Source organism: Pleurodeles waltl, chromosome 1_1 (assembly GCF_031143425.1).
Source record: "Pleurodeles waltl isolate 20211129_DDA chromosome 1_1, aPleWal1.hap1.20221129, whole genome shotgun sequence".
Taxonomy (NCBI): domain Eukaryota; kingdom Metazoa; phylum Chordata; class Amphibia; order Caudata; family Salamandridae; genus Pleurodeles; species Pleurodeles waltl.
The window spans coordinates 766,880,900-766,952,988 of NC_090436.1; positions in this window are offsets into that span (position 1 = coordinate 766,880,900).

Here is a 72,089-nt window from a genome sequence, read left to right on the forward strand (position 1 = left end):
TGTGGCAATGTTGATGTGCAGCGGGTGCAGCAGCACCCGTCGCGCAATTCACTGCCAGAAATTCGGGCAGTGAAATTCGCAATGGGGCTGTGCATGTGGGCCCCTGCACTGCCCATGCCAAGTGCATGGGCAGTGCAGGGGCCCCCAGGGGCACCCTCAGTCCCCCTTACCGCCAGCCTTTCCATGGCGGTGTTTACAGCCATGGACAGGCTGGCGGTTGGGGATTATGCGGTCAGTTGGAGTGGCTGGCGGTATGGCCGTGACTAATGCGCCACAGTCATAATTCACTGCCAGTACACCGCCAGCCTGTACCGCCAGCCGCCAGGGCCGTAATGAGGCCCAATGTGTACAAAGACTGGATAGGATATAGACTTTCAGGAGCCCACAAGTCCCTTCAGGTAAAGTAGAAGACTGCTTGCAGAGAAATATCATCTCAGGTAAGAATGTGCACATAGAGAGACCTCTGCAGCACACACAGAAAGAGGAAAACACTTCCTGGAATTGTTTTTGTGCAGGAAAGTGTTCCTTCCTGCACAAAAACAAAGCCCACACAAAAACAATCCTGCTGCCAATGCAGACACCCTTGCACTATGGTACAAAGGTGCCTGCGTTGGTGCTAGGCAGCCAAAATACAGTGCAGTTGGAAGGGACATGAATGCACTGTTCGGCATAGTTACGGCACATTCATGCCCTTTCCTTTTAATGCAGGTGTAACAGATTGGCCGAACGGATACACCAGACTGCCCGATTTGGTTGTTAAAGAACGTGTTTTATTGTTCTTGATACAAGTTCAATAGGTTCGGGTGGTTGTCTTATAGGTGAGTATTGGTGATTCTCTTCACTCTTTTCCCCAAGGATCTCAGCTTCTTCTTTCTTCCTCTTCCAGGGGCCTCCCGGGAAGCGTGTGGAAGTAGAAGAAGAAAATAGGAGTGGTAAGTATCTGTTTACTCTTCTTTTAACCCTTTCCTCTCTTTTACTACTTCTCTCCACTCTTCTGCCTGTAACACCTGGCCCTCTCTCTCTCTCTCTCTCTCTCTCTCTCTCTCTGTGGGCTCTTCCTCTCTCTTCCCTTCCTCCTTTTGGTGCTGCACGTGTTCCCTTCGTCTTCCTGTCTTTTTAATTATCTCTCTGCCCTGGACTGGTGGGCTTCTTCCTTTTCGTTTTCTACTTCTGTTTTCTCGTATACGTCTTCTTTCCTCTTCTTTTCGTGGTCTGTGCTATTCGTGTTCTATACGTTTAGTTCCTGTTCTCTTCCTCCTTCCTCGTAGGTTGTTTCCGTGTCTTACCTATTCCCCGCTATCTCTTTAGACTCCCTGTGCGTTTCGTTTCCGTGCTCTCTTTTGGTTTCTTTCCTGTTATGTTATTCTTTACTCCCTTTTTCCCCCTCCCTTCTGTGTAATACCTGTGATTTCCCCTCCCTCAACCCTTTTTGTGCAGAGTCCGTGACTTTCCCTTCACTGTCCTCCTCCCTCCTCCCGTTCTGGTTTTCCTCCCGTCCCGATTTGCCGTACCTGGCTTGGCCACGCTTCTCCTGAAGCGTGGCAGGCTCATTCGTCTGCTTCCCGGGGCCAGTAATCCTCCCCGCGTTGTCGACTCCACACTGCTCCAGGCTCCTGCTGTTCTCCAGGTGGTGGGAGACAGGTCCTGGCGGTTTTCACCTCGTCTTCGGTCCTTGTCCTCCGCTGCTCTGCTCTTGACTCCCTCTCTGTCTCCGTCGGCCTCCTCCATGTATTCCTTCCTCCTCTCTTCTTAGTGTGCGGTTCCACCTCTTTAACCGACACCGAGTCGCGCGAGTTTGGCAGGGAGCCAATCGAGAGCCCTGCGCTCTGGGATGCTTCCGGTCGTACCTGGCAGGGGCAGCACAAGTCGTCTTGGTGTGCGGGTCGGCCTGGTCCGACCCGTCACAGCAGGGTAGTGCAGAAAGATGACTTGGTGAGCTGCTCAGCGCCACCATTTCATAAATTTGGCCGTATGTGTTTATAGAAGGCAGGTTGGCAAAACTCACTTTGGAAATGTTAATGTATGTTTAATTTTGTAAGATGCACAATGGGCTTGCTTCTGGACCCTCCAAAATGATAGGTATGATTCTAAATTTTGTACGCCACAATTGCATAGTGATAGAATCTAAATATCGCCTCCGTGTATACATGTACAAAACATTTAAATTCACAATTGCCATTCTTAACCTCTTTGAGCACAGCACACCTGCAGCATGCAGGACATAATTCCCTGTATTAACGAGGTTCCTGATAACAATCAGCAAAAGCAACCCACTTATGGCCCTAGACCTGTAAGTACTAATTTTCCCACAAACTTAAGTCCTTATCAGGTTTGAAATATGCAAATTGTATCACATTCCATGGACATCACAAGGTAAGAAAATCGCTTCTGTTAGCAAACAGATAGGCCATGTGTGTGCCAAATGTGGACTTTTTTTCTAATTGCGTGAAATTACTGCAAAATTGTATAAGATAATGCATAGTTACAGAAAATTCACATTCGTCATTGTGTTCTACATTTCAGTGTGAAATTTGCCTAGCATAAAGTGTTGGCATGAGAACACCTTTAAACAAAAGCAGAGCAAACAACAGCTGCTTATTTTATACTGTTTCCATGAGTTTGCAGTAAGTCTATACAGTGAGTTGTGCCATTTGCTGTAAACTGTTACTGCAAATGTTATGTAATTACTTCAAGTGCTGTAATGATGTGATTTCGGAAACTTTGTGAAAGAAGCATTAGGTGAAATTCTCAAAATTACACATATCACACCAGCACAATTTAAATATTGTCCTGGGCTAACTATGACTTAGGCAGAGCTGAATTACCTCATGGAATTCTGTTCCACCTGATTTTGAGTAGATAGCTTTTTCCACACCTAGGGCCTCATTCATGAGGCCCTAGTGGCACACTGCACTGCTGAAGCATCATTCCTTTTGATGCTCCAGTGGCACAGTGTGTTGGTCCATATTTACAAGGCCATGCAAAGCCTCCTTCTGTGACCCTTCCTGCACAAAAACAATCATCCCCACAAAGCAGGCACCCTTGCACCATGGTGCAAGGGTGCCTGAGTTGGCGCTAGGCAGCAGTTTGTGCTCCAGCGCAGGGGGAGAGGACAGAAATGTGCCATATCTTGTGAATATGGCGCATTCCTGCCCTTTCCCAGTGGCACGGGGTGGCGCAGCAAATCACTTGCTGTTTCACCCTGTGCCTTGTAAATGGGGCTTCTAGTTTTTCTGGTTGTGGAAGAAACCTGAATCGGTTTTACCTGCCACAAAAATAGAATGAGGATTTGTCTACAGAAGCAGCCTAGTCTAATTACCTTTTTTCTGATGAAAGGAGCATGGTGCTCCCCCTGGTAAAAAAAATACCTTCACTTTCACTCCCCTAATTACCATAACCTGCCCCCTCAAGTGCACCTCACTCATAGGCCCAATCAGTCCCACATAGTAATTTCCCAATCCATGTTCTTTCCTTGTAATTACATGGTACTGGTCAAAAGTTACTTCACAGTATAATTGAATGTAATTTTACTGTTACCCCAAGACCATACAAATTATAAATAGGGCTTGTTGTTCTCACTTGTACCCCTGGTAAACAACTTTCTATATGCAAGCAGGGGATGATAATATATGCTCACAAAAACAAACTCAGCATCTCAATCAGAATTTACAGAGTTTTATGGAGTAAAACATTTCAAACTTCAGTTTCCATTATGTGTACGTTAGAAAGTCTCCATAAAGCTTTGAAAAAAGGTGAACATTGAGTTCACTTTCCTTTGAGTTTAACTTTTAAACTTGCAGATGTATTCACACACTACCCAAGAGCAATCCTGTTAATGAATAAGATATACTCCTGATCTGGGAATCATTAAAAGAAGGCAGTTCATTTATGGAAAGATTAATTGGCTTCAGATCATACTAACGATGATGATCATCCTAATACATAAAAAACCAGAGCCACTTCATTAATAGCCCATTACATTGATCTCTGTAATGACCAAATACTAAAATATGAGAAATGAAGGAAAAGAAAAGTGAAGTCAAGCTCTAAATGTAAACAATTCTTTACTCTGAGATGATTTACCTGTCTTACATTTTTTTCCAAAATCTTGCAACAAAGCTCAGCAGGAAGCAATTAATGAAGAGGAACAAGTCAATTAATATGGAAATTAGACACATTCCTAGACATTTAAATGTTGCAGAAAGAGCAGAAAACTAGGAGAGCAGAGCTCTAACTATTAGTTATTCTGGCCACTGCAAAGATACAGTTTTGTGAGAAATAAGAGTATTTTTTTAGAATTTGAAACACATGATACTCTGTGTAAAACTGGCAGCTGCACTGGCTGCACTATTACACCTGCATTATATTCAATGGCTATTGTACTATGGCAGACAGGAAATCCGCTGAGTTTTGACGGAGTGTTTCCTCTGCCAAACTCTAACTACGACCATAAATATCAAACACTACAAATAATTAAAAAGCTCCTCAAAACTGATTCCTCATTAATAGTATGGTAGTTTGAGAAAAGGTGTTGTAGTTTTATTGTTAACTTGTGAAGTTGTATATGACATGGAATCAGCAGTTTAAATTGCATTAAAGATGTCATATGTGTCCGAAGCTTGTTTCTTAATTTACTGAAACAAAATCTACACAATGAAATTCTAACAACGGACCAGATTTACAAGAAAATGACGGAGTGCGACCCTGCGGCAAATTTGACGGCACCGTGCTCTGTTATTTTAAAAATGCAGGGATGCATCGTATTCAGAAGACTAAGGCGCATCACTGTGTTTCACCCTGCTATGACGCAAAATTTTCTGCCGAGCACCAACGCAGTCTCCCTTGCGCCATAGTGCAAGGATGGCTGCATTGAGTGGGAGATTGTTTTTGTGCAGGAAGGGACACCTTCATGCATAAAAATGATCTTCAATGTCGATTTGCTCTTTCTATGTGTGCTGCAGAGTGCAGCACACATAGAAAGAGCAAAAAACTAGGAGAGATTAAAACATTTCTCCTTGTTTCGCCATGCTAATTCCACCTCTGGTTGGCTTTGGATTGTGTGCTGCCACAAATTTATGATAACTTGTAAATCTGGGGCAGCATCTAAATGCAGTGGCTGTTGCTGTGGCACGCCCACAGTAAACAACCAGTGTACGCCCCTTCCACGCAAATGGCTGTGTGTGAAGGGGCTGTTTTTACAAAGTGGCGTTAAGCCACAAAAAGTGGCTTTATGCCACCTTGTAAATACGGCGAAGTGCATAGCGCCATCAGAGAGTCACTAAAAGTGACGCACCGGCAGTGATAGGGCCTTGAAAATCTGGCCCGACATCCATAAATTAGCATTGCCCTTCGTCAGTTGCCTATGGGGTATAACCACTGCAGGTGATGTATACCTGCTGCCAACCTTGTCTTTCTTGCTGTTTGAGAAAAAACTTAGGAAGTACCTCTTTTAGTTTCCGAATTATTATTAGAGCTCTCCTCACTACCAAAATGTACTAACTCCCTTCTAGCCAACCCATGTTCAATATGACACTCCTGCAGTGAATACAAATTACATTATGCAACATAGGCCCTCATTCTGACCCTGGCGGTCTTTGACCGCCAGGGCGGAGGACCGCGGGAGCACCGCCGACAAGCCGGCGGTGCTCCAATGGGGATTCCGACCGCGGCGGTAAAGCCGCGGTCGGACCGGCACCACTGGCGGGGTCCCGCCAGTGTACCGCGGCCCCATTGAATCCTCCGCGGCGGCGCAGCTTGCTGCACCGCCGCGGGGATTCCGACCCCCCCTACCGCCATCCAGATCCCGGCGGTCGGACCGCCGAGATCCGGATGGCGGTAGGGGGGGTCGCGGGGCCCCTGGGGGCCCCTGCAGTGCCCATGCCACTGGCATGGGCATTGCAGGGGCCCCCGTAAGAGGGCCCCTAAATGTATTTCACTGTCTGCTGCGCAGACAGTGAAATACGCGACGGGTGCAACTGCACCCGTCGCACAGCTTCCACTCCGCCGGCTCGATTCCGAGCCGGCTTCATCGTGGAAGCCTCTTTCCCGCTGGGCTGGCTGGCGGTCTGAAGGAGACCGCCCGCCAGCCCAGCGGGAAAGTCAGAATTACCGCCGCGGTCTTTCGACCGCGGAACGGTAACCTGACGGCGGGACTTTGGCGGGCGGCCTCCGCCGCCCGCCAAGGTCAGAATGAGGGCCATAGTCTTGGCATTATTATGTAGTATGATATAGCATGTTAACACCTACAACTATTGATACAAAATGGATGTTAATACTTTAGAAAATGCAAAGGTTCCTTAAGAAATAAATGCATAGACATTCAGAAGTTCAATTGAAAAAAATATTCACCAATTAACTAGAATAATGTCTTACATGGAAGCCCAGGAACATCATTTTATTAATAGTGAGTGAAAATGGATGTGCAAATAACTTGCAGTATCATAATATTGTTACAACTTGGGTTTCAGGTTGTCAGAGTATACACCCTATACAAGCAGGAACCACAACTCTAGACAGGGTAAGCTAGATGCACACTTAGAGTTAACCTGTGCACAGCCTCTAGTAGCTTGGAACAGAGCAGTCAGGCTTATCTACTGAGGCAATGTGTAAAGTATTTGTCCAACACACACATACAGTAACACAATGAGAACACCACAAAAACTACCCCACCCAGGGTTAAACAATAGATCCTATTTGTATGAGTAATACAAGACCGAAATTACAAAAATCCAATCAGTAGAAGTTGAGATATGAATTTTTAAAGAATAAACCAAAAATAGTGCTTCAAAGTCAATAGCGCTAAAACATGGGTACTCACAAACATTTTCCCAGGGGCCACAAAGTTTGTTCTGTGGTGAGAACAAGGGCACATTGATGCTAGCAGCGTGGCAATCAAAGGGAGGAGGAGGTTCTGGGTGGGAGGGTTTGTGGCATTATGGTGGCGATAGGGGGCAGCAAAGCATATAGATCTAGTGTCTGAACCACACAATGTGAAACCAGAAAACCTGGCATTAATCCCAGCTTCCCCACTTTACCAAACTGTGTGATCCTAGGCAATTGTTTTATTTCACGTTCCCTTCTTTTTCTTCATCATTGTATGTAGGAGGACCTCACAATGCATGACTTTGGTATGTGTGCTGTGCAAATTTCTCCTGTGGTTGATTTAATAAACTATAAAGTTGTTCATGTATAATAGCAAATCAGGCCACTCAAAGAGTACAGATAACAATTGACTTGCCTCTTAGTTCACTATTGGCATTATCATCAACGTGAGGGTAAGAATAAATGTTGAGGGTGGGGGAAAGAATTAAAGTTTCTGAATTTATGTTTATATCTCTCGTTTAAAAAAAATACTTCTCCATGCACTAATATATTCTTATGTACTTAGATTAAATGGTTCTATGTGTAAATTAAATATATTTTTTTAAGAACACTTATCATAGTTGTAGGCATTTGCCTGCAAGATTTCTTAAAGAATGAAAGTGTTCCTGCAGTTAAAGTGGTGCAGGACAAATTCCTTACTTCCTTTCTTTATCTTCAATCATGTTTAAATAAAGGGTCCCATGCTAAATCGAGTAAACAGCAGCCTAGTGCTACTGCTGCCCCTGGGCTGCATGTAAAGATCAAAAGGGGCGCATGAGGTCCCCAGGCCGTACTTTGAGTATCACTGCGCTAAAATGTTACTTGAGATTGGGCTACACTGGCGTAAATCCAATCTTCAGACTGACTGCGATGGAGGGACAGGACCCACACAGGGTTCACTGAGAAAGTACCTTCGATGGAAGAAGCATCGTCATTGAGGATTCGATGTATGGAGCAGAGGAGGAGACGCATCACAGTCGCTCAAGGTGATGTAGGTTATGTGTTAGTTCTGAGCTGCACAGCATTGAGGATGTATCAAAGATCAGATAGTATTAGGTGTCAAGGCAATGCATTATCATCGAACTTCTGGTTGAAGAGATGCGTCAGCACCTAGCCGGGCAAGGTCAAAGATGAGTTGGAATACAGGAACAATGCATTGCACAGTCAGCAGTGAGGTGTCCACGGTTCGGGCAGCAGGGATGGGTTGAGAGAAAACCTTCCTCCTTTATGTGCTTGGGCTGTCTAGAGGGAATGCACACAATATAGCTGTCACCCACCCCACACATGTGTTGGAGACAGGTAGCAGGCACACAGAGCTGTAAGAGCAGAAAAATACACACTTTCTAAAACTGGCATCTCTTAAATAGTAATATTAAATCCGACATTACCAGTAAAAAAGATTTATCATCACCATTCCAATGCTATGAAACATGATTCAGCTACACCTTTCTTATCAGGAATTACAGCTTAAAATTATATTAAGGAATACCCAATGCTGGGCTATGAGAGGAGTAGGGATCATAGCAGTGAAAAACAACGTTGGGAGTTTTTTACTTCCAGTAATGTAAAACTTAAATGTCCATGCCCTACCTTTTAGTTTCATAGTGCCCTGCCCTAAGATCCACCTAGGGCCTACTTTAGGGGCTACTTATATGTAATAAAGGGGGAGTTTAGGGCTTTGCAATGGGTTTCAAATGCCAAGTCGAAGTGGCAGTGAACTGCAGACCCCAGCTCTGCAGTGGCAGGCCTGAGACATGTTTAAAGGGCTATGTGGGCAGATGCACAAGCAGTGCTGTAGGCCCAATAGTAGCCTTTAATGTACAAGCCAAATGTTTATGGTATACCTCTTTATGAGAGAATTACAAGCAAATTAAATCTGCAAATTGTGTATACTCCAATGTTACCATGTTTAGTGGCGAAGCACGTGCACTTTAACACTGGCCTGCAGTGGTAAAGTGCTCAGAGTGTTAAAGCCAATAAAACGATACAGCGAAAATGTAAGGCAAACAGGCAAAATGTTTGGGGGAAGACCACCCTAAGGCACACAGGTCTAACAAATATACATTGATTTACACAGCAAAAAATACAGCTATGCATACATATGTCTAAAATGCATGTCCAGTGAATTCCTCTGGTTTGTCAAGTATGAGCCAGAACGATATCTCCCTTCCTGTTTCTTTATTTAAGTGAATTTCATATATTTATATTTTGCATCTAATTACTAACCATCATTCATTACTGTTCTGTGGATGTAGTATGCATGATTTTGCATACTGCCAGGACATATGCCAAAGTGGCTGCAGGCAGCAAACCCCTACTGTGCATGACCTTTAACTCTGGAGTGGTGGTTGGGTGCTTTGCCTTGCCTCCAGTTTGACTCTGTGCCAAACAATCCCCATTGTGCATTGCTGTAGGCTGTGCCCAGCAGCGGATACTCTCAGACCCTGGTGTCTGGCTAAGCGCTGTTTCTAAGCTAACGTGAAAGACCAAACCATATCCTTTGGCTGTGCACCATGGGGGTTACACCCAGGGCCTGGGTTTACAGCCAAGTTCTGCTCATAACCTGTTATGAGCATCCAGCTCCATTGCTCACGACTTTTGACTGTACTCAAGCTCTGGCCTCTTGTTAGGCCCTGTGCCCATCCCACCACGAGCAGACAATGGTTCTTATATTGGAATCATTTTTGACCCATTTTTTAACTTCCTTTTGTTTTTACTTTTTAAACCTCTTTTGGTATACTGCTTGAAGAAATGTATCTAAACCTTTTTTTCAAAAAATATGTGATTCTTTAAACTTTGGCAGATGGCCCTGACGTACTATTTCTGTTCCTGGTTGATAGTAAAGTAAGCAAGATTACACTTTTATTTGTTTGCATGAAAGAAAATATCTTTTTCTATTGATACCAGGGTACCCAATCTTCAGTACCTTGTTGTAGAAAGTGATTGTGTCTTTCCGATGTTTACTTTCTTCTCTATTTTAGGATGTGCGAAAATTAATAACATTAGCTACTATTGTCTCAAATGATCAGCACCAATATCTCTTGAAGTAGTTGCCACTTCCACAACATTGCCTTGCTGTATACCAGCAGTGGACAACCTTTATGTAAATCGGCTGATTCCTGCCTTTTTTGGAAAGGGCCCATCTTCCCCACTAAATCATGAGGGCGCATGTAGCAATTTGGTGGAACTTTCTCTGCTACAAGCAGAATGCTGACCGTGTTTTCAGTTTAGTGCTGAAAGTGCCACAAGTGAAAGAAGGAAGGACCTTAAAGTGATAAGTGTACATTATTGCACGAATGCAAGAAGCATATAGCCTGAATATGCACCATTCAAACTCTTGAAAATTATAGAAGAAAAACAGTAAGAACAGCGTCTGGATGTTAAGGTAAGGCACCAACACCTATGATAGTAAATGCAGTATTTATTAGAGACTTGAGGAAAGACCTTGAAAAAGACATTCACAGGATCTTAAACTGCACATCATCTAAAAGAAAAGGAAAACTGATCTGCAGTTTTCTTTAGCATTGATAGCATTTTCTTTCTATCATTGCGAACATCATTGCACAATCGAAATAGTACACCCTTCCTTTCAAATCTGCTTAATACTGGATAACTGTGATCATGTTATTATGAATTCATTTATTATGTGTGATATGAATGGATAGACATTTTTCCTAAGAGTTTTGTTGGGGAGGTAATCATAAAAAAGATTAAAAGAGGTGTCACTGTAAGGATACAGATAAAGTGAAAATAGCACATTTAACACTGCTGACTATTATGATAATTTTGAAATTAATAATTGATCTCTATTTTCAGCCGTAAAAAAGAGTAAATCCCGTGCCATTCATTTGAAGAGTAGATGAAGACAAGGGGATGTCAGGTATGCGTGGGCTGTACGCCAGATTATTTAAATGAAAATTTGATAATGTAAAAGGAGAACTATAGTGATTACTAAATCTGTATATTTCTTCCAGCTATTTAAATACATCATTACCATCACAACCAATAACTTCAGTTGGCAATAGGCAATCTATTGGACACCAACCAGTGGCGGCCTCATCTTTCTCTCTTCTCCATTCGCCCTTCACCCACCTCGCTGCCTTTCACCTTATATGGGAGCCACAGGTGTGCATGAGTGTAGTAGGGAAGATGGGAATCAGTGTATGTCAGAGGTGGGAAGCACCAGGTTAGTACTCTGGGTCTTGTCATGCAGACAGGCTGTTCACACCAGAAACTTCCTCTCGTTCGTTGTCAGGGAACAACAGAAAAAATGGTGCCTTTCAGAGGGTGGATTCTTTTTTATTCCAGGTGTGGACTGTTTTTTAAGTTTAGCCTGCACAGGGCTTGTGCTGTGCTATTGAAATCTATTGTATTTAATATAAATCTTAATCTTAAAAGGTGCTTACATCCTGCCCTTGCTTTTCATTAGTTTGTGTTTGCCACTTACTTTTCCTCCATTTCTATTGGCTGTAGCATCCTATTTTCTGTTATTCCTATGTGTGTTTCTCTTATGAGTCGCTCAGCGGCCAAGTACTGGGTTCATCCATTTTGTGGGACTTTTTTAAGCTTATGGCAGAGCTGCCAGAGAGACATCCATCATTTTTTCATTTTTTGAGGCTTATCCCTGTTTCAAGTAACCAGCATAGTTGTTTTTTCAGATCGCCTCTTGGCTTGAGAAACAGCATTGAGTGACTGTGGGTGTTTTTGTTTGACTTTTCCTTGTTATTGCTCACGAGGCTTTGAACACATCATTCTCCAGTTCTCGAAGCCTCACTTTCAGCCCTGAGCCCCACCCCGGGTTTTGCATGGCGGCACCACCAGAGAGGCATGGCTTGAGGGACTGCATTGAGTGACTGTGGGCGTTTTTTCCCAGATAAGCTTTTTTTCACTCTGTTATCTTCCCCAATATGGTTAATGTAGGCCTTGCTGTAGTGAACAACAAATTGAGTTATTTACTACCAGAACATGTAACAGTACATATATAAAAGTTTTTAAATACACTGCACCCCGCCTTAAGGGCTGTCTAGGGCCTACCATAGGAGTGTATTAAAAAAGGAAGATTTAGTCCAGCCAGAAGGTTTATTTTGTGCGGTCAAAATGCCAGTTTTAAACAGCACACAGGATTCAATGGCAGGCATGAGGTGTGTTTTAAAGGGTTACTTAAGAGGGTGGCACAATAAGTGGTGCAAGCCTACTAGTACCATGTATTTCATAGGCAATCAGTACATGTAGTACCGCTGTCCTAGGGACATATACATAAAAGAATTGCCAATTAAGTATAAGCCAATGTTACCATGTTTAAAGGAGGAGCACAATCACATTAGAACTGGCTAGCAGTGGTAAAGTGCAGAGTCCTAAAAGCCAACAAAAATGGGCTCAGATAACAGGACAAGAGGAGGCAAAAGGTTTGGGTGTGACCCTTGGGAAAAAAGTCATTATTCAGTTAACCCTGAAGTAGTTTTAATCTTTCCTATCATGTGCCATGCACTCCATACTCCTCATCCACACCACTAGCTTTCATAAGATCCAGATCACAAAAATAACCTCAAGTGTTCCTACCTTGTTTAAATGAGCAGTACCCAATACCAGGAACTCCTGTGAGGAGGGACCCAATGATGAAATATCCCACCTAAGGGTGGGTGGGGAGTATGATCCTTAACAAGGGGACTTGTCAATATTACAGAGAACGCCCCCTCTCCCCTTGGTAGAGATTGGTCTCTTACACCACATGTACCTTTTTGTGCTATATTTATTTAAGGAAGTAGTACACTACTGGTCATTCAAAAAAATTCATGATAGGCCCTTCTTGTTATTCACAAAAATATGAAGGATACAGAAGAGGCATCAACACCTGCCTCAGCATTGAAAGATACCACCTCAAGGTGAGAGGTTGTAAGAAGATGTCCTGCAGCAGGAGCAAGATGAGGCAAATCCCCGCTTTCCCAATGTAGTTTTTAGCAGCTCATTGTGTGGCACAGGCATCCATTGTGGAGAGCGCAATGGGAGAATGTCATGTAATTAAGTCCTTTTCCAACAGAAGACCTGCAAAAAATATATTTTTTACGCAGTTCCTCTCCCAGAGTTAAAGCTACATTTTTTTTTGTTGTCCTGAAAAATTTGAAAGCACCAAAAATTGTTTAAAAAAATTAAAAAAGGTTCTTTCGAGGACCAAATGGACAGGAAAGATTTATCTGTGAAACAGTATGCTAGCTAGTGACAGAGTGATTGAAATTAAGGAAATGAGTAAGAGGGATGGTACAGTGGGACTTGATAGCAAGGACAGCTCACCATGGGTAGAAAAATCCCCTCAGTACATGACCTTATGCTGTGTGCAGTGGGGTTTGTCCTCAGGATCTGGCCTCTGACTCACTGTTCACAGCCAACCCAGCTGTTCCGAGGACATGTGCCATGTGCAACAAGGGTGGCCAGAATGTGGCAAGCAATCAATCATGTAGAACCATGGTTCCAAGTCTGGAATTAAAATGTTCACTAGGGAAAAGTCTCTGCGGACCTTATGGGAGGAAAAATGTGGTTTAGGACCTCATCCACCAGTTCAACTGTAGAGCATTCAGGAAGGTAATGACCATGTATTAATAAGAAAAAGACAAAGTCAACCCAATCAAAAGAAGGAAGGCAAATACAGTTGATAGAAGCCACAGATAGCTCCATGGAAGAATGAAATAGTTAATAATTTTGAGCCAATTTATCAGCTTATGTGCTCTTGACAGTCTTGTTGCAGAAGAGGTAGAAGAGTCGGTGAAAGTGTAATTGACGTCAGCAAAGTATGCAGATGTAGTTCGTGCAAAAACTGGAGCCATGTTTGGAAGGGGAGAGTTGACAGAAGTCTCCGTTGGTGGTTCATAGTAGATAAATCCACCCGTTTGTGTTGAATTTGAGTAGAATTGGTCAACATCGTTGACATTACTTGTCACAGAAGAAGTTAACAGGACTGATGAAAGATCATTTTCCAGCCTTCACAAGCTCAGGGAGGTGTCAGCGTTGCTGCTTAAAACCTGTAGAGGAACATCCTGGTCTGTAGTGAGAGGGATTCAGCTACTACCCAGGAGTACTCAAGGTCTGCCGTGCAGGATCGGCCATAAGTGTAGCTTGATATTGTTGATGGAAACAAAGCGATTTTCTTTAGAACCATGCAGCAGTGGTAGAATGACAGTTCTGGTACTGAGTATTCCCAGGACTGGAACCAGTACACAATAAGAAGGACCAAACTACTTTTTCTCAGCAATCTTTTCACACATTAGATCCCCAACTTTAAGAATCCAGTCAGTAGGTATTATTGGTGCATTCCTTATTTGCAAGGAGGCGGCAATGGCAGATGTGTTGTCACCACGGAACTGTTGTAACTCCTACAAGACAGTGACACGTTAATTTATGTCAAAAGGTGTATCTGCCACCTCTGGGCCAGGACCATCAAGATCTGGAACATACATTTGTGTTCTGAACAGGCATTCATATGAGGGAACGCCTCCAGGGACCTTTTGGGCAGATTATTAAGTGCTCTCTGGACTCCATACAGGTGATTAAGCCAACTATGACCAGTGCCAAATACTCTGGCTATTAGTGATTGCCTAAAATCACAGTTTCTTCACTCCACAACACTTTTTCCCTGGGGATGAAATGGAGAAGAGTAATACAGTTGGACCCCTAATGAAGCCATGGTGTTCCTGAATGCCCTTGATGTGAAAGCAGGGCCCTGGTCTGAGTGGAAAGCCGCAGCTGCATATGTGTCGATTAAGACTTGCAAATCATTAATAACAGTTTGAGTGTCAGCCGAGTGTTGTGGCCAAACCAGTAGAAATCTGGAACATGAGTCAACAGCGACTAAGATGTATTTGTATGCGCTATCATGGGTCAGGGCACCACAATGATCCAAGTACACACATTGTAAAGGTTTGTTGGATATAAAGAGGGGTGTCTGCAGTGGGCGTTTGACGGTGGACCCTTTTATTTGCTGACAGATGTCACAACAAAGGACACATTCCTTGGTCTGTTTGTATAGATCTGGCCACTAGCAGCCTGCTTGTAACAGTGAAATAGTAGCTGCCACACCAGCATGATCAGAAACAACTCCCTCATGCGCTGCTTTAATCATCTCAGGTCTTTGATCTTGGTTGGGGATCACAATATCACCTACCCCTAGTATTGCCTCTAGGGCAGTATTGAGGCTAGATATGTGGTAGGAATATTCAGCAGGATAAGCCTTTGGCATGGGCTTGCCTTCAGCCAAAGCTTTCACAGCAGCCAGTGTTTTATCATCCAATCTCGCCGGTGAACAAGTTATTGCAGCAACAGAAGTTGTAGTTACTGCTGACTTGGCCGCTTAATCAGCCAAGGTATTGCCAGTAACATGTATTCCAACACGTTGATGTCCCAATGTATGTATTACATGGGCATTAGGTTGTGTTTCCTTTAGATCTGCTACTTTCCCCCACATGAGTCTGTCTTTTATGGTGTTACCTTTTGAATCTGTGAACCCATTCTCACACTGGTAATGCAGATATTTATTGAAGGACTGGACACAATAGTACAAATCACAGATGATTAATGTTAACTGTTCTGGATCCATGTGTTCCGGTGCCATCACTAGAGCCTTCAGCTGTGCTAGTTGTGCAGTGCAGTCCACTAAGGTCTGTGTGTGAGTGTATTGTGGATTTGAATTCACCGTCTTTCATGTAGCCACTGCGCAACCGGCGGAAAATTGATGTTTAGTGCCTATTGTGAGCTGGGCTGAGCCATCAGTGTACATTAATATTTGATATTGTTCAATAGGCAATGTATTTGCCTGAACTGGATATTCAAGTTCATATTGTAGGAATTCTTGAGTTTGTAATTTTGGGTCAAAAACATAGTCAACATCAGTGGCCGTCAGAGACGTTGCCCATTGAATCCAACATGGATGTAATGCCTTCGCCTTAGGAAAGCTGGATTTTGTGACAGCCTCAAGGGCTGGGATCGGAGATACAACAATAATGTGTTTCCCCTTGGCCAGAGGTCTCTCTTTAATCACATCCATCTGAACAGCAGTCAGATTTTTTTCTGTGGGAGCAAAGCGTTGTTCAGCTGTGGAATACAGATGTGATTTGTATGCCATTGGAACGGTCTCACACTCATTGAATGTTACTTGGGTGAAACCAATGGCACCAGCATTACTCTGATGACCAAGTGTGTTTTGTTGTCCTTGTATGTAAGTGTTTAGCTGCAAGCATGTCTTGTTGCAAAGCTCTGAGAATGCGCATGTGTTCAACTTTACAATATTTGCTGAAAAAGACAGGACGTATTAAATCATATAATGGTTTGATGCATTGTGCATAATCTGGAATGTTTGTTCTGCCAACGTTTATAAAGCCCAAAAGTGACTGAAACCTTTTGATAGTGTTTGATGGTTGTACTTGTGCACATTTGAAAAAAAATTGGGGCGCTAAGCTCTTGCCTTCATCTGTTAATTTATATGCCAAGAACAGGACACTAAGGAAGGCTATTTTTGTTTTTCTGAAATTAAATATGTAGCATAATTTGGCAAATCCCACAACAATGTGGGCTACTTGTCTTACATGTTGTATGAGATCATTATCCATAAGGTAGATATCATCTACATAGGACAATGCCTCAAGGTCAATGTCATGCAAAATTGAAGTAACATGAGCTAAAAACAACCATGGACTGTTTTTATAACCTTGTGTAAGACAGCAACATTTTTGCTGAGAGCCTAAGGCCCTGAAACTTGTTAAGTCCCTTCTTTCAGGTGATATCTTTTGGCAGAAAAACCAGTTGGAAATATCTAGGCTTGTTTTGTTTTTTTGCGCACTATATTGTTAATGAGTGCAGTGCTGTGTGCATTTTGTATAGCAAATGTGCATGTATGACTCTTTAAATGTCTTTAGTCCAAGGCTATTCTATATGATTTTTCCAGTTTTGCTACGGGGAACAATGGATTGTTCATTGGTTAGACACAGGATTCAATTACACCCTGGTACTCTAAATGCTTGAGAGGTGCTTTAGCTTCATGCTTTATTGGTTATTGGCTTTGAGGTTTGGGTTGGGATCTAATTGGTATTATATGGTGGGGGGGATCTTTATCCCACCCAAAGTGGTTGCGATATAATGGGGTGTCTGCGCCAATGCCCAATCAATAGCTTAAGCTTCCCTGAGCTCTCTGGGGACAAGTGGTGAGAAAAAGGGTTCAATAACCTCTTCCCCATATGTGAGATTACGGACAAATTCTGGTGGCCAATCCTTTTCAGCCAGTAAAATATCAAAACTGGTAAGAATGTGATTCCAAAAGATGGTGTCTATTGTGCACTCAATGTCCCCTTATAATTGTAATTTTGGTTTGTACACCCTATCAGATGTGGAGTTGCACATGTCCGCAGTCTTGAGTTACAAGAAGTTGTGAGTTGCTTTCACCACCAGATGCTCTTGAAGATTCTGGTGCACTATTGTGACCTGCCACACTGTCTAGTAGCACCAGTGCCCACTTCCTGTTCTTCAGTAAGGCTCTCATCACGAGTGGCATTTCATAGAGAAATCGCTGCAATTTGTTTTCTTTTTGAATTGTGGTTTTTGCTGCGGAAGTTTCTCTTTTTTTAACAGAAACTTCTGGTGAGTGTTGTGAGTCCTCTCTCATTTTCACATACTCTGTTCACTGCTCTGACAGCCCAACTCTCTCATTGCGTTTATCTGGTGAGTCCTGAAAAGAACAAGATTGGTGTATATCAGGATATTTATGTCTATCAGGCATTTTTATATTATCTCTATTTCTAAGAATATAATGATTTTGAGGGATCTCTGGAAGCGGAGATTCTCCCCTTTCTTTTTTAGATTTTTGTTTTTGTTTATCCCAGGTGCTTGCTTGGTACAATCCTTATTGGATTTACCCTGAAATTGTGGTTTTATAGGTCTGGCTCCCAGATAATCTCGACCATTGCTAGAGTAGGTCTCAGTGATGATCTTTGGCAGCTCGCATTCATGAACATGTGCAGGAGTGTCCCAGAGCTGCATGTGTACTGCTGGTGTAACTGCTTCCCTATTAAGAATACTTAATATAATTGAAAATGCTGTGGCAAAATTACCCATTAATTGCATCCCCAAATCCAGAGCCGGGGCAGCCCAGTATTCATCCTCAATTTCTTTTAACACTTCTGGAAGACTGGCAAGTGTTGGTATACTGTGCAGTCATCTACATGGGAACCATCCCAAATGGCAAGCACATAGTGTGTATTCTATGTTTATCCTGATGTCCTGTATGGAGAAAAACTCCTTCCAGCGCATTTATTTTTTGAGCTAACCAAAACGTAATTTCCACCTATTTGGCGGGTACTTTACCCATGATCGAATGTACAGGATTAATACCTGGTGTGACTGCTTGTGGTTGCGATGGGGCAGCACATGCTGCGATGGGGCAGCACATGCTGGGTTTATGTTTAATGTCTGCATTACGAACTGTATTAACAGTCTGGATATTGCTGTAAGCTCAACGCACAAGCGGCCAATCTCAGCTACTGCCAAGGTGGCCATTCACTGAGTGGAAACTCGATTTCTGTACACCTGTTCATTTTGACGGGGGGACAAATGCAATATGTGTTCTATCAATCACCCCAATTATGTTGGGGATGTGTCCCATTGCATAGACGTCAGCCTTCACTGTGGCCAAATCTTCCACCTGGGGAAATACAATGTAGCTGCACATGTGTTTAATCAGGGCAGACAACACTCTTTTCAGCACAATTGAGAACATTGGTTGTGACATTCGTGCTGCCAAGCCCAGTGTCACTTGGAAAGAACCAGTAGCCAGGAAATGGAGCACTGATAGAACTTGCACAAGAGGGGGGATCCCAGTGGGGTGACGGATAGCAGATATCAGGTCAGGCTCCAGTTGGGCACACAGCTCTGTGATTGTGGCCCTGTCCAGTCTATAGTAGAGGATTATGTGCCTGTCCTCCATTGTTGCCAAGCCCACAAGGGGTCTGTACACCAAGGTATGTCTCTATCTCCTATTCATCTGCAGCGGTAGCAATCTAAGGGACAAAAGAGTGAGGAACCGGTCACAAACTGAACAATGTTTGGGCAACAACAGTACGATGCATGCTGTCAAATTGTAATGGGTCAGTGAGAATTGTCCCATATGTCCAAATTTAAATAGTGATGCAGTAATTATCCAGGGCCTGTACCTCCCCTGAAATGGTGTCAGCCTATCCTGTGTGGAGGGACAGGTGGAAGTGAGGCAATTCCGCTGACATTGTGGGCCATTGCGGGAGGCGGTCGGGAACCGCCATGCAACTCCTCATTAGTTAACATTGGGCGCTATGGGTTACAGTGGCCATTGGTGATGCACGCCGGCGATGACGGTATGCACCGCCACGGACGTGACTACCATTTTCTATCTGATTCCTCACTTGCTACCTCACCTTCAACAGGAGAGGACCTACACTGCATGTGCTGCTGTGACCTGTGTATGGAACCTTCCATGGCCCGTGTGATTGGGGAAAGGGCCCCTGCATTCACTTCAGCGGAGTTGGAGAGACTGGTGGATGGGGTCCTACCCCAGTATGGACTGCTGTATGGGCCTCCAGTCAAAGAGGTGAGTACACTGTTGGCACGATGCATGTGGCATGAATGCATGGAGTGGTGTTTAAGGGAATCGTGTAAGTGGGGTGGGTGGATATCCCCTGGGCACCATACTGGTTGTGTGCTGGGCCATGTGTGTGTAAATGGTGATGCAAGGGGGTTTGGTGGGCCATAAGAGTAACAGGCAGGACTGTCTGACTAATACTATTTTCCTGTCTGTATTCCCTCTGCAGGTCAATGACCATCAAAGGAAGGGAATATGTTGTGCCATCGCCAAGGACGTGCAGACCCTGGGGTCATCTATAGCAGGCGGAGCACCCACTGTCGGAAACGGTGGGAGGACCTGAGACGCTGGGCACAGAAGATGGCAGAGGCCCAGCTGGGGATGGCCTCCCAACAAAGAAGGGGTGCCCGTCGAAGCCTGACCCCCCTGATAGCCCACATACTGGCAGTGGCCTATCCTGAGCTGGATGCACGCTTGAGGGCATCATAGCAGTCACAAGGGGATGAGTACAGTGCCCATCATTACAACTTACACATGGTAGGGTGGTATCCGGGTGGGAGATGTGTGTCAGTGGGTGCCCCTAGGCCAGGCCTGACATTGCAGCATAGGTTCCCTGATGGCAAGGGTACAGAAGGGATATCCTGTTACCTAGCGCGTAGGCATCCTCTACTGGTCAAGGCTGCGTTGGTCCCAGGTGTACTGAATTTGCCGGTGTGTGCCCCTCCCCATGCCTTGGTGGCTAGCAATATCACTGGTAGTGCAATGCATAGTGCGTAGGCCTGTACCCTCTGTGTGAGTGTGCTGTGTACGCCAATGGTGGTGTTGAAGCAGCCATTGACCAAGTGAATCCTTGTCTCTCCCCACCCTTTTTGTTTTGTCACCCTGTCCTTATGTGCATTAGCATCATCTGTGGGAGGAACAGAATCCCACAGGACCCAGGAGGCAGAGTCCACCGACGGTGAGGGCACCATTGGGATGGAGGGCGAGGGGAGCCCCATGGCAGAGACTGGAGGGGACAGTTCAGACATGGATACCTCCTCTGATGGAAGCTCCCTGGTGGTGGGGGACACCTCTGTGCCCACCCCAGCTCCAGGTACAGTTGCCACCCCCAGTACCAGCACCACCCTCCCAGCAGCCCCTCATGTTTCCCATGCCCGCTCATGGAGGAGGGTGGGCATCTCCTTCGTCCCAGGCACCTCAGGCCCTGCCCCAGTTAGCCCTGCTGCCCTGAGTGAGGAGGCTATTGACCTCCTGAGATACATCTCTGTTGGGCAGTCAACCATTGTGAATGGCATCCAGGGGCTGGCAGCCCAAATGCAACAGTCCAATGCATTTCTGGAGGGCATTCACACTGGCTTGGCGGACCAACAGAGATCAATCCAGGCTCTGGTCTCCTCTCTGATGGCAGCCATTGTCCCTGTTTCCGCCCTCCACCCTCCAACATCCTCTTCCCAAACCCATTTCCCTCAACCCCAACCTATCCCAAGCACACAGTCAGACGAGCAGGCACCCATGACAAAACACAAGAGTGGACATGGCAAACACAAGCACCACACTTCATCCCACAGGCACTCACACAAACAACATCCAGAAGCAGACATACCAACATCCACTGCCTCCACTGTGGACCCTCCTCCTCCACCTCCCCCCCAGTTGTGTCTCCACTCACACCTGCATGCACTACTTCCTCATCCATTACCACCATCACCAGCACACCTATCAGTACACACCCCTCACTGTCAGTCACCACCCCCACATTCATGCACACATCCCCGTGTCCTCTCCCACTGTGTCTGTGCCCCCTCCTCCCAAAGTACACAAATACAAGCACTCAGACTCCCAACAGCCATCCACCTCACAACGACATCCAGCCCATGCACCTGCACCCAAACACAGCAGACTGACACCTCCTTCAACACTCCCTCTACCTCCAATCCCAAACCATCTCCCTCTTCCCGCCATAATGTCCCTAAGAAGCTTTTCCTCGCCACCACTTCCCTAGCCCTCCCCCTGTCCCTTACGTCCGGCCAGGGTGGTCAAAACCCAGGCAAGCACCTCAGCCACCCGGTCCACAGGCACAGTAGTGTCCCCAGCAACTCCAGGTGGGAAAGGATCCCGGCCACCAGCCAGCCAAACGGAAAGGGCGCCTGCCCCAAGTGCTTCAAGGAAGGGCAAGGAGCCAGCCCAAGCTGCAGGAAGGAAGGGCAAGGAGCCAGACCCAGCTGCTGGAAAGAAGGGCAAGGACCCAGCCTCAGGTGCTGGAGGGAAGGCAAGGAGCCAGCCTCAGCTGCTGGAAGGAAGGGCAAGGAGCCAGCCCCAGCTGCTGGAAGGAAGGGCATGGGGTCTGCAACATCAGGCAGTAGAGACAAGGGGCCTGGTGCTGAGACTCAGTCGGAGCCCCCACCACCAACCATTGTGATGCAGCTGTCCGAGGCTGCAGGGGATGGGCTGGAGCCCCCCTCCCCACTGCCAGCACCAGCACCAGTAGCCCCAGTGGGCAGCCGTCCGAGGCTGCAGGGGATGGGCTGGAGCCCCCCCCCCACTGCCAGCACCGCCACCAGCACCAGTAGCCCCAGTGGGCAGCCGTCCGAGGCTGCAGGGGATGGGCTGGAGCCTCCCCCACCACTGCCAGCACCGCCACCAGCAGTGCCGCCAGCACCCCCAGTGAGCAGCCGTCCGAGGCTGCAGGGGATGGGCTGGAGCCTCCCCCACCACTGCCAGCACCACCACCAGCACCGCCACCAGCACCAGCAGCCCCAGTGGGTAGCCATCTGAGGCTGCAGAGGATGGGCTGGAGCCTCCCCCCCACCACTACCAGCTCCAGCAGCAGCAGCACCACTGCCACCACTGAGCAGCTGTCACCACCAGCGGACAATGTATAGTCAGGCGTCCATGGCTGTTGTGCCGCCTGGCCCCTGCAAATCCTGTGGGTCTGCCACTCAGCTGAGAGACTATGACCTTGCACTCCCCAAGATCTGCATCACAGGGAACAATGCCCCATCCAGAACCAGTGGAGAAGCCATCCACTCACCCCCATCCTCCCCAGGATGAAGTTCACTCGGTATGTTGCCTCCTCCAGAGCATGTGGGCAAGTACCCACTTGAGAGACTGTGTCCTTGCACTCCCCAGGACAAATCAGTGGGCAAGTCACCCACTTGAGAGACTGTGGCCTTGCACTCCCCAAGACAGAGCACAGGGCTTGTTGCCCCCTCCAGGACCAGTGGCGTTGTACCATCTTCCGGCTGAGGTGCCCCCCCATTCCCCGTCCCCCTGAGGTGCCTGGCTATTTTTGACCTGATGCCCCTGCAGTGTTCTCTCCGTGTTGTTGCTAGAGTGAGGTTGGGCCTTGGACTTTGTGATGAGGCCCTGTGGCCCACAAACATTGAGGACTGGGCAGTGTCCCTTGATTTGTAAATATGTATATACTTTTTTATTTGGATGCATGTATTACTACTATATTTATCTTATTACACTCTTTTTACCCTATTGTAGTCATCCTTTCATTATTCCTGGGGGTACGGGGTGAATATGTCATGTTACTGCATCTGCTTGTGTGTATGGTGTTGGGGGTGAGGGTGTTACGTGTTGCGTGTGTGTGTCACTCTCTTTTTCCTCCCCCATCCCCTGTGTGCTAGGTGGCAGTACTCACCATGGTCGTCTTCACCAGCGTTGGTGTTCGTAGCAGAGCAGCACCTAGAAGAGCATGAGGAACCCATGCATTTTGGGCTCCATGGCAGCATGGTTCTTCCTTTAGTCTCCAGAGGTGAGTCGTTTCCCTTCTGTGTAGTGTTTCCGCCAGGCTTTTGATGTCGTTGGTACCGCCCAGGAAAAGGTGGCAGATTGGTGTCTCATATTACAGTGGGTGGAACATTGTCTTCCGTCTGCTGTAGGTGGGTACCGCTGTGGTGCCTGTTGATTTTGCCCTGGAGGTCGGTGTGTTAAAGTGGCTGTCTGTGTGAGCGGTTTCCACCGTGGTCATAATTTCAAAGTTATTACTGCCAGTCTGTTGCCGATATTACTGCCACTTTATCACCGACAGCCAGGGATGTAATGAGGGCCTTAGTCTCCTCTCCTAATACAGTTGTGAAGAATGGTTAGTTCATCTCTGTTGGACCTGGCCCTTGTGGCAGGTTCATCCCCTGACTTTTTGCCTGATTCCTCCTATTTTGTTCTGACCTCTCACAGTTGGATCTAGGACTCTGAGCACGTTATCACTGCAGATAAGTGCTAAAGTGCAGGTGCTCTCCCATCTAAAGTTGGTATGATTGGCTTATACCTAATTCGCATATTTAATTTACCTATGAGTTCCTTGTACAGTGGTATTTCTTTACCCAGGGCCTGGAAATTAAATGCTACTAGTGGGCCTGCAGCACTGCTTGCGCCACCCACTGAAGTAGCCTTTCAAACCTGTCTCAGGCCTGCTAGCGCAGGGCCTGTGTATGTAGTTTTCTGCCACAGGGACCTGGCATCTAAATTTACTTGCCAGGCCCACAACTCCCCTTTTACTACATGTAAGTCACCCCTAAGGTACGCCCTAGCTAGCCCTATGGTCAGGGTGCTATATGTGTAGAAGGCAGGATATGTGACAGGTTCCGTGGTCTGTCCTGGTAGTGACAAACAGCCTAACTTGGTGTTTCACTGCTGTCAGTGCTGCCTTCTCATAGGATTGTATTAGAAATTCACTCAGCGGTTCACTCAGAGGAGCGCCCCCAGGGCACCAGAAGGCCCTGACTTAGGGCCGATCACTGTTGCAGCCTGGGCGAGCCGGTTTCTCTGAAGAGGAGCGGGCGGGGAAGGAAGCCTCAATGGAGGCTCCCCCGCCCGTCAAAGCCCCTAAGTGCATGGGCATTGGAGAAGTAAGCCTCTCCCTGCCCCACCAGAGCCCCTAAGTAGTTTCTACAAGACCGCGGGTGAGGCAGAAGACTTGCCGGAGGCCCCCGCTGGTCTCCTTTTGTGGCCCCTTGTGGGCTTGTGATATTGTGTTGTGCCCCTCGAGTGGAAGGGCCAGTGGAGGCCCCAGGGGGGCCCCAGTGATAATACACCCCAGGAGGGGCCCGTTACAAATTGGAGGTGGTACCTGGCACCCCCTTCCTAGCCTAATTGCTTTTCCCAACTTTGGCCCCCACTCGTGAGTGTCGGTGGAGGCCCGAGGGCCAGCAATCGCAAGCCCCAGGAGGAACCTGTCTTTAATACCGAGGGGTTGGGGGCCGCTGCCTCAACCTCAAAACTCTGGGGAGGCCCCCGTTTGTCACAGAGGACCGCCGGGGGCCCCATTTTGGTTCCACTGGCACTGGAGGTGCCCTCATCGAAAGCAGGTACCACTACAAGTCAATATATATAGCCTAAGTTCTTATTAGAGACGTTAGTGATTTATATGTTGCCTACCTGTTTCCTGATGTTTCATATGTGTATACAAATGTGCCTTTTATGGGCATAACATGCTAATATGTTTTTCTGGCTTGTCATACGTTTTATAAGGTTCCTAACATGGGCATTAATGATATTTTTATGACAAGTGCCTTGGTGTAATAACGTGTTTCCTGGCTACTGCCTATGTTGCAGAATACTGAGTAACCTATGTGTTATATGTGACTACTGCTAGTTCTGCAGAGTAACTAATGTATGACGTTCTGACAACTGCTAAGGTAGCAGGATATTACTGATATGTGATGTTTGGTCTAATAATTGCGTTGTGTACAATACAGTATATTTTCATATAACTTGGTGTTGTGATTCCTTTGTGGTGGGGATAGTGTGTCATGTGTGTTGTGTGTGTTGTGCAAACGCTTTTTTCATTGCCTGCGAATTAGGCCTGACTGCTCGTGCCAAGCTACCAAGGGGGTTAGCAGGGGTTACCTTGGACATGTAAGTCCCTTGCCCTGACCAGAGTGGGTGGATTCTGCCTGGCTTAGGTGCATACCCTAGCCAACCATAAACTCAATTTCTAACAATCTCACTAACTACGCCGCAGTCATTATTGCGATTCAGAGTGCAGCTGACGGTAAGGCCCCAGGTCCAGATGGGTGTTCCAATGGACTTATACAAACATAACATCAAATTTGGGCCCCACTATTGACTAATGTCCTTAGGGTACCTGTTAAAGACAACCTGTCGGGTTCTTGGAAAGAAGCTATCATTGTTCCCATTTTTAAAAATGTAAAAAAAGGTGACTGGAGTCTGCCTATGTATTATTGTCCGATCTCCTTGTTAGATTCCACAGTGAAGATCCTCGGGCGGGTAGTTCTAGATAAATTAGAGACCTGGACCAAATTCTGCATTTTTTTCACCATATAAATATGGTTTTCGATCAAACTTGGGGACGTGGAGCAGGCATTAAATTTGACCCTTATCTGGGAGAAGTACGTCAAAGCCAGGAGAGGTGCACTTCATATGACATTTATGGACCTCTCCTGTGCTTTTGACTCAGTGGATCGGGTAATCTTTTGAGACCTAATGGATCAGGCAGGGACTGACCACTCTCGTGTGGAATTAGTGCAATGTTTACATACAGGTACAACCACAAAGGTGCACTATACACTTTCTGGTGATTATATGGAATCAATTAGGGTATCCAGAGGTGTAAGACAGGGCAGTATTTTAGCTCCTTTTTTGTTTTTATTATATATCTATTCTTTAGGACCCTTTTAAGACCCATGTAGCCCAGATATCCCTCAGGTTGGTGCACAGGCTGTCCCAGTCCTTCTCTACGCAGATGATGCCATCCTCCTGCATTAACTGCTGTGGTCTTCAAAAACTGCTGAATGGGTTTTATGACTTTATGTATAAATTAAAACTTAAAATCAGTCTTCAGAAATCCTTTATTATGACCTGCGGCCCTAAAGCTACAAAGACTAAGGCCTTCTTTGTAGGCGGGACCAAATTGATGAAAGGCCTTTTTTGTTATCTGGGTATTCTGTTGGATGCCGGTGGGTCCTGGGAGAGGTACATTGCCTAATGAGTACTCAAAATGGGGGCAGCCTCCAATGCCTTATTAAGATTTGCTAACCAGCTTGCCTTCAAACCTATTAGGGAACTGGTCCAGGTGTATAGAAGTAAATGCTTCTCACTTGGGGTGTATGGCGCCAGTGTGTTTGAGCTCTGTATCACCCAGGTGAGTACAAGCTGTTGATAATAATTTCCTCCGTCACCTGTTAGCACTACCACAAAGTGCAGCAAGTTTTATTCTTCACCTTGAACTAGGTGTTGACTATATTGAGGATTTTGTGGGTATGGGTCCCTTGTTGTTATGGATATAAATATGGGGTAGCCCAAAGGCTAAAGTCTCTCTCCTAGTATTAGCAGACTGTTTAAAATTGGATAGTTGGCATACCATTTTATGGCTGGCATATGTCAAAAATCTATTTTTTAATCTTGACCTGAATGCACTTGTTGATTCCCCTGACAAGATCCAGAGCCACCTTAAAGAATGTGTAAAAAGGTGCTATTTGTCTTATACTGAAGAAGGACGCATTGTAAGGGTCCTCTATATGGTTTCAGTTTTTAATTTTATGAGGCTTGACAATATTTTAGGGGTAAATATGCACTTAATGTGGCTAATTACTCCCCAGCACAGGTTCTACATGACTAGGTTGAGGCTTAATCTAATTCACTATCTGGTAGCTTTTCCAGTGGTTGGTTCAAGAGAAACTATTTGCTCTTGATGTCCCTGTGATATTGTTTCAACTCAATCTACGATGCACCTTATGCTCTTCTGTAAATTATACTTCATTTAACTTCAGCCCATTTTAAAACACATACACTTTACGTCTCATATACACAGCTCGAGGTACTTGCAATCTTCTGCCACACCCAAAGTTTGTCATGCTGCTGTGACTTTTATGAGAGCCACCTTAAAATCACAGAAGTTATTAGGCACCAGGGCTTGAATGTTTAGCCCGTTTTAACTTATTATATTTAGGATAAATGTTTTAAGCAATGTTAGAACGTGTCTTAATATTTTTTTGTCTTTTTAGGATTATTAAGGTGGCTGTTATATATTTTTTCTTATTATTTTTTTTATAATGTCTATATAGTTTGAGACATTGATAATTGTTATTTTTAACATCTAGAGATGATACATTTTTATGATTTAAATTGTGGGCTTATCAAAGTTTTACAACAATGATGATTGCTCTGTGTCCTGTTATTTGTATGGGTGGTAATGTAACACACTTTAATATCAAAGTGACCTGCTCCCATTTTGACTGAGTTTTTTGGGGGGGGAGTCACTTATAAGCCATTTTGGCTATGAAGCTCTTGAATGGCTCATACCTTTGATCAATATGTACAAAATGTCTACCTTTAACCATGTCCAGTTTTTAATCTAGATTTTAAAAAATTTATGAATTTTTTTTATTTCTTTTTTGTACTTTTATGGTCTGATTGGGAACTAATAAAGTTATTGACTGACATAAATATAGGCCTTAAATGAATGATAAAGGATAATTTTATGGTCTTTATGGCCTAAACCAAAAATAGTTTTGCACTCTGGTCACATTAAAATGTATCAGTGTAGAATTGGATCTAAATAATTAAAGTGACAGCAATACCGAAGTTCGATTAAATAATTAGGTTAACCCCTCTTTAGGTGTGAGAACCACTGCTTGCCCAAATCGACTTTGACATTTTGGGCCTGATTTGTGTTCTAGGGGACAGCAGACTGTTCCACCAGTAAGTTACTCCATCGCCCCGGTCGAGGGACCACCTGCTAGATTTATAAACAACCCCCAAACTACCAGTCATTTATAAAGTGTTGGTAGAAACTGCTTTCGTTGCAGTTCCTGTCAATGCATTTTCCTGTTTGGTACAGGGCACCATTAGCTGGAACGAACCCCGTATTAAACAGTTTCTTTTTTTCTATTTTCAAATAGGAAATCACATATTGAGACTTTATTTTTTTAAATAAAACTGACAATGCATCCCTCGCCACAGGAGCGCTCTCCCATGGGGAGGGGAGCATTTAGCAGTTTTCCCTGCCCCTTACAGCCAGAGTTTTCCTGCCAGTGAGGGGCAGTGAAAACTGACATGTAATAGTGGCCATCTAAATTAGGTGGGTGAAATGACAGGTCAGATTGAGAAGCCTCTGCAGCGATTAATTCTAATGTCTGCCCACATATACATTAAGGGGCAGACCGCATTCTTGGAGGTAAGGATACTCTGTCACCATTACAATAGAGAGTTTTTACTGCCAAGAATTGAATCAGGCCCTAACTATTTTGTCTGAGGTGGGAGAAAATTCAGACTGAAGCCTCAGAGTTTGTAGCTTACGTCATACCGGAGGGCTTCTGCCTATCTCACATGTTTAACCTAGCACTACATCTCTAACTATTAGCTTACTTCATGTCAGAAGCACATGAACTCACCCAAGGGGTGGCTATTTAGTGAAGTCTCCTTAGATGCCCAAGGGACATCCTTCTAATTTTGATGTATCAGTCTCTGCCCTCCAACTTGCTAGTGCAGCACTATCTACTGCCTGAAGACTCACACATATACAGCTGTAGACATGTTCATTGCTGCATTTTTTCACCTGTCTTGCACAGTGCAGCTATACAAATGGGAGGGTACTCTCAATTGGGCAAATTGGTCGGAGAAAGGGTTAATGTCTGGGAAATAGTTGTGTTAAGATAACTACTTCAAATTGTTTCATAGTCTTGATTTAGAGCTTGATCTGTATTCCAATTTTCTGAGGAATTGCCTTGGCCCACAAAAACCCACCTTTCAATCATCTGTAATTGCCTGAACACCTTAGTAAATAGAGTCTAATTAGGGCTTTTTTGTTTGGCTTATATAGTGCTCCAATTATTATCCAAGCCTGTCCTGAATGCCACCTGTGCCTTCAGGCAAAAAAGTTGAGGAAGAAATTCACCTTCGAATAATGATCCTTTGTATTCCTGGGCCATGATAAAGTAGTCGGAGAATACAAATTGATATGTGTGGTATGTAAAATATTAGATGATTTCTAGTAGACTCCTTTGAAATTGCAGACAGCTTTTTCGTTAGCTTATTCTAGCTCCTGGTGATGTGACCGAGAGTCAGACCAGATGCATATGTGTTTGGAGACTTAACAAAAAACATCAATACTGGTCATTGGTGAGCAAAAGACAGCTGTAGGTCAGTGGTTGCAGACTTCATCCACTCAGTTAGCAATACTGCCCAATGTCACTGATGTGAAAAAGGGTATAAGTTGCTAGACCCCAATTAATAGCTACCTCACTATAAGCAACACAAATATGTATCCTGACTGGCATCAGGGTGCCTTACGCACAATTGATGAGTATCTGCTAGAACTTCAGTGGATATCCTTGAGCAAGGTATCGTCATGATGATGAGCATTAACATCCTTCATAGATTTGTCCCATGCTTGCACCTCCAAGCTTTGCTGTTCCTCATACTTACATGTAAGGAACTTACTTATAGTGATACACTTACCTTCCCCGGATGTGGGTTCACAGTTCTCATTTATTGCTGCTACATAGCTGCTCCACTATAAGAGTCAGACACATTTACGACTGCCTGGTATACTTCACTCCCTACAGACTGTGACCATCATTTCTCCTTAGTCACACAACCCAATACTCAAGGGTTGACATACCATCACCAAGTATGTTGCAGCGTCCTGATGATGTGAGAATCATGAGGAAGACTTGACCCCACTAACCATGACCAAACCCACATTATCCATTTATTACCACACCCAGCTGAACATAGGAGACACATTGTATCACCATGAGGCAGACCTAGCTGTACCATTTGGGAATAATATATACACACTGAAAATAGTCCAGTGGAGAATAGTTCTTCATAGACTATTCTATTTTGTTTGACCTGGTGTATGCCAACAGTAGCTTCATAGGACCATGACAAACACAGAAACTATGGATACTCCCATTAGATGCTAGCATCTACATTGTTCTATCATTCCAGGGGTGTCCCAAAAGGGGTGTTTCCATTTTAACTTTCTTAGAGTTCTTTGCTTCTTATTAGAGAAGAAAATGCCCAATAGGATTACATGGATCTTGGAATGTAAGTAGAATTTCACCCAAGGAAATGCCTTTGCTTGTTTTGGCGTAAATCCATTTAGTAGTTTTTAAGAAATTAACAGTTAAAAAATCTTTCAACATGGGAATGCAAAGGTTAAATAATTCCAATAGCTTGCTCGCTGAAATGGGTAGGTTTGTGAGCCTCATCTGGTCACATCTCAATTTATCATTGTGGAACAGGGTGCAAACAATTAAAGTGACAACGATGCTGAAGAACACTTAACTAATCAGGCTGCTCTCCCTATGAGAACCACTGTTTGCCCAAAATGAAATTTTGGGCCTGATTTAAGTCCTGGCAGACTTAAATCAGGTGCGCCTCACGTGAGGCTAATTTAAAAAACATTCAAAGGCAGCGCACAGCTCGGGTTGGATACCTGTGGAGTGTGGGTAAAGAGCTGAGGTATAGCTCGGAGCCTGCATCCAAACCGCCTTTTGACATAGCTAAATGCCATCTGCTGCAGACGTTGGCTGCTCAGAGCAGGTTCCACACAGAATCTACAATCACTCCCTACTGCACAAAGCTGGGTCTATGCTTCGTAACATTTATCCATAAACAGAAAATGAGGTAAAGAAAAGGTTCCCTCTGTAACATGATCAAAAATGTGGAAATCCACTGAGAAAAACCAACCTTTTTGATAACACCATAATATATGTTAAAATTCACCAAAGATAACATTGTCAAAGTGCTCTAGTGGCTACAAAACAAAACATAAAGAACCATTAAATTTAACAGTTATTTTTCAGTAAACTAACCTTAACTTGTGCCCTGTTGTGCACTGCTTATGGACACACATGTACAATTACTTATTACATGTTAAATGACATCATTGATGACAACACCAGATTGCAGTAAGGTAGGCAGAGACAAACCAAAAGGAATTTCTAAAGGGTTTCCTAAAGGAGCAATATAAAGACGCGTTCAACAAGAAAAATTTAACCATGGACATGAAGCTTTAATACATAAATAAAGTCTGGGCTGGGAAAGACAGAAGAACGTTATTGCAATTGTAACGTAGTTTCACCTAAAATTACTTCTGTTGTGGCGTATACACCAAACAACGCATGTGAAAGATTAGCACATGCCTTTTAAAGTAAAGTGAGTAAGACCAGCAAAAGTGTAGAAGTCACTAGTCATGAAATTTGAAGAAGTTTATTAACTGTTGAAGTGAAAGAGTTGTTGGTTAATGAACAAGATGCAAGCAGAGTATACAGATACTAGTTTCAGGGGCGGCTCCTCCGTTAGACGGAGCTGCACACCTTTAGAAACAAAACAACAATAAGTACTGTTTATTGTTGTTTTATTTCTAAAGTGGTGGGGCCATGGGGGTGAGGAGCAGTGAGAGAAGTGCTCAGAGCACACCCGTCATTATGCATATATGTTTGGCCGGCCGTCTCGGGCCGGCCAAACACACATGCACACAAGGGGTCACTCCAACCCGGCACTGTGTAGCTGAGTTAGGTAGAGCCGGCCCAGGCTCCCAGTATGCGTTGGAGGGCCAGCCTGGGCATTCTTCTACATTATTGTTGCTACTTTTCCAGTGGTGTTCTAAAGGCCTGCAAATGGGCTTAATCCCATTTTGAGTGCATATTTACCTGATCCTTTCCCTATAATCTTGAAAGTATTTATTGGTGGTGGGGGTGGGGAAGGAAGAGGCTCCAGCCAGGGTAGCAGGTCTATCATTTTGTGGAGCTAGTGCATTTCTTAGATGGCCATTTTTTCTTTGTTCTCCATGCCTCCTTCTTTACTGGGTAGTTGGAGACCTACCACCATTTTGTGGAGCCAATGCATGTCATAGGCGATGATTTTATCTTTGTTCTCTTTGTCTTCTTTGCTGGCCGTTTGGTGACTGACTATTATTTTGTGAACTAATATATATTTCTGATTATCATTTTATTCCACTGTTTAAAACCATTTTCTTGGAGTATTGATAGAATCCCATGTAATTTTTTATCATGTTTTCCTTTTTTCCTGATATATTTATTTGTGTTTGTGTAATTTTTTTCCTGATATATTTATTAGTGCTTTTGGCAGATTATGGTGTGTGTAGTAATTTATACAAATTTTCCCTGCCTCTTGTAGGGGCTGTGGGGACCCTGGAGGATTACATTTTTTTAATTAATTCAGTGATTGTTAATTATATTGCTGTGACGATGATTGTGATAAACAGTGCAATGGCAAGATTTGCTAAGTCCCCCTGTTTTCCTTCTTATGTTTTACCTCCATGGCCTTAGTGTTGTATGGTTCACCCAGTTCCCATGAAAGACAATGCCAGAAGAATGCAGTTGCACAATTTTTATACAGTGTGAGCTTTCTTAACTTTTAATACAATATTTTTTAAATGTGTGTTTTGTTGCCATTTCAAACTCTAGCTTAGATAACTGTAAATAACTAAGGGGCCTGTTAGCTACTAAACATGGAGTATGTTAACTGTAATCTTCCTTCAATGACAGATGCCCCCTCTCATGTACATTCTGAATGCTGTGTCTGTATCCAAACTTTTCTTAATTCCTCATACCCATCTAATCATCAATATTATAGCCCTCTTTCTCCAAGTTTTCATCTATATTACACTGTGTCATAATTCCACCACCTGCAGATTTCAGATTTGGCAGGGAAGATATGATGTAAGCAATGCTGAACTGTCACAATATGAGCTTAAAATAAATTGCTCATTTACCCATACTCTCCAGGGATAGATAGTGTTTACTTTTTTCCACAGTCATTGGAGAATCATCATACCTGAGGAGTCTATTGTTTCTAATTGACCTCCTTCAGAGATGCGAGGGCACACTTACTTTAGGTAATTACTCTTATACTTTGTTGACTTGTTTTATGCTGGTCATTGCCTTGGAGTTTCTTCTCACTCTGTTTCTTCTTTTTGTTTCATATTACAGAAGGAGAATCCTTGTTTTCTGTTTTATCAGCTCCATTCTGAATAAGCAAAACCTTGTTTTTCCAGTGACATGTTCCCTGTTTGGGTCTGTCAGGGCCACAAGCAGTTAATCCCTTTGGAAAAACCACAGCATCAACAACAGCAATTTGTGAGGGGCATGGCCAGTTGAGCATAATTGGGACTGTCTTTTAACTTCACTCCTTTGAGTGTGCCTAAAAATCTTAACATCCAAAGATCTCTAGTGGCTCATCTTCCTCTTAGGGGCCCAACAAGGCAACTGATTGTCAAATCCCTCAACTATACATCACACTTGCAGCAAATGCAGAGATCCTTTTTTGAAGTTAAACAGAAACTCAGAGCAATGTAGTTGACTTATATGCTACTGTACCCAGAAAACTCAAAAATATTTCACAAAAGCAAGAAGCATTTTTTTAAAACATTGCAAGAGGCCTGGGAATGGCTTGAGCTTTGGAGTCCGGGAAAGGGAGGACTAAGGATGAGACCTCCCCCGTCTAATCAGAAGATGCAGGAGGACTGTTTTTGTCTACTGGAGTAAGGTAGATGAGGAGAAGCCAGAAGCAGCTTGCACCACTCATGGAATGAAGAGACCTGAGGTAGAATGGACCAGACGACAGGGGAGCATATACAGGGGCAACAGTGGAAGGGAGAGGCACTCTATGCCAAAACTGGGTCCCACAAGGACCCAACAGAAACTGTGGAACATGTTAATATCTGCTGAGTTCAGCAGCCCAACATGTCTATGATCTCAACTTAAATAAAGTTAACTATTTTATAAACTGCAACCCATTGTCCTTAAAGGAAACCTGGCTGCATTTAAAAGGAAAATATTTTGTTTGTTTGTTTGTTATGTTTCAGAATTGGCAGTGGTCTTGTGGACATCTGTCTACTCCCAACTGTTTTTCAACATTTACATTCTTTTGAACATGAGTTACCACCTTCTTTGAGATGTCAGTCAAATATCTATATTTAGTTTGGTTGCAAAACATTGACACATACCGTATCAAATCACTGTTTGGAAGATACACCCTAAACAAGCCCATTTCAAATAAGGGTTTGTAATTGGTTTCTAAACCTATTTTGCTATTTGGTAACTTGTATGTAACTGAAAGGCATTGTGCAGCTAACAAACTTGTGAATTTGTGAATTGTAGGCTTTGCAACAACATGTTGTGTAGAATTGTGTGGGAAACAGACTGTGGGTGTGTAATTCTGCTCCCTGCTGTTCATCTATGGTGTAGCACAATGGTTCTTAACCTGTGGTCAGGGGGCCTTGAGGTCCTATGACCCATACTCAGGGTTCCAGGACAACTTAGGAAATAAAATTATATCTCCAAATGAAAAATTTTATAAACATAAAGATGAAGAATTGGAAAGTGAAAATTTTAAAACGTTCAGTAAATGTGAATACATTTGAAATCATATCTTCGGTTGATCCTTGCGAGCAGGGTAAGTGTGTTAAACAGAATATAGTATGGGTGGCTGAATTGAAAGCTTAAATCATTAAAATCATTATTTTATTTTTTTTAAATATTTGCATCCAAATAAAATACAATATTTCATCATTTGTGTATTTGTTTGCGCAATGCGTATTTCGGGAATGTTGTGTATTGTTTTTGGTTCAAATCATCAAAATTATTTACGCCTGAGTCCTGGATTTCCAATAATGCCTGAGTGGGGGTCCCTGGATTCCAATAATTCAGTGGGGATCCCTGGATTCCAGTAATGATTAGGTGGGAGTCCACAGAAGTCAAAAAGTCAAGAAATACCATCTAGGTTATGGAGGACTACCAAGTAATGTATTACAACTCTAGATGCCATAGGACCATTAAAAGCCCTGGTTTTGGAATTGAAATATGTCACATTTCAGAATTATGTAAGTGTAGGGAGAAGAGAGTGAATTGTGATCCAGACAATAGAATTAGGGCTTCATTATGAATGTACTTTTAATTTCTATGGTGCTGCATCAGAATTACAGATGCTGTAGCATTTCTGCAATCCTATTGCATTTCACCTGGGGACTTCACTTGCTAATAGAGTAGCCATTATCAGCAAATAAAGATACTAATCTGAGCACAGCTACGAGTACAGCTGGTACCTGGTATTTAATGAGGCAAAAAGCTGCACTCCCTGATCATGACTGCATGTAACTGAGAGAGTTAGATTTACTATTCTGCCTCCAACATAAACAACAGTAGGGAATGCATAGGCTTCGGAAGGGTAAGGTTCATTATTCCCACTACAAACTGAGAAACAGCATTGTAAAAAATATACAATAACTATTATGATTTTTTTTAAAGGTCATATTCAAAATTAATTTAAAAAACAATACAAATGAAATTATCTTGAAAATTATGAAAAAAATACTTCTCTAACAAATACCTCAAAAATGGAAAATAATTAACTTGTAAAAAACAATTCAAACAATATTTACTGATTTCATTATAAAAAATTATAGTTAAGGTACTTCTTAACAACCCATATAAAAAAGTGAAGTGATACTAAAAAAAATTAATAAATCACACCAAAAAACAGTGTTCACTCCATAGCGATCAGCTGGTCCTTTTTGGGATCAGGAGTCCTTCTACGTTTTGCGTCCTTGAAGCAGCAAAACAGCAGGTCAACCATTTGACCATTAGAGGACAATTACAGTCCATGAGTGCCAAACCAGTTAGGAGTCCTAGAGTCCTTGTATGAGTCTTCTTCTTCAAGCAAGATGTAGGAGTCCAAAGATTTATTTCAGAAGGGCCTTCTTTAGAGGCTTCCTAGATTAAGGAATGTTCTAAGGAGGTAAAAGTGCCACATGTATCATGTACACTAGCAAATGACTAGATAAATAATATCACCCAATCATGACTATTCTTCTCACAGTCTTCACACCTTCTTTTGGAGAACTTTCTCCTTGACTTACTCTATAATTATTCAGTAACCCCTGTTTCAAGATGTCCAAATCAAGATGCCATCAGTTCCTAATTCATTTTCAAATTTAGATGAGCTATCCTCCCACCAGACAGTGTCAAAACACATTTTCTCTCCTACTAGACACTGGCTATTTGGTGGGGTCCTGGAAATCAATAGGAATATCCACATTGGAATCCCTTACTCAAAATAGGTAGTGGTAAAACTTCGCTTTATTCTTCCAACTGTTCCTGTCCACTCCAAGATAACTACTCATTCAACTTCCTATTCCATAGGTGCCTTCTGCTGCCATTCACAATGGATTTACATTGGATTTATGGGAAAGTTAAACAGGCCAGAGAAGCACATGGACTTTACCGCAGTTGATCAGTGGTAGAGCTCACATATTTCTAAAGTCATCAATCTTTTACAAGCAAAAATTGACCACAACCAAACAAATGTGGTGAGCCACAGAAATAGGAATCACAAAATAATAAAAATTGTTAATTACTTTCACTGGAATGAGAATTAAGGAGAAAAGTAATCTTATTACAATCAGAGAGCAAATAGTTGGGGAATTTACCTCATCAATTGGGGACACGTGTCAATGAACACATATAAAGATGCTTGTCTCTTGTTATGCTTCACTTTCAGAAATATCTGCTATATACCAACAGCACATAGAGTTGGTTACAGATATACAGTTAAGATACATCTGTTTTACTGTTGAGGATATATGCAGAGCTTCAATGCAGGTTACTATTGTAGGAGGCTGGACTGGCTTGTAGTGAGTACCAAGGGGTACTTGCACCTTGCACCAGGCCCAGTTATCCCTTATTAGTGTATAGGGTGTCTAGCAGCTTAGGCTGATAGATAATGGTAGCTTAGCAAAGCAGCTCAGGCTGAACTAGGAGACGTGTGAAGCTACTACAGTACCACTTAGTGTCATATGCACAATATCATAAGAAAACACAATACACAGTTATACTAAAAATAAAGGTACTTTATTTTTATGACAATATGCCAAAGTATCTTAGAGTGTACCCTCAGTGAGAGGATAGGAAATATACACAAGATATATATACACAATAGCAAAAATATGCAGTATAGTCTTAGAAAACAGTGCAAACAATGTATAGTTACAATAGGATGCAATGGGGAAACATAGGGATAGGGGCAACACAAACCATATACTCCAGAAGTGGAATGCGAACCACGAATGGACCCCAAACCTATGTGACCTTGTAGAGGGTCGCTGGGACTATTAGAAAATAGTGAGAGTTAGCAAAATAACCCACCCCAAGACCCTGAAAAGTGAGTGCAAAGTGCACCAAAGTTCCCCTAAGGACAAAATAGTCGTGTTAGAGGGAGAATGCAAGGAAAACACAAATCAGCAATGCAACAACGATGGATTCCTGTCTGAAGGTACCTGTGGAACAAGGGGACCAAGTCCAAAAGTCACAAGCAGCTCGGAGATGGGCAGATGCCCAAGAAATGCCAGCGGTTGGTGCAAAGAAGCTCTTACTAGGCTGAAGAACTGTGAATACTGCAGGAACGACAAGGGCTAGAGACTTCCCCTTTGGAGGATGGATCCCCCACGCCTTGGAGAGTCGTGCAGAAGTGTTTTCCCGCCGGATGGACGCCAACAAGCCTTGCTACACGCAAATCGTGCGTTTGGCGTTTTTGGACGCTGCTGGGGCCCAGGAGGGACCAGGAGGTCGCAAATTGGACCTGTAGAGAGAGGGGACGTCGAGCAAGACAAAGAGCCCTCACTGAAGCAGGTAGCACCCGGAGAAGTGCCAGAAACAGGCACTACGAGGATGCGTGAAACGGTGCTCGCCGAAGTTGCACAAAGGAGTCCCACGTCGCCGGAGACCAACTTAGAAAGTCGTGCAATGCAGGTTAGAGTGCCGTGGACCCAGGCTTGGCTGTGCACACAGGATTTCCGCCGGAAGTGCACAGGGGCCGGAGAAGCTTGCAAAGTCGCGGTTCCCAGCAATGCAGCCCAGCGAGGTGAGGCAAGGACTTACCTCCACCAAACTTGGGCTGAAGAGTCACTGGACTGTGGGGGTCACTTGGACGGTGTCGCTGGATTCGAGGGACCTCGCTCGTCGTGCTGAGAGGAGACCCAAGGGACCGGAGATGCAGCTTTTTGGTGCCTGCGGTTGCAGGGGGAAGATTCCGTCGACCCACGGGAGATTTCTTCGGAGCTTCTGGTGCAGAGAGGAGGCAGACTACCCCCACAGCATGCACAAGCAGGAAAACAGTCGAGAAGGCGGCAGGATCAGCGTTACAGAGTTGCAGTAGTCGTCTTTGCTACTATGTTGCAGGTTTGCAGGCTTCCAGCGCGGTCAGCGGTCGATTCCTTATCAGAAGGTGAAGAGGGAGATGCAGAGGAACTCGGCTGAGCTCATGCATTCGTTATCTAAAGTTTCCCCAGAGACAGAGACCCTAAATAGCCAGAAAAGAGGGTTTGGCTACCTAGGAGAGAGGAAAGGCTACTAACACCTGAAGGAGCCTATCAGCAGGAGTCTCTGACGTCACCTGGTGGCACTGGCCACTCAGAGCAGTCCAGTGTGCCAGCAGCACCTCTGTTTCCAAGATGGCAGAGGTCTGGAGCACATTGGAGGAGCTCTGGACACCTCCCAGGGGAGGTGCAGGTCAGGGGAGTGGTCACTCCCCTTTCCTTTGTCCAGTTTCGCGCCAGAGCAGGGGCTAAGGGGTCCCTGAACCGGTGTAGACTGGCTTATGCAGAATTGGGCACCTCTGTGCCCAACAAAGCATTTCCAGAGGCTGGGGGAGGCTACTCCTCCCCTGCCTTCACACCATTTTCCAAAGGGAGAGGGTGTCACACCCTCTCTCAGAGGAAGTTCTTTGTTCTGCCATCCTGGGCCAGGCCTGGCTGGACCCCAGGAGGGCAGCTGCCTGTCTGAGGGGTTGGCAGCAGCAGCAGCTGCAGTGAAACCCCAGGAAGGGCAGTCTGGCAGTACCAGGGTCTGTGCTACAGACCACTGGGATCATGGAATTGTACCAACAATGCCAGGATGGCATAGAGGGGGCAATTCCATGATCATAGACATGTTACATGGCCATATTCGGAGTTACCATGGTGAAGCTACATATAGGTAGTGACCTATATGTAGTGCACGCGTGTAATGGTGTCCCCGCACTCACAAAGTTCAGTGAATTGGCTCTGAACAATGTGGGGGCACCTTGGCTAGTGCCAGGGTGCCCTCACACTAAGTAACTTTGCACCTAACCTTTACCAGGTAAGGGTTAGACATAGAGGTGACTTATAAGTTACTTAAGTGCAGTGTAAAATGGCTGTGAAATAACGTGGACGTTATTTCACTCAGGCTGCAGTGGCAGGCCTGTGTAAGAATTGTCAGAGCTCCCTATGGGTGGCAAAAGGAATGCTGCAGCCCATAGGGATCTCCTGGAACCCCAATACCCTGGGTACCTCAGTACCATATACTAGGGAATTATAAGGGTGTTCCAGTAAGCCAATGTAAATTGGTAAAAATGGTCACTAGCCTGTTAGTGACAATTTGAAAGTAATGAGAGAGCATAACCACTGAGGTTCTGGTTAGCAGAGCCTCAGTGAGACAGTTAGGCACCACACAGGGAACATATACATGCACACCTATGAGCACTGGGGCCCTGTGTGACAGGGTCCCAGTGACACATACATATAGGCCACAAACCTATGAGCACTGGGGTCCTGACCAGCAGGATCCCAGTGACACATAACAACCATACTGAAAACATGGTGTTTTCACTATGAGCACTGAGGCCTGGCTATCAGGATCCCAGTGAGACAGTGAAAACAGTGACAAACACCCTGACATACACTCACAAACAGGCCAAAAGTGGGGGTAACAAGGCTAGAAAGAGGCTACCTTCTCACAACTATGATATTGCTTGTTGAGTTTAGATACACATGTGGTGAATCAGAGTAGAGGTATCCAATTTCTCTGTTTTCTCTCTCCTCTTATGCTCTTCACCCATTTCTACTACTGGTGATGAGCAATGAAAAGTGCACCACACCCATTGGGTTCAGATTCAAGTTTAGTGTTTTCAGACACCACCCAGTGGAACTTGATTCCTTCCTTGCTGACACAGTAATTTAGCGTACTTGAATCTTGACTATCTAGAAAATGTAACTAGAGGTCCACTAAAAACTACAGATTCCAATAAGATGAATGTTTAATGTGGTTGTATAATGTCATATAAGTACAATATAATATTACACACAATCATGTAAGATGAGATAAGATGAGATGACGTGACATGACGTTACATGACATGACATAACATAACATAACATAACATAGCATCTAACATAGTATAACATAACAATACTGAAGGAAATTGATTCTTAAGTGAAGGGGTAGACATACCAAATGGTTTCACTAAAGGAATTCATAAGACATCACTGACAGCAATTGTTTTCCTCAGAAAAAAAGTGCATAAGATTTATATGCAATAAAGACAATATAATATTAAAGTTAAGAAGTAAATACGGTGATGTTTCTAAACCAATAGTATTAACAAGACAAAAACGTAACGATGAAGATGACTTCTAAATGATGTACATTATATGTAAGACCAGAAGTTATTAAAACAACTGTATCAGGAGCTCAAAATCAAAATCCATTCAAGAATGACTGGAGAACAGCCAGATATACTTTGTTGCTTTATGTTGGTCATACATTATGATGGGCAAGGACAAAGTGGCCCTTGGTGGCTGACCAACAACTGCTGATGGTTCATTCCACTCAAAGATTTATCTATGGGGCTCAGATGTTTCTAGAGGTAAAAAATCACAAGCAGGCAAAGACGTAAAGCTGTAGCCTGATAGAGCTCCCTAAAGTCAGATTCTTCATTTTCACTTGATGCTTGGTACTCTCACACTTCATGTTTTAATACGAAGCAATTTAAACCACCAAATTGTATTAGAGAAGATCATAATTTTCAGGCAGTTTCAGTATCTTTGCCTGGTCCCACATGGATGCAAAATATTTAAGCTTTATCTTTCAGAGAAACCTCTGTACTTTCTTCCATGGCGCTTCAAAAATGTCCAAGCTTTCAGCAGGCTCCTCTTGGGTGCCAAACCATGGGTTCAGGTTGTATTAAAGCTCCCCACAAATCTAGAACAAGTGCAGTAGGCCTGGGTGAAACATTGTAATGCCAGATTAGTCAGAGTAATTTCAGTAATTTCACCCTACCCCTTTGATACAAAATTACCAAAAATTATACGATTATGCCTATTCACATGATGAGGGGTAATTTGGCAAAAAACTCCTGCTGGAGCACAGGTAAAAAACTAAGGGCCTGATTTAAAGAAAGCGATGCCGCACCCACTTCAGCACCACTTTCCTTGTTCCTCTTACACCCACCTAATGCCACCATGTGTGTGCCGTATCTAAGATACGGCACACAATGGCATTAGTTAGGGAAACTAGCATCAACATTATTGACACGAGTTCAGAGCTTTGCAGGACTAGCACCAACATTTTTCACACTAATCCTGCAAAGTCCATTGAGGCCCATTGAAAACAATGGTGTGCCTCCTTTAACGCCATCTCTGAGAATTAAAATGCCCCAGTTGAATACATTATGCCTGGTGCAGGCATAATGTAACACAAAACGTTACAAAGTGGAGCAATGCATGCATTACAACACTTTGTAAACTTGGTGCCACAATTTTGGCTTCCTTGTGCCACATTAGTGAACAAAAAAAATTACACTAATATGGTGCAAGGAGGCACTCTGGGCTCCTAAATCAGCCCCTAAGTGAGCCCAAGCAATAGCTGCTGTTTGGGTTATATTGCACTCTATGGTCCATTTTGAACTCAAAGATGCATTTAGCACTAAGAAAATAGAGTTAAATGCTTGGTTATCCTACTGGTATAATTCTATGCAATCTTGCTTAATTTTTTGTTCTTTTACATAATTTCTATAGCAAATAATTCAAGTTATGCCTACCCCCTACTCTGCAGCTCTCCACATCACACCGTTCACTGGGTCTTCTCCACTCATCAGATAGTATGGATTAATCTTTTCAATATGTCTGTACTCTCTAGTTTTAGAAAAGAAATTCATCAGGCAAGTAACCTCCCCTGCATAGAAGGTATTTATATGTACGTGTGAATTTTCCCTTGTGAATCAGAAGAGTCTATGGACCACATGTACAAATAGTTTTTGTGGTTGGAAACCGCCGATCAAGCTGTTTCTGACCGCAAAAATGCTTTTAGTCATGTACTAAATGCAAATTGTGATTCAATCACATGTTACCAAATTGCAAATTATGTTTGCGATCTGGTATGTGGAAGGGGTGTGGTCAGGATGAATCTGAGTGGAATGTATGAATGTTTTGCGACCAATTTATGGTCACAAAACATTCATATTTTACCTACTCCTTAAAGGAGGTGGTAGCTCATTTGCAAATGGGAAGGGATCGTCAGGGGACCCCTTCCCCTTTGAGAATGGAAAACAAATATTTTTCAAGAGTAGACTGTGATCCCATGGACCCCTGCCTACCCTTAAAAAATGAAATGGCAATGTTTAATTTTTTCTTTTTAAGTGCATCCCGTTTTTCTTTAAGGAACATGGGCTGCATTTAAAAAAAAGCTTTATTAAAAAGCAATCCCAGACATGGTGGTCTGCAAACCACAGCAGGCCACCATACCTATGATGGCTGCGATTCCTAATGGGTCACACATTACAGTCTGCTTCATTAATATACTTGAGGTAGATATATTTGGGACCCACTAGAAATCACTAATGAAACTCAAAACAGTTTCATAGGTTGGGAATACCGGTTTCATTATTGCAATTCAAAGAGAATTGCAATTAGGAAATTGGTATTCCTAATGTTAGTACATGGGCCTAATTTAAAGTTTTGCAAGCATTCTTGTGGCCTAACAGGAAAGCAGAAGTGATCCTTGGCTGAGAACAGCCCATCAGATTTAGAGATTTTCTAGCTGCATTGTAGTAATCTTTGTGCCTTCCATAGAATGATTGCTGTGGCAGCTGTACTGTTGTTTTGTGAAGCTGGCACCTACACTGATGCTCCCAGTCTGAACAGTATTCTGTTGTGAAAAAACAAACTCCCAAGGCTGAAGTAGAACAACGTAACTATTGCTCAGCAGGAAGCAAATTTTCTTCTCATGTACAGGGCTATTGAGTGATTATTCAACCCAGAGCAAGACGTTCCTGGATAGAGAAAATGAATGATTGTCACCCCGCTCTAAATAGAAGGCAGTGGCTGTCATTGTGACCTGAATGGCCTGAGGTGGATAGGATCTCACTTTTGGCAGCAGAGCTAGCTATGGTTTTACCATCTAAAGTCCTGTAGTTCCCACATCTCTAAACAGTGAGGGGGCATCACAAGCTAGATGGAACAGTTCATTTGCTGTGGTTGGCAACAGGACTGTTCCTCCAAGCTGTAAATTGCTCCCTATATTTTTGTTGGGCTGCTTTTTCATCCAAAAATTAAGGACAAACCTCTGGACAATATTATTTCCACAGTTCCATGAGAAAGAAGACAACTCGTCTTCAAGCTGTATTTAATTTTAGGAAAGTTGACTATTATGTAGTGTGGGGGTTATTCATCACCATGTAATATTCTAAAATTAACACAGAAATGGTCCTTGGATTCACACTAGTAAATCCTCAGCTCAGTCCTGGTAGTGTGGCAAAGAGCAGTCAGGCTTTACTTAGAGGAACATTTGTTAAGCATTTCACAGCACAAACTAGTACTATAAGTAATTGACACAACTTGAAATAAATCAAAATAAATAAATTTAAAATGTAAATAATATAAATTTAGACACCAAAACGAACAGTATAGGCTTGGGAGAACCTGCAATATAGATTTAGAAGCAATGGAAAATCGCTGCAAAAATGGCATTTAAACATTACATTGAAGTCAATGGGAAAAAGTCATATGTTGCAAAAATGCACTTCAAAGATGAGTTGCATGGCACACTGGGGGGGGGTTAAACTAGTACAGTCCCTGGGATCAGATCATGACAGTCAGAAAATGTTTACCTGGCCCGTGGAGTCCGGGTGTAGAGTTGTCTTGGCTGTCTGTGGTGCTTAACGGGACTCACACTGAAGTCAATATTCAGGGATGCCACTGGTGACAAATGACCACTTGGGTGTCGGACTGTGGTTAAGCTAGTGTGGGCTCTAGGACCAGGCCACCACAGTCAGTTCACTTCTATCATGTCTATGGGGTCCTGGTGTAGAGTTGTCTTGGCTGTCCATGGTGCTAAATGGAGCTCACTTTGGTGCTGATTTTACCACTGGCACAATGATGATGACAAAGAGATGCAAAATTTCAGCTGTGGCTGGTCCGAGGGAGTAAGGTAGGGGCCTGAAACCTGGAAGCAGCCTGGAATAAAACACCCTAAAGATGCTGGAGTACCTGGTTTTCAATGATCCCATGGTGGGCCCGATGGCTGGTAGAACTTCCGATTCGGCAGTCATTTTTACCTGCAGTTTTCCGGGAACTAGTTCCCAGGCTGTTGCTTTAGAGGGTGGGCAGAGTCTGGTTGTCTGTGATGCAGAGCTTCTCTAGGTCCTTTTTGAAGATGGTCAATCAGATCTGAGGTTCTGGTGTCAAAGGTGTCTCTTAACTCCTGAATTTAGGGGAGTTAGCGGCATGGAGACTAGTGGCCAAGGGACAGCTAGCTCCAACAACTAATCCGTCCCTGAGGTGATCACTTTGGTTGGGCCAGATCACCTTTAGCTGCCCAGAACCCTCAATTCTGCCACTCCTAAGATGACAGAAACTAAAAGTTAGTGCAGAGACTGGCCTGCTCACCCTAGAGGTCAGCCTGCTGGGGTGTTCACCATCCTGCTTACCTGGTTTCCCGCATGTCCATGAGCAAATGTGCCTAGGGGCAAAGGAAGGGCTGTTTTCTTTGCTGGAGAACAGCACTGATGGCTATCAGCGGTGGTGAATCCTTTGAAGCTTACCAACATGATGGGTCTGTTCACTAGCCTGGCTGAGGGGTGGGGGTGTGACCTCCTTCTTGCCTCAGCCCTTTGCTCTGAGCTCTGGAAGCACCCAGACTGCCTGGCAGGAGGTCAGAACTCTATCTTGGTGGCAGCAAGCATGAGAAAAAGCAAGAGCTGCTCAACTAGAGCACAAAGAATGGTGGCAAACAGGTGGGCAACCTCTAGTGTGCCACCTGGGTGCAGGCCAGCTGTGCCTCGGCACAAGATTTGTGTTGGGGAAGAGAAAGTAAGTTGTTTGATATCAAACTCTGCATATCTAGGTGGTACCATAATGGAGCTAGCAACTCTGGTCAACCGGGGCTTAAGATCAATGTTATCCTATGGACTGGCCTGCACTTATAGTGTACCTTAGTCAAAAAGGACGCTACAGAGACATAGAAGCTTATTCACCCTGCCATCTGGGTCACAGAGTACTACCTTTGGGCTGTCTGACATACATATAAGGCAGTGCATTGGGCTGGTGAGGGCACAATCGATCTTGAGCAGTTTGCACAGTTCTGGCAGTCTGCAATCGCAGGCCTGCCACCAATACTTTTGGAGGGTCACCCAGGGTGGTACAACTTTGTGCTGCAGCCCTGTGGCCTCCTTAATCACCTATGCCCTGGGCACCCTGGGTACCAACTACTAGCACCTTATAAGGGTGTAAAGTTTTTCCAATGAGGTAATCACCAAGTTAACATAATAATTTAGGGAGAGAGCATTAGCACTGGGGCATGGATAGCATGTGGCAAAAAGTGGGGAGGTGATCATAGCACTGTAGGCGCCCATAGGTTTCTGAATTTAAAACATCATTATGTGGTTTGTGTTTGAGAAACAGCTTTTTCAAAAACTCTTGAGCCACACCCACCAAGTATTAGAGCACCTTCCGTCACCACTATTTACTCATCCATTATTCCAAATCTCCCATTTTTCAAATAATAGTCTCAACATAAATATTCCAGATGGCAACGCCCCATGCTGTGAAGATCTCTGCATTGGCTCAGAGACTCAATTTACAGCAGATCATTGCACTGTACGATTTTGAAACCAGGCCTTTTGCCACTATAGCTCCTGGGGAGGTTTTGTATGTAAAAAGGCAATTAGTTGTTAATTACATTGTTCTACCAGAAAAACGTGATTAGCCCTTTTTCTGATACTGATTAAAATTCAGACAGGCACAATGACAGCTTATAAAGCATAGTGAAGCAGTTTATATAATCACAATCAATGGTCACATCAATACCTATTTTTATACACACATCTTATTTGAATATTATTACATCATTCAAAAGTAAGAAAAACATTGCAATAAGGCTATTTTTTTTACTTTTTAGTATTCTGAATTTTGTGCCAACATTGGCTTTGAAGCATGCTATCTTTTTAAACCAGAGCAGAAAAAGATTTCCTTCAGCTTACATCTCAGTTTCAGGAGTTCTGTAGTTGTGTAATGATTTTGTGAGTAATTGCAGCTGATATACAACTGTCAAATATTAAAGTGTAAACACAAGAATTGTAATTATTTTTTATCACATACAAGCCTACAAGGAGGACATGCCCTCAGATGGCAGACCGTAAGTACCCACTCATTTCTCTCACTTTCCTTTTCTGGCACAGCATGATGTACATAGTACTGTAGAAAAGTTGATCTATTTACAGAGTCAGCTATGGAATCCACACCACAATCCCTTATTAACAAATAGTCCCCAAAGCCAGCTGTCCAAAGCAAGTAAATCAATCAGCAGCCTTCAGTGGGAGAGGTACTTTAAACAAACATAGTGTGTGCGGATGGCGGTTGGACCACCGCCAATGCGGTGGTCCAAGCGCCATATTACAACCGCAGCGGTTGTGTCGGGGTCGGACCTCCAGCACTGCCAGGATTAGTCATCCATCCAGTCTGGTGGTTGTGGCAGTCTTAATGCACCAGGGCAGAGCTGCAAGCATCGCTGCTGATTATGATTTCGTTTTCCACCAGCGATTTCATGGCAGTAACACTGCCATGAAAAAGCTGGCGGAGAACAGCTGCAGGGAGCCCTGTGGGGGCCCCTGCATTGCCGATGCACCTGGCATGGGCAGTGGAGGCCCCACCGCCCAGCACCATCACAATGTTCACTGTCTGCTTTGCTGGTGCACCCTGCATCCTACAGTATTGCCACCGGCTCAATTATGAGCCGGAGACAGTGCTGTAGGGTGTTTTCCACTAGGCTGGTGGGCAGAAACTCAGGTTTTAGCCCACTGACCTAGTGGGAAACTCATAATGGGCTCGGCAGGGAGGCATCCACAATGGCAGCAACCTCCCCGTCGGAATTTCGGCGGACAGTTAAACCATCTGCTGAACTCGTAATCAGGCCCATAGTGTCCTGTAAACAACAGTCCTGTTTATAAAAACTCAAAGAACAGACATAATGTATAGGCTATACTGATTTTCAAACTCAGAAACATTTATTTTAATTCAGTTTATTTGTGAACATGATTTTGATAAAAAAAACATCCGTTATTTAGTTTATCCTCATGACCACACAATTTTCATGATAGCACAATCTGCGCCTGATGTTATTCCTCAAAAATATTTTGGGGCTGTGGACCAGTATAATACATTCTTACAACCATGAAAGACGTACACAAAAGGTATATATTAAAGAAACATTTATTAATTTCATTATGAACTCCAGTTTAATATTATTTATGATAGCAGAAAAAGGTCAACCCCCCTATTATCTGGTTCATTGAATTTTTGATTTGTCTAATGTTGTTAAATTGGTTTCAGTGACCAATAAGTGGATTTTATCTATTTAACATTATTACACCACCAACCAACAAAGCAAGGGTCTATTAACAATCCCTAAGATAAAAGAAATAGAGAAATTAATCTCATACACTTCAAAAATACACACAAATCCGCATGATGCATCATAGAATATTCAAAATCATGTTGATCTAAACAGTAACAAACAATAATACTAAAGAAGTTTAAAAAATGTTAAAGTAAATAAATTCCTAACAAATATGAGTATGCTCATGGTTTCATGCATATAAATTGATAGAATTCATCGATTCAAGAAAATAACAAAATGGCAAATGAGACCTACCTAATTAGAACAAAATATCTTAGTCAATCAACAGCAATTCAAGTGAAGTGAATAGAATGGGAGATAAGATTTGACCAACAGCCAGTGAAACCTTGAACGTGAACTTAGCACTCTTATATTATTAGATCAACAATGACATTGACAACAATATTGCTTACTTATTTGATATATACAAGTGTTGAAAACTCAGAAACACAATTAGAGTCTGTGCCACATTTCTTTTAGAATAAGGTCCTGATTTAGATCTTTGAGGTAAGGGTCCCGCTGTCTACTTTTTGACTGAAAATCTGTCTGCCATCGCAACGGTCTACCCGCCTTATTTAGATGTTGGCCGGCATATAGACGAAGGTCTGCATTTGAACCGCCATCTCCACAAAGAAGCATGACACGTGTAAACAGCAGGAGCGGGAAAAGGAGTCTGACATCAGGACCCCAAACACCCTTTAGGCCATGCAGATTTGGATGTGAATTACCACCAAGAAAAAAAGTCTTCCTTAGAAGCACAAGACCAATGTATAGACATTCTGTTAAAATAGCAGAGAAGGGAAATAAGAAAAAAATGGAAAAACAAAATTGATATTAATCCTGAGGTCAATCACGGAAACGATATCTCTGTCACCTATAAGTCCCTTGAGCAAAACTAACTGGACCTAGCATTAAATAAATAAGAGTGTATTGTGCAAATTATACAACTATTAAATCACCCAAATAAGCCAAAGAATAAACAAATATTATGCTTGTGCAGAGATTTAAGTCCATGATTATAAGTGCAATAAAATAAAGGTACTGCTTTAAAGTAAAAATATCTATCTTAAGGCGCTCACACATGTTGAGTTAACCATGTACATACATAACACAGTCAAGAGTTAAAAAAGGAACAACAGCTCTAAAAATACTGACATCTTGTCTCTGTGTATCAGTATAATAATGTTGAGTATATAGAATATTCAAGTTATCCCAACCCATTAAACTATAGTAATTTATTTATTGAGAAGAAAATCGTTCCTTATAGTCAAATGTCCAAAGACTAAAGTAAAATTCCAAAATAGCAGTGAAGCTCCTTTGAATTAAGGGGAGGGCAAGTCTACCTCTTGAAATAATTAGAAAGACAAGTCCATCCCCCAGGAAGCCTTAATAAGCGCATCTCTTAAAACAGGTATGATCAATATTAATAAGTTGAGGAACTATGTACACAAACATAGACAATGGACAGAAAAGACATGTCTTAAAGGGGTGTTAATTTGTTGCTACATCAGTAGTTATAACTGACATAGATGAAAACTCTAACAAAACTCTGACCTCATTAAAATAAAAGGAGTTGATGGAAGATACACTGCTACTCCACAGAAAGGAAGCAGTTTCAGTCTAATATAGAGGCTTACCTTCAGTGTAAACAATTTGACCAAGATGACATGACGATGTGCTAAACCACCTACAAGCACCATCTTGGAATGAAGAATGAAGAATGTGTATCCTATACACCTGATATTTCATAGAATTGTGTGCAACTTGGAAACTGAATGGGTACTAATTAGATTCAGAGTAAAAATACTAGAATGCTCTTATGTGGCCTACTTTCTCACTAACTGAAACATCAGCCTATTGTGTGATGTCTTAACCTAAAGGAATACTAGTTGCACCATCTGTGAATGGTGAGAGTTGAGCCTAGTTTTTACAGAGAAGTTGAGGGGTAATTGGCTAATCGCATCAATAAACAGCTAAAGGAAAGCAAAAGCAACATTTCACATACAATAGGGCAATATTGTTTCTCGTATATTTATCTCAAAGTTAGCAAATGCGAGTGGAGGCTTACTACTAACATCAATAAGTGAGCCATACTGCTTGATAAAACAAATGTGTACACCTCACACACAGGAGTAATATGGACTTGAAATTGAGAACAGAATCAATAGGTTTCTCTCTTAACCTTTATGTTAACAGCAAAGCAATGCACACTTTGGGGCATATTCAAAAGAACCTAGCTCCACTGGACCGTCACTTTTCATGTCTCTCTGGTGGAGCTATGCCCTGCCCTGTATTTACGAGGTGACATTAAGCCACTTTTTGTGGCTTAACGCCACCTTGGAAATATGACCGCTTCACACGCAGCTCTTTGCGTGGAAGGGGCGTGCATTGGGTGTTTCTGTGGGTGTGCCATTGCAACACCCATTGCATTTTGACTTTGCCTCAGATTTATGAGTAAACCTGAGGCAGCGCCAAAATCTAACATCACCCCAGGAGTGGCGTTAGCATGGTGCAACGAGGAGAATTGCTTTCATTTCTCCTAGTTTTTTCCTCGTTGTCTGTGTGCTGCATTTTGCAGCACAAATAGAAATAGCAAATAGCCATTTAGGAATGTTTTTGTACAGGAAGGTGTTTCTTCCTGCACAAAAACAATCTCCCTCTCAAAGCAGCCATCCTTGCACTATGGTGCAAGGGTGGCTGTATTGGCACACAGCAGGAAATTTTGCACCGGTGCATGAGCAAAAACAGGAGTGCGCCATATTCTAGTAAATATGGCATATCCCTGAGTTCCGAAAATGATGGTGCGCGACGCTGCCAAATTTGGCGCAGCACCGCACACCTTTATTTTCTTATAAATATGGCCCCTTGTACATAAGCAACTTTCAATGCGCTAGCAGTTCAGATCTTTGCTTGTGTGGAACACTGGGTTCAGGCATAGACAGCAATGCATATCAAGGGGAATTGAATTGATGGGAAGGCAATCTTAGTGGCAATGTGCAATCCTCAGTCAGTTTTCACCTGCCCACTCCCCAGTTCTGTAAGATATCTTTCAGGCTCAGAAGTCCATGGCTCAACCTTTTTGCCTCCGAGAACAATGCAATGTTTCTGGAATTTTTTTCAGAGACACTCTCTCCTGGGGCTGGGACAGTGGATGCCATGTCAGTCCCATGCCTCGGGTTACATTATGCATTTTTTCCAATTCTTCTCCTACCAAGGGTATTACAAAAGATAAGGGTGGACGGAATCAGAGAAATTATAGTGACCCCATTCTGCCAAGATGCTCTTTGTCTGCAATTATTCTCAATTTGCCCAGGGGGACGTTTTTTAATCTCCCACTAGTTTCCACTTCATTGCAGTTTCCACATCTGATGATTCATCAATACTGCCATCTCAATCTAACGGTTTGGTTGTTGAACAACTTGCCTTACAGGGTTTAGGTTGTTCTGAACAGGTGGAGCAGGATATCCAATCCTTTAGTAAGACTAATACTCTTTGTTCCAGAAACATTGGGGTGTGTTTTCTAAATGATGTACAAAGAAAAATGAGTCTTGGTTGAGTGTTGACCATTTTATGATTTTTAATTTCCTTTAGAATTGTTTTCCAATTCGTCTGACCCTTGTACATTAAATTCCCAGTGACTGCAATTAGGCTTTCTGTCACTTTTCAGGAGAACTTTACCATGTGACTCCTTTGGCCACTCGGCTGATGAGGAGTTTTTGGTTGCAGAAACAGGAGATTCATGAACCTTTACCATAATGGGATTTATCAATTGTGTTGAAGGGTTTACAGAAGGGTCACTTTGAACCACTCAAATCTGCTTCACTGATGTAGTTGTCAGCTGCAACTCTTTTCTGAGTGCAATTACATCAGTTTGGAAGTTGGATCAGTTGGGGCTCTTACTATTTCTCACTCTTCTCTGAACTTTTTTCCAAACAGGGTGGTTTTACATTTAGACTTTAAATTAATTACCAAGTTTACTTTTATATTTTATTTATCTGAATAAGTAACCCTTTTTTACAGGAAAATTCCTGCAGTTCCACTGAATGTTAAGCATGCCTTGACTGTATATATATCTCACACCAGTCAGTTTAGAATTTCCAATTCTCTTTTTGTTGCATATGCTTCAATGGCTGAGTCGAAACTAGTTTTGAAAACCACCATTCACTAGACTATTACTCGGGTCTCTGCTGTTGAGGATGTCACTCTTTCTGGCTTGCATATAGGGGAACTGATGAGGCGGATCTTGGCATCCTGGGCAGAGACAGCTGGGGTTCCCTTTGTAGACATATGTAGGCAGGGCTACCGGAGCCTAAAACCAAACTTTCATTAAGCATTATCGTTTGGATTTGTCTGATTAATTAGAGGATAACTTTGGCTCTGCAGTATTGTCTTCAGCAATGAAGAAACTGTTGATAGTTCTACATGGTTGCTGAAATCAAATGGTAGTGAATGTGTTTTTTTGTGAGATCCTAATATTTTAGGCCTGGGATAAAGAGGACTCCACAAGAGGACAATGAACAACTTACTTACCAGTAATGTTCATTACCCTAATTAGACTCCACCTCGTCCCAGTCTCCTTCCCTCCCTCTCTCCCTATGTTGCGCCTCCATTTGTTCATTACGTGGTGCAGCGACAGGAGAAGGGCTGGAGATATTTATAATGGATCAGAAAAATAAAGGAAGGATGTTAATCTATGTTTGAAAAAAATGTTTTTTTTACATGTAATGGGCTGCTATGGAGCTGGAGATTCCTCATACTTTATCCAATCTTTGGGTTCATATATCCACACCAGGCAAGGTACAAATCAGTATCAAGAGTGCACCCACAGCGGTACAGTGTCTGCTGGTTGCAGAGGGCAAATTCAGAGTTGGGTGACCAATTTTAACCAATGGAGATACGCTGCTCAAAGGTGAGTAAATTGGTGTTGGAGGTTGGCCTCCTGGGGTTGAGGTAAGCACTGGAGGTAGGCACAAGGCATCACCAAACTTACAACCTCAGCAACACAAGGGCAGCTGGTTGCTGAGTGCCAACACAGTGTCAAGCACCCATTGTTAACCAATAGAGACCGGGGGGAACTGAGGGAACTGCTCACAAGTGTATAAAGCATTGTCGGGGGTTGATCTCCTACAGGGGAGGTAAGTACAAGGGGGGCTACAAGGCAGCACCAAACTTACACCCTTAAAGGCATTGGGGCACCTGCATACAGAGTGCCAACACAGTATCAGGCACCTAGTGTAAGCTCTGGGTACAGAGGTATTTTTTAGCATCAGAACAGCTTACCAGACATGTCATGGTCAGAGGGAGTCTTCGGACTGAGGCTGCAGACTTTGAGGCAGAGACCAGGAGGGGTCAGCCCACAATGGACTCTGATTCAGAACCACTGTAGAAACTTCACAGGACTGGTTGGCCACTTGGATTCAGGCTGTGGGCTTTCGGTGCAGAGGTGGGTCTGGAGGCAGTTTCACAGTTCCGCAGGGGAGAGATCTTTTTCTTTAAAGTTTTTTTCTTCTTGAACAAGTCTGCTGTTTTTGGTAGTCTTGGTCTTTATGGAAGGCAGGCAGTCCTCCTAGGGCTTTGTAGTGCCCTAGGCTGCAGGACACTTGTCTTTTGGCACAGGATCGTCAAAGGCTGCAGACAGGCTGGTAGGGAAGGGGCCAAGTCAATTGGTGTCTGCAGTCTTCGCTGCTGATGCAACTCTGTACCATCCAATTCTTCTTTGGTTGTCATGAATCTGAGTTCTAGGGTCTAGGGGTGTCACCTAAATACAAGATTTAGGGTCATTACAGGGGTGCCAGGTGGTTGCCACTAAGCTACACACCTTTATGGTGACTACACCCTTCTTTCAACCACTTACTCTGAGAAGTGGGCATAGTCCTAACCCTATTGGCCTAATACCTTTCAAACAAGATGGAACAAGGAGAATCCACTTCAACTTATCTACCTTAGGGGTGGGACTGGCATAAAGTGGGCACTTCTCCTAATTTAACCAATTTTCCCACCAGTCCTGCCACCAAACGTAGGGTCAGGAATTGGGGTCGGCCTTCTCTACCATTTGGGAAGGCCTGGGTCACATTTCAAAGGCGACAAGACCTTTGAAGCTCTTGCCCTGGAATGTTCATCCTGCCTGGACAAGGTGTTATCATCCCTGCCAAGAGTAAGCTTTTGCTTTGAGTCCTCAAGAGTGTTGGCTCTCACCTGAAGGGGCCAGAAAAGCTGTCTTAGGTGGCTGTACTGGTTTGCACTAATCAGTGACCACACTAGGTGCCCTCTGGGTGCATGTATTAATAAATCCATCACTGGATTCAGTGAAGGTTTATTAATACAAGATGTTTGATACCGAGCATCCCTATCTTCAGTGACGCCATCGTGTAGCTGGGGTACTCGTAATAACCAGTGTCCAGCACATGTACTTAAATGGCTTCACTGGTCACTTGTTATGTCAGAGAATCGACAAAGGCATAACAGGGGCATAGCTGTTCATTCAGCTGTGCCCACATATGGAATATAATGCACCCTGCCTTAGGGCTGTAAGCCCTGTCACAGGGGTGACTTACATATAGTGCACGCAGTGTTAGGGGACATGGCACTCAGGCTGTGGGCCATGTGATGTTTTCATTTTATTTCTGTGCCAAGACATGCATTCTGAAGTGGCAGCACTGTGTGCATTTGTTGAGAGGGTCCTTGAAGGTGACACAGTCTGTGCTGCAGCTCTCAGAGATCTTCTTTAGTGCCTCATGCCCTAGGTACCACGGGTACCATTTACTAGGGACTTACTGTGGTAATTAAGGGGTTTGACAATTGGAAAAATGACTGCAGTTTTTGGGAAAGAAATCTGGCACTGGGGATCAGTTGAAATCACACCAGAAACCAGGAAATAAGTGGGAGGTAACCAAGTCAAAAGAGGCACTTTCCTACAGGTAAGGTTCCCACCAAACGTGAAAAGATTGCATTTTGGATGGCACAAAAAGTAAAATGCTGTGGAAGCAGTATTTCCCTATGTGGGACCCAAAAATAAACATAGATTTCTCACAATGTGCTTTCCTTTTCGGATTGTTCCCTCTGAAGAAACTGTGCCAATTTGGGGCACAGAATTTGCTTTAAATTACACTAACACACATGGTACATCAACCCTTTCAAACCTTCCAGAAGTGTTCAAACAAATTAAAGATGAGTACAGGGTGGTCCCTACCCTGGATTTGAGGATGCAATCAATGAGCTATTTTGCCACAGTCTCCTCATTTATATTAAGTAATATTAAAGGGGAAGCAGTAGCATTGGCAGTACACCAGAGACTCTGAGACATTCCTTCATATCAGAAATGCAAGCTGCCAAAGGTGATCGCAGAGACTAATATTACCATAGGTTCGCACAGTCTGGGAACTAGACCAGGTAAACCACAATTACAAGAAAATTCCAGTAAGCATAATACCAAACAAGCACAAGAGGGTTCTAAAAAATGCTGTAATAAGCAGACAAATAATCTGGATAAATCAAAACAAAGAGGACATTCTCCACATTCGGAGACCTCAGAAAAAAAATATTTAATCTTAGAAATCATAAACCTTTAAAAACTCCTGACAGATATCAGTATACTGATACTAGCCCATCTCATTCCTTTCAGGACTCACCCAAGAAAGTGATACAAGATGGTGGTCAGGCCACTGAAACGAGTGCCTGAAACTGAAAGAGGAGTCACAATGCTCTTCAGAGTTCTTCAAGATAAAGAAAGAGAAAGTTCCACAACAAAAACCCAATTCAAAAAGAAAAAGGTTGAGGCAATTTTGGCTAAACATGCCACTCATATTGAGAATATTACTGAAGAACAGGAAATGGGCAGTGATTCTGATGGACAGCCCAACAGAGGTCACAATAGATTACTAGAATCTTCGAGAGCTTCTGGTTGTGACAACAACTAACAACTTCTTTGAAGTCGAAACAGAGGATAGGAGCATCTCCCTACCTGACAGGGTTTACAAATTAACATAGACATTAACACTATTCAGGTACTCAGCTGGGGAAGATTAACAATAAGCCATGTGGGATGGGATAGGGATTCTTGTTACCATGCTATTCCGATGAGATCCACTCCACAAATTCAAACACAATTTCCCATTAAACATGAGGCTAAAGTACCAGTGATGGAAATACTCTCACAGCTTGATTACCAGGGAGTAATTGTGTAACACTGTGTCTCTCTAATGAATAACCCGTTGTTTCCCATAGGTAAGTCAGACCATTCATACAGAATAGTTTTATATAACAGACCCTTAAACAGTCATATATCCTCATTTGCCATTCAAAACACACATAACACAGCACTAATGAACAACATAGTGTGCAAAACATACAAAACAACCTTGGATATTTCCAACTTTTTTTCTGCCATAATATATTGCCTGAAAGCCGGATCTAAGCACATTCTCCACATTGGGATCTCAAAGGAGATTTTGATATTTACCTCAAGGGTATAAGAACAGTGCAGGATTATTCTCAGCTCTTGTGACATCAATTTTGGATGATATTGATCCTGAGGAATCATCTTATGTTGATGACAACCTTAACACACACCTAACCAGGGTGGATCGCATTGTTATGGGATTTACCGTCCAGGGATGTAAATTCAGTTTCAAGGAAAGGAAACAGAGATTGCTTTTTTGAGAGTCCTATTTTTAGGATACAAATGATCAAATGAGGGACAGAGTCTGGCTCCACATCTCTTAGAGAAATGTTCACAATTACAACTAACAAATACCATCAAGAAACTGCAATCATTGCTAGGGTTCTTCAATTCTGACAGCACTTTCATTCCAGGACATGCACAGCACATAAAACCTCATTATGATTTAATTCATCCAGACTTCTCAAGCAAATAATGGACACCACAGCATACACAAATTCTTAGAGCTTTACAGATTGACATGCTTCAAGCCGAACATTTTCACACATGTGGTAACAAAACAAACTCTGTAATTCAGGTCATTCTAGGTGCCATTGGGTTCATACGTGTCACATTCAATGAAGGTGATACAATACCCATAGCATAAAATCACACTGTACTCTGATGCAGAACAATGTTTTGCATGAACAGAAAAAATACTGACTACTGTGCAAATTGATATCATAATGGAGGGGCCACTAGCCCAAGGGAAATGCATTATTGTCATTACTCAGAGACCAGCCCGCGAGGCTGTCACAAAGGCGAGAGTCCCAAATGCAAAAGCATTACATCAGCATTGGATAAAATGGGCTACAGATTTGACTGCCGCTAATGTTGATTATGTTTTCAATCCAAACCTTCAGACCCAAGAATTTCTCAAGTATGAACTTAAAGACCCCATGTCTACCAACATTCTGTCTCTTGATCAATATAGAATCATCATTTGCATCAATGGTTTAGCTCAACCAGCTGCAGGCACCCAACACCAATACTCAGAGGCTTGAGCAGTTGTTTGTGAAGTGATGAGGGAGGGTCAATTCTACCTTCAACACACCTACATGCAGACACTAAAGAACTGCACAGTATAACTTGCAGAGTTCAAATCTTTGATCTTGGCACTGGAACAGACGGATCCTGAAGAGTTTCTACCCTGATTGTGTGTGATTCATACTATTGTGTCCAGTCCTTTAATGAATACCTGCACTACTGGTGCCTCAGTGGGTTCAGAGATTCCAAAGGAAACAACATAAACCACAAATTGTTGTGGGGTAAGGTGGAAGACCTCAGAGACAAGCTGCCACGGGCTCATGTAGTGCATACATTGGGCCAACAAAGTGTTGGAATACACGTTGTAGGAAAGTAATTGGCTGATGAAGCTGCCAAATCTGCAGTAGCTATGGCTTCTGTTGTTGCAATAACTCATTCTCATACATACATTGGCTGCCATGAAAGCCTTGGCTGGTAGCAAGGCCTTATCAAAAGCATACCCTGCAAAATATATTCCTATAACTTCAGTGCCTAAGGCTAGTGGTGGGTGGAGCTTGCAGAGTCCCACTATGGGGAATTCTATAAAGTGGGTAAAAAAACTCCCCGAACTCTGTAGAATTCCACCAGCAAGCAGAGTTGCTCAGAGCACCCATTTGCACTATGTTTTTGAAATTCGAGAGCGCAAGTTCCATTCACGCATTGCAAATATTGCATGAAATCTCCATGCTCTTCGCATGGGCATGACCATTTATTTTTCTCTTTCTCGCTGTGCTTTTTGCTGAGCCTAACTTTAATCCACCCTTAATCTTTTCAATCCCACCTTTTTCTAAATTACCCACCCCTCATTTTACTTTACTTCAAGAGTGCATGTCTTTGGGTTTGTCTATTTCATGTTTCTGTCATTTTTTGTGTATTTTTTGTGACTTTTTGAATTCTTAATTTTTTTTTGCTTTTGCCTTTACATGTTTATATTTTTTCTTTCTTCCTTCCTTCTATTTCTTCACTATTCTTTTCCCCTCCCAGCACCATGGCAGAGGGAGTGGTAGCGCTGATGCGGTTGCTAGCCGCTTAGCTTTTGGGCATCGGCGCCTCCAAGGGGCACAGCCTCATCCCATTTTCACTGAGGCAGATATGACAGCACTTGTCTTTTTTATGCAGTGCCACCTCCCTTTCATGCTGGCAGGAGGCGGCAGGCCTTGGAGCAGTTATACCCTTCAGGAGTGTCAAAAGATGTGCAAAATGGCGCACCAGTTGATTCATTGGGACACTGGACCTGCTCAATCTGCTGGGCATCGAGGTGTAGAAGCTAGGTGAGTAATAGGTATTTATTTGTTTTGTGTGTGTTCCACAATACATTTTTTTTCTAATAGCAGAGCTGACTCTTACAGGTAAGTTAAGTTTATATATTACAATGAATATTTATCATGTGATCCAGTTTGAGCTAGCCAGGTTCTCAGTCATTCATTCCTAATTGTACTCGTTGGTGCGCATTTGGGCTGAATTTTTAAGAAGCCAGGCAGACTGAGACTCCTCCTGTCACCAAGAATTTGACAGTGGTAGTAGTGATAAGTAATATCAGTGAGTTAGCATTCCCTTCTTTGTGCCTTTCTTTATGTAGCTTATACAATCTCTCCCGATTGCAGACTTCTGGTGATGTGAAGTATGATATCATCATAGTATGCTTCTATGCCCTGGAAAAAAATGGAGGCCTGGCTACCCCAATAAAGGTGGTTGAGAAGCAGAGATTATTTGTTGCACAATGAATGCATTGTTAATGATATATAATTGTAAATGTTGTTTAGGAAATTTAAAGTAGGGTTTAAGTGTAGGGATCAGGTAATTAAAATTAATAGGTGAACTTGAGTCGAGTCGATCAATACTAGACAATCTGATTTAGAAAAGTACAATGTTATTGTGCTTGCCTCTGCCTGTCAAAATATTATTTGGGAGATTAACTTATCACTATTTTTTTATCTTCTTCAATTCTCACCTCAGAACCCAAGGGGAAGAAGAAGGAAGCATCCAAACCAGGTACAGGAGAATACAAGGGTGCCATGACCAGTGCAAAAGCTGGTGGATCTGCTGGCCCCAGAAAGCCTTCCTGTTATTATTATTAATATTTTCCTAGCTCTCACCTCTCCTCATTTCTAATAATTTTTCTTTTATTTTTATTCTGCCTGTCTACATTTTTTTTACTTATATTCGTTCTATCTAAGCTGAGATGAATGTATAATTACTTGGATCAAGAAATAAGAGAGCTCTTCTGGAGAGGGACATGTCTGTTCACCTACTTCGCTTGGTTTGTTAGTTGGTTTGTGAGTTGCTATTTTTGATGGTGTTCTTGCTGCTGGTGTTGGCTGCTGTGGGACAAGACTGCCCTCTCTGGAAGTACAAGGCGGCAGCTTAGAACTTCAGAGTGTCACTCTAAGTTCCAGCCATTTTTCTTACATTACTCTGGCTTGGTCAGCAATCCACCTCTTGTATTCTGAAACAGCCCCTTCAGAAAAAAGAATGAAAGCGGGAATCATTTATTTGTAGTGAGGATCAAGGAAGATGGCACAGATGACATTTTGCAGCCTTGCATTTCAATTCAAGTGATAACTTAAACTCTTAACCAAGGCATGCTCTTCTGGGTTTTCATTCACACCTTTGAGTTTGAACCTTTCAGACACCTCCTTTAGCTAGTCCTGTAGCAGATGCAACACCGGGATCGCTGGGCCCATCATCCTGTCCTCCCTGCTAACTTCATGAGTGAAAATCACAAAAAGGATCAGCATCTTTGTATGGCATTTGACCAGGCCCCATTTGTCCGCATCCATGGTCATAGCTATCCGGATTGTGTCGCCTCTTTGTTGAATGATATAGTCGTTGATCTGTCTGTAGTGATCAAACAGACCTTACAACATGTAATATCTTGAGTTCCAACGTGCTGGCACCTCCTGTATCAGGGCTTTAACTGGTACACTATTAGCATGCTGAATAATCTGCAACTGCTCCCGGACTTTAAAAACAATGACTGTAATAAGTACAGATTCCTCTGCAGGTGGTCAGTATGTTGCTGACTATGGGCCTGAGTTAGATGTTGGCAGTAACAGTCTCGCTGTTGACTTTTCGATAGGAAAGCCACCAGCCTACATGATGTTCCGCCCACTCTATGTAGATGTCAGCCGGAGCATAGGAGAAAGACCACCAACAGTCCACTATCAACGCAGAGGATCTTCTCCCGCATCGATGGCACCATATGCAAAAGCAGCTGGTGGCAGGGCGACTGCCACATTTACTGCCAAGCCAATCACAATGTACAGTCTTGCCGACACAACTGTGGTGGCTAAATCTCCACAACCGAACTGGTGAACTGGCAGTCTGAAACCCACCTTTTGAACATTTTCAATGTATCCTGTTGCCATGAACCCGCTGCTACCAGTCTTCCTGTTGTTCCTGAGCCAGGTCCAAGATGGAAAACTACGCCGTCACTGCCGAACCAGAAGGTAAGTCATGGGCATTCCTGCTACCCTTGGACTTGTAGCTGCATTGCAACACTGGACTTGTGCATGTCTCAATAATTTGTTTACACATCACCATACTGTTGAGTAATGTTGAAGTGTGTAATGTTGAAGCATGAAAATATATCAGACGAGACCCTGGGATATAACTAGTACCCACTAATTAGTAACGTACTGCCTACATGGCAATAGACACCCACACAAAAAAGTCTCAACGATCACAAATAGGAATGTGTCCGCAAAGGTATGTGCAAGAATGTACTCAAAATATCAAAAGTAACAACTGAAACAGTATACACAATTTTAACCCATTCAAATATAGTACTATCATTACAACATGCTACAGGTGGGTGCATCCAAAATGTAACACAATACTCACTGGTGAACAACAAACATGTCAGGGATTTACAAAGATCACATGTCCCCTTGTTGGTTGCAACATATCACAAACATATGATCATGGTCAAATGTGCCAGGTCATCTGTTTAATGTGTATGTGCATATCATTGGCACATCATGTCAAAATAAATACACATGCATTCTCCACTCACAAAACATGAAACACATAATTTTGGTGTGAGTGTACAGTAATGACATGAATGCTTGCATCAGAACCAACATGTTCAGCACTAATGTACATTTAAAAAAAGCAACTGAAACATACAACCTGTGTATGTTACAGTCACAAATGAGAGTAAGGGCATGTCTTACACATACACAGAAATACCACCATCAGCAAACAATCAGTAACAATAAAATAATAAGGCCATGACAAAGGTATCCACAAAATAAAACATTTTATATAATGAGATTCCTTACTCAAAATAAAGCGCATAAGTCCACATATTTACATAATAAATGTCAAAGCCCATGTGGGCTACAATGACTTCCAGGCCCATCATTTGCCTCCTAAAATCACTGCTAGAATAAACCTCTTCTGGAAGTGGCACCCATGGGGCAGAGAGCAGGCACCTCAAAGATCTCACTGGGGGGTGGGTCCTTGGGTTTGGGAGGGATGGGTGGGGATTTGGGATGGATGGGTTGGGATTTGGTAGGGGTCAGGGACAGGGAAAGAAGCAAACTTTCAATTAGACCTGGGAGGAGTTCACGGAGTTCCACTCTGCGGAATTCTTCAGAGTTGACTAAAAACTCTGTGAAATTCTGCAGAGGCGGAGTTCCATGAGTCTAGAATGTGCCCAATCTCAGAAGCGCTAAGCAGGGTTTGGGCTGGTTAGCCAGGACCAACCCTGCTTAGCGCTTCCAAGATCGGGTGTATTCAGAAGAGGGCCGTAGGCAGTGAAAACTTCCTTTTCAGGCCTCTTATGCACCAGCCTTTCCCGTGCACAAGATGCCTGGGCAGGCTGGTGCACAAGAAGCCTGAAACGCATCTTTTACTCTCTACAGCCCTGGTCTGATTTCGAGCCAGGGCCATAGGCAACGAAAGCTGCAGTTTCAGGCCTCTTGTGCACCAGTGTGCACAAAAGGGAAAAAAAAGAAACACAGACTTGCCTTGGTCCTCCAGGGAGTCCTCGTCGTCCTCTCCTCCACCTTTCCAACGGCCTGGCTCTCTGCCTCCCTCTGTCCCCTGCTCCTGGGCTGCTGGCAGAGACAGGCCTGGATCTGTTGCAGATGTGGACTGCAGCCCAGTTATGGGCTACACAGCGCAAGCGCAGACTGTCTGCACTTGTGCTGTGTAGCCCATAACTGGGATTCAGTGCGTAATGGTGATCCTTGCTCCACTGGTGAGGCTAGCGGAGTTTTTGAGCAAACTCTGCGCACCAAGCGGAGTACAGAGTGCCAAAAACTCAGTTAGCTCCACCAGCGGAGCAGACCTCCCTGCCCACCCCTACTTTCAACAGGGAAATGGGTATGTGTTTGGGAGGTATATGGGTTTGGGAGCTAGAGGGAGTGGCTGTGTCTGCTGTGCATGTCTGTTGAAGCTGGGGGAGCATGAGGGTCTGGTGTATGTATTACAACTTTAGGTAGAGTATGGGCATTTGGGTTGAGTATGTGTGTGTGTGGATGTGTCTGCTGTGATGTATGTAGCTATGTTGCATGTTCGTATGCCGGTGCATACATGTGTGGTGGTGGGTGTGATGACTGGTGGTGTGTCTGTGGTTTGTGTTGGGGATGTGGTGCTTGCAATGACTCCGGGTGTGCTGATGGTGTCTCTGGGTGTTGCTGTAGTGGTAGGTATCATGTCTGTGGGGTATGTGTGTGTATGGTTGTTGTGGTGGGTGTACTGACTGGGGATGTGAGTGTGGTGGTTTGTGTGGTGTCTCTATGTGTGTGTCTGTGCTCATGTTTCTTGCTGTGTTTGTGTTAGGATGTGCTGCTTGTGGCTATAGTTGTGGGTGTGTGCATATATTTCTATGTGCTTTGGACAGGGCTAGGTTGAGGGATTTGAAATGGGAAAGCGGTGTGAGTCTGGGCATGACGTTGGGGTGGGTGAGAGGCTGCAGCCAACGAGGAGGCCATATTCTGGAATGACCACTGTAGGCCAGACAGGGCATCAAGAATGCCATCCAGGTAAATCAGCTTCTGGGTATTCTAGCAAGCGAGCTTCCCAACAGCCTTCAACTGTGCACTTTGGCCTACAGTGATTAATATTAAAACATCCACAGCCTCCTTCAGAGAGCGCAGCCTGGAACACCAGGGCAGAGGCAGAGGTGCCTATAGCAAAGGTGATGCGGCCTTTTTAAAGGGGGCAGCTACTGCCAACTGTGGGGGAGCAAGAGGGAGGGTGGAGCTGGGAATGCGGGGTAGATCAGGCCGTAGGTGTCACAGTCTCTCCATAGTCTGCCCCCACTAGGGACTGGTCTTCATTGGAGGCATCAGAGGAAGATGTCGAGTCACTTGTGGCCTTCTGGTCATCCTTCATGCGACTGGGTCCCTCGGTACCGGTAGTCTCAGGACCCGATCCTCAGTGGTCAGCTTCAGTCCCAGTGCTGCTGCGACCCTCGCCTTGCCCAGTTGATGCTGAAACAAATGATACAACAGTTATAGTGTATGTGTGAGAAAACAATTGGACATCAATGTAAATCACACAACATTTGCAACAAGTTCAATTATCTCCCATCTCTGCTCCCACATCATGTATGCCTTTGTTAGTCATACACTTGAAATTCACTCCATAACAAAGGGTTCCGACAGCATGAGTAAACACACAGGCATAGCTACGTTCTCTGAACCACTGCAGCACAGAGCTAAAATTGGTTCCCTTCTCCCAAAGGGTAAAATGTTTGGATGGATATTGTCTGCCCAAAACTGGACACCACAGCATCTTTGTGATGTTACCTTCTACATGAAAATGTCCCTTTGAAGATCACATTTATCTTTATCATCAACTTCCCCTCTGGGCAGGAATGTTGTCTGTAGGACGCATAAATCTATCACCAATGTGAACATATTCCTGTCTGTTGCTTGCAATACAGTTTGGCAAAGAAATGTATACTGCCAATTACAGACTGGTTTGCATGCATGTTTATGATGGACTAAAGACTCAGGTTCACCAGTTACTGTCAACATAAAGTATCATAAGATTGCAGGTGAAACTTATTTCAAACATGTCAGATAAGAAATGATGTCACTGTATACAGACTATCAAAACTTCCAGTGCAAATACACATTCTCACATTGTCATAGCACCATCTTAGCAATGTTAAGTCTGATATATCAGCTGCTTGTGCAGTTTGCCACAGTCAACCAATAAGGAAGCCTACATTCACTACACACATTTGTGATGTACCAAAGCATGTAACCCAATCATGACCTGGGGCATGTTTAGAGAAACTGTCCATCATGTTATTGTCAAAATGTTAGCAAACCCTTTCTTTTCATGCAGATATGTGTCTACCCTCAACAGTAATTTCCTTAGAGCAGAAATCCACTGGCATGATACAGCACAATGCAAACCACCACACACTACATCAGACACAGTCTGACAAACTCATATCTCCAAATATCATTATGGGCTTCAGATGTGTGTCTTTCTCACAGTTGTTTGCATACAACATAGCTGGAAATGAAAGAGGTGAGACCACAACAATATCTTTAAAATAATTACTTACCACCTTGTTGCTGCTTTTGGGCCCTCAACTGCCCATTAAGGTCCATGTAAGCTACCGCAAGGATACAGGCCTTTAGGGGGATCAGGGTGTGACACACCTGCCAGGATCACTTGTGGACTGCCCGAGTTGGCTTTCTGATGATTTCCTTGTGGCACGATGCAGGTCCTCCCAACTCTTCTGACAATGCAGGCAATGTCGCTTTTAGACCCCTATGGTCCACACCTTCTTTGCAATAGCCTTCCAGATCTCTCGCTTTTGATGGGCATAGACCTGTCTAGATAACATAAAAGAACAGAAAAAAGCAACTCAGTTTCACTGCTTGACACTACTGTTGTGACATCATATTTTACCAATACACACATTTAGAAAACAGTTACTTATTTTTTTTTTTTTTTTTAACAGTCATAGGTGGAGTGGAAAGACTGATTTGCAGTGATCTCATGTGCTCCATCAATACTTTTCTAAATCCTCATGTTACCTACTCAGGCCTACAACATCATCTTGGAAAGAAATATGCAACCAATTCTGTTGTGAGAGCCACCCCTGTTCACTCACAGTCATTGTGAGCTACTCAAGGCCAAACTACCTGTACAATCCTTGTACATAATCATACTCACACCTACAGTGGCTTCTTGCCTGAACTCCCAAAAGTCAGCGCTCATGGTCTATATAACATACAGTGACTGAAGGCAACAAAGGACGGTTGCTATGTGTCAATGAGAGCAGAGATTTGTGGGTTGACTGGGATGGATGATGGCAAGCCACTATCATCTGAATCTGCTGCAGCTAAAATAAGTCTACATTTATGAGCACCATGACAGGTTGAATTTACGCAGAGGTATATGATGCTCAATATGTGCTGGACTCCCACATTACAGTACAGCATCAGACAGCTCCAGACCCTCTACATTTTTCAAACAACAGCACTGTCATTTCAACATTGACTGTGTGTTGTCGGTCACACAACTGGTATGCTGTCTTACTAGCCAGTGTCAGTCAGTGGCATGCAGTTTGTGTGAGTAAATAGGATTTGTGTGTGACAAAGACACACATTACAACTTCTACTGTAAGGTTGCCGAACATTGGCATGCACAGAAAATTCAAACATTGGTCGCAAGAATCTGTATCAGATACATCATTCTGTCAACTCAAAGCACAACTACACCCTTATTCCAAAAAATGAAATAAATATTCTGTGAACCATAAAGGAAGAGGTTACTCAGTCAGACATTCCCAAATCAGACAGGTACCTGTTCCTGTGGGGTCCCATAGTGTTGGCTGTGTAGGGACATATCCTCCCTGGTAAGAAGCTCCAGCTCCTCAGGGGAGAAGGCAGGGGCCCTGCCACCTCCATTGCTTGGCATCCTTGCTCCCAGAGGTCGGTAACAGCAGCAAAAATCGAGGAGGTCTTGATAGCTTCAGTGTTAGGAGGCAAGTGATTTTTTTTTTATTTGCACAACCTGGCGTGCAAGTCAATGCCTGATGTGGTCCATGATGGAGGCGAACACAGCTATTGGATTTTATGTGTAGTCGTCACACATGTTAGCCTACGGCAGGGCCTGTTGTGAGGTTACGCCTACTACGCAGTCAACTTCCGCTGGCAGTGATCAGCTAGGCAATGTTCTGATGGCAAGGTCAGACAGCCACCATTTTAGGGTGTTTAGCTGCTCATTTAACAATTGTTTTGCATCACCATCACTCAAAATGGAGGCTAGTGCAGCTCTAACAGTCAGATACAAACAACAGTTTTCTGGGCAAGATATGACATGAGAAAATGTGACCCATGACTGTTTGACATAGATTGTGCCATGGGGAAAGTACTACCCCCATTGATAGTATTTTAAAAAATGTAAGCATAAAATAGGTGCAAATAATATAGGCAACTTATTTGCACATAATGAGGAAATAATCAAAATTATGTGTAAGTTTATCTCTTAATGGGCCAAATATTGGATGTCAATGTGTGTACATGTGTTACCCAATGAGAATTCTACTGTTACCCAGAAGTCAGATGTGCTTTGACACTAGCAATATGGATTGACTATTTCACTTTTCCATTCTCACAGAAGCCTGAACTCAGTCATGTGAGGAGATGAAAGCCCCAGGTGTTTCAGCCCTTTGCAGGCCTTGCCACCATGGAGGAATGTGACGTCATCAAGCAATATCATATAAATAGGCAAACTATCTACAATTTGTGTAAGCAGTAGGGGCCTGATCTCCTGCCTCACAATATGAATCCAATAGCCGTAACACCAATAGCAAAACACATAACAGTACTGCATTCTGCAGCTACTGGTACATTTCAATACACTGTGGCAGTATCTGCAGGCATGTCCCAGCCACCTTTCAGTGGTGTGTTACAAGTCCTTGGTTCCCTGATTAAGAACATCAACTGCAGAATCCAATTCCCACTTCCACAGGATTTGGCCACCGTGAAGGGAGAATTTTATGCATTTGGTGGAATATCACATGTGGCTAGAGCAATAGATGGCACACATATTGCCTTGGTGCCACTACACAATAGAGAACAGGTCTACCGTAATCAGAAGAACTTCCATTCCTTCAATGTGCAAGTTGTCTGCTTCCCATACTTACACATCCCCAATGTGTGTGCCCTCATCCCTGGGTCAACACATGATCGATTCATACTACAGAACAGCAATATACCCAAGTAGAGTTATTTTGCCTGAATCCTAGTTTAGGAAGGGACAATAGTTTGATATGATAGTAATATGTTGATGTGTTGCTTCTATGGTTTAAAAACAGTGTATATTAACTGACCATGGTTATTGGCACCACTGAGGAATACAACAATGCCAGTGGAAGTCCGCTTAAATGAGGCCCATGGAAGAACATGGAGGCCAGTGGAGCCGGCTTTCAGACTCTTGAAGGCTAGGTTCCGGTGCCTGGACAATACCAGTAAAGCCTTCTTTTACTCACCCGATAAGCTGTGCCAAATTATGGTTGCCTGCTGCATTCTCCCTAACATCTCCCTGAGGAGAGACATCCCTATAATTGCAAAGGAAGGAGACCATGATGAGCCCCAGGTGAGGATGTTGAAATACCCTATGAAGATGACAGTGGTGAAAAAGAAGGAATTGATATATGTCAAGTTGTGTTTGCCCACTTCTTCATCTGAGTTTAAGTTTACTTTTACAAGTTTATTGATACGATGTCAGTACAACTTGTGCCCTAAGGTACATATCTGTCAACTATAATATTTTTGGGAGAATGGTCAGTGCAGGAAAGTTCAAGGCACAGGTGGTAATGGATCAGGATTTCCCTACATTGGATTGTGTGGTCTCTGACATAGATGAAATGTGCTTGTGCTATGTGTGCCAGTCTTCATGGCTTGTCAATTGAGGTACTTTTTCTATGTGGTAAAAATTATTTTCTCTTATTATTCTGTTTCAGGGTGCTTTACCATGTTATCTTAATTTGGGCATTTCATCGTTGTAACATTTGCTGTGATATGTTGCTATTTAGAAGTACAAAATGAACATGTGTTGATTCTGGGAGAAACACCCACTTGGGATGGACAAACCTTTTCCAAAGACAACTTGCACACTGATGGCATGGAAGTTCAGACGATTTTATCTGACCCGTTTCCTGTGCGGGGCTGCTTTCAAGGCAATATGTCCCACTTGTATTGCTCAAACAACATGTGTATGTGAAGCCCTAGTATACTGTTTTCCCTTCACATTGGCTATATCTTCAATTTGTGGACACTGGAGGTAGCTGTACTTGTTTTTTTTATCATTGGTGATATAACTTTTTGTTAGCACACCACTGAATGATGAATGTGTCTTTGCACCAGATATTGCCACAGTGTCCTGTACTTTTCATGTGGCTTCAAAAGTTGTCACTGCCCTGATGTGGACTATTGGTATTATTTGTCTAGGATTCCTGTTGTGAGGGCTGGATGCATATCTCCAACTGAGGTCATGCATCAGTGATAATCTTCCTATTTAATGTGTTCCCATCGCATATTTCCTTTCCTCCATGGTATCAAGGTAGTGGAGTGTATCACCCTGAATGGCACAGATATTGAGGTTATGACTGTTTTTTGTTGCTCAGACTCTATTTCTACATGGACTTGTTTTCAAAATTGATATGTTCCACAAACATTCTCAATAGAGTTTGTTATCTTTTAATACATTTGTTGACACTTTTCCTCTTTGTAATTGCAACTTTTTTTTCAAAAATGATTGTTCTATAATGTTCCCCACATGACGGTGAAAACTGGACATGACAAAGGAAACTCCACAAATAATCAAACAAGAGTCTTGTACTTAGTTCCCATTACATTTATTGTGAAGAAACAAAAACAAGTGTGGTCTGAATCAAATAATATAAATTGAACAACAAAGTATCAATCATGGTGGATGGAAATATGGTAGTAAAGCCTAAACAGTTTGAAGTCCAATGTCCAAAATACTACAGACCTCAGAAAAGGTATGTGTCCATGAACAGTCCACAGGGTGATTGGTAGACACACAAGGAGAAGATTTGATTTGGTGTTTCTTGGAGGCGGTGGTGTTGGTCTTGCTATCCTCTGCTGCTAGTCCAGATGGTCATCCCCACCGGGTAGGAGAGAGGGCACAGGTGCAGGTACTGGGCTAGTAGGACCAGGCTCCTCCTGTGGCAGGGCCTCCCTGTCTGTCCCTGGCAGAGGTGTAGTTCCCCAGATGTTACAGGACCACATACAGGGGAAGATAGACCAGGAAAGGCCTTGCGCATTATCTGGTAGATGCCACATATCACCCCAGTGGAACTGATGTTCTGCATCTCCAAATTGTTCTCCCTCTGCACGAGATTAATGTACCAGGGATTGGTAAGGACCTGGCCCATCATGCCATGGGACTGTTGTACTGATCCCAAGACTTGGTCAAAGGTGGTCTGGCTCACAAAAACCCCAGTAGCCTCCCTTGGCTGGCCCACAGATTCCCTCTTACGACCTCTACCCCCACTACCCTGTGCCCTTGAAGTATGCCCCAAACCACTGGGTCCTAGCAGGCCAGTCAGCTCAGTTGGTGGTGGCTCAACAGTAGCGTTGACTTGGGGACACAGGATAGGTGTGCTGGTTCTCGGTGCACAGGAAGTGCAGGAGTCCTTATGCTGAGTTCTTGTTGAATTTGTGGTGAGAGGTGCAGATGTTGTCTGGGTGTGACTAATTGGAGCCATGTGGTCAGATAGACCAGATGGGCCAGCTTGCTCCTTATCACCAAACTTGTAGCATTGGGGTCCTCACTGAAGGCTGGCTCCTGGGCTGGAGTGCAGGTCTCTTGGCTGACGGATGGTGGTACACTGGTCCGGGTGGTTGGACCTGTGAAGGAAAGAGAGGATATGTGATTAGGACATAGTCTTTGCATTTCATGTTTCTTTGTTTACATGAGGGCCAACCTAAAACCTAGAAAGGGATGGATTGACCAATTAAGCCTTTGTGTGATTGTCATTGTTTAATCCATCAGGCTTGATTTACACAGATGAGAACTCCAGCCCTGACCTCATAGAGATGTCCTGAAATGCAAAAGTGCAAATTCAAATTTGTAGGTTCCATGTGACAGACATTGAGGCCAACACAGTGGTGGACACAGTGGAGTCCTGGACTCTTCCAAAGCCTAGCAGGCTGCAAAACTTTGGATACACAATGGTTGATAATGCACTTGATATTGGAATTGGTCATCAGATGGGCAATAAAATTTAACATGTGTGTGACTACTAATTCTGTTCAGCATACCACAACAAATCTTTTGATGTTTTGGATTCAAAAGACAATAACTTATATAAGCATTTTCATCAATTCAATGTAGCTATGAGAAGGTGGCAACCTAGTTGAGATGCACAAGAGGTTATATTTTATTCCTAGACATGAAAAATGCATTTCTTTTTGTGATGTGTGTATAGGGAAGTAAATGACAATGTTATAACATTACATCCCACTTTGGATTGTCAGATCCATAAACAGGGCATCATGGTAGTTGTAGTCATATGTTGACTTCATAGATAATGCTTGTTGTAAAGATAGATTCCACTTTCAGTGACTGTATTATAGATGAAAACACATACGGATATCATGTGATCATGTGACTGGAAGAAAATACAACTTACATCGTACTCTCATGTGAAAATGGATGTACTTGTGGACCAGTTTTTGGTAGAATAACAACATACATTAATAGACAGTAATGGGAAGAGCCCATGCAAGGGATGATCCATTGGGAACTAGACACAATCTGACTATCTATGTAGCATTCTGTTAGGAGGAGAGCTATACTCATGCTACTAGTAATTAACATGACACACCATATTTTGTTTAGTCAAAAGTAGCTATGTCTTATTGCTAATGTTGTTGCAGCATTCTAAAAGTCTACCTTAAGGCACAACTCTATTGGTGATTAGTGAGACATACTTAGGCATGACTTCCCAGTCTGTACTCCACCAGGGATTCCTGTCAAGCCTTCAGGATGGAGAATTTGCAAGACCTTCTCCTCCCAGGGAAAAAGTTGTAATGGGGGAGAGGAGAAACACCACCAGTCTGCTGGGCTTCCAAGTAATGTTAGGAGGCCTGTGAACAAACCTTTCCACCTCTTTCCAATCGTCTTCTGGTTGTGCCGGTTGTTGGCTACTGCATTCACCCTGTCTGCTATTCTGGACCACATTTCCCATTCCTGAGAAATAGTAGCATTTTGGACTTGTGCTCCAAACAAATGTGGCTCTACTCTAATGATTTCATCCACCATGACAGACAGATGTCTGTCATGGTGGATGAAATCATTAGAGTAGAGCCACATTTGTTTGGAGCACAAGTAAAAAAGGGACTTTTTCTCCCTGCCACTGTGATTAATTATGAAGAAAAGTGTGTCCAAAAAGATGATGGAGGATCAATTAAGTAATGGTAACAAAAAAACAGAGGGAGAGTAACACAGAAAAAAAACCTGCCTGCTGTGTTAAAAT